The 72,089-nt window shown below is 36.2% G+C and overlaps 2 protein-coding genes across 4 annotated transcripts; one reads left to right on the forward strand and one right to left on the reverse strand.

The window, feature by feature from the left end:
* The first annotated feature begins 34,775 nt into the window (after nt 1-34,775).
* On the forward strand, nt 34,776-39,286 carry LOC136233990 (uncharacterized). 3 transcript variants are annotated; one of them, XM_066023734.1, is made up of 6 exons: nt 34,776-34,991; nt 35,081-35,109; nt 35,188-35,292; nt 35,474-35,579; nt 37,879-38,095; nt 38,832-39,286. In XM_066023734.1, exons 2-6 carry the CDS (start codon nt 35,089-35,091, stop codon nt 38,911-38,913), a joined length of 531 nt encoding a protein of 176 aa, XP_065879806.1. In that variant the 5' UTR covers nt 34,776-34,991; nt 35,081-35,088; the 3' UTR covers nt 38,914-39,286. The 3 variants fall into 3 exon arrangements, with proteins under 3 accessions (XP_065879806.1, XP_065879807.1, XP_065879805.1); XM_066023735.1 differs by having other exon boundaries at nt 34,776-35,109; nt 35,480-35,579; XM_066023733.1 differs by having other exon boundaries at nt 34,777-35,109.
* A 3,122-nt stretch (nt 39,287-42,408) lies between these two features.
* On the reverse strand, nt 42,409-45,231 carry LOC136231905 (probable pyruvate, phosphate dikinase regulatory protein, chloroplastic). Its single transcript, XM_066020927.1, has 3 exons — nt 44,789-45,231; nt 42,964-43,591; nt 42,409-42,783 (listed from the first exon to the last, which is right to left on the reverse strand). Exons 1-3 carry the CDS (start codon nt 45,212-45,214, stop codon nt 42,680-42,682), a joined length of 1,158 nt encoding a protein of 385 aa, XP_065876999.1. The 5' UTR covers nt 45,215-45,231; the 3' UTR covers nt 42,409-42,679.
* Between the last annotated feature and the right edge of the window lie 26,858 nt (nt 45,232-72,089).

The raw sequence follows: 72,089 nt of genomic DNA on the forward strand, positions 1-72,089 counted from the left end.
ATCATTTGACCCACACACTCAAAAACTTCATTTCAAACCTTAAGTCTGTTAGGGCCAATCCCCACCTTCAACAACTTGCCAAGGTTGGTAGTGAGCATCGAGTACCACGTCTCATTGATTGGTATTAAAGTGGCTTCATTCTCGTATTTCCACTTAGGTTCTCCATGGCTACTCAAGTTTTGTGTAATAATCTCATAGAAGGTAAACGTTGCAACAAAATTCCCAACAGCTCCACCATGGTTTTGTGTCAACCATCCTGCAAACATCGTGTTCCTCCTTATAAGATGATACTTCATAATAGGGACATAAATTTGATGTCTCCTTAATAAGGCTATTATAACTCTCAATTTAAGTAAGTTGACCAAATTCACAACAACAAGTTTAGAAATTATCTGATGGAGGACTTGAGTCAACAACCGCCTATATATGTTAGGGTCATTTGTCACGCCAAGGGGCGCCATTAAAAGAAGTGTAGAAAACCCATCACCCAGAATCAAAGGCGTGTTGAATTTCTTACTCACCTCACCAAAGTTTGCTTCTCCTTGCATTAAATTGGTTTTCTCCACCACGTTGGAAACTTGATGGCTCACTACCTCTTCTTTTGGTGTCGGTTCTTAGGTCAGACAAACGATCAATGTGGCCTTCCTCCCCTCACTAGAAGAACTCCTCAATGGTGTAAAGATGTATCCTTGAATATATTGTAAGTGTGGCTTATTCCCGCATGTGTTCCATCTCAGTCAAATTGTCAAGGACTTCCTAGGCATAACTGGTACACATCCATCTCAACTACATCACACATAACTTCGTCTTTATATGCCCTAACAGAAATGGGAACTTTACACTGATGAGTGATGTAAAGCTTTTCCCTATTTTTGATCCAACCAATCTGATAAAGGCTAGGATATGGTTTAGATATCAAGCCAAACTTGCTCAAGGCATCTCTACTAAGGATGTTCTCTTGGCTTCCCCCCATCCACGATCACCTCATAATTCTTCCTAAGGATTAAGCATCAAGTTCTAAACAATTGATGTCTCGGGTCATGATCTTTTGCACTCAATATTAGCACCCTCTTCATAATATGAACGACTCGTTTATCCCTGGAGGAGCCACTTTTAAGTGGTTCATAATACACCACCTCGTTATCCTCCTCATTATATCCATGCATTACTATGTTGGCACTCAGCCTCTTTGGGCATTTATTAGACATATGTCCTGTCTCGTTGCATCAAAAATACTTTAAAGGTATTGGTTTGGCAGACTGGTTGTCAATTCTAGGTGGATGCGGGGCTCTTATACATTGCTTCCATCTCCCATGGGAAGCCTCCCGGCATCGAGACCCTTAGACCCATTAGCACTTGCAATTTGCTTCCCCTTATCTACTAACTCCAATTTTTCTCGAGTGGATGTGTTGTTACCTCCTCCCATCTGTCTAAAGCTCTCTCGACTCCTTATGCTAAATTAAGACTCCTCTTTCAAAGCTAAGTTATATGTATCTTGTACACGGGTAACCATTTGAGTCCCTATCTTTACTTGGATGTTGTATCTCAACCCCTCTAAATATCTTGCCATATTTTGGCTTTCGGTTTCCCACAAATTAACCCTTAATGAAAGCTTTAAGAACTCCGAAGTGTATTCATATACGCTCTGATTCCCTTATGAACACTCTCGATATGAACTATAAATATATTGCCCATAGTCCAATAGTAAGAACCGCTCCTTCAACATTGCTTTTATCCGAAGCCAAGATCTTATCGGTTCCCTACCTTCCCTTCTCTATTCTTTCTTTAATTGATCCCACCATACCGAAACTTCTCAATCTATACGCAACAAACCTCACATTTCCTATGCTTCGAAATACTCGCATACTCAAAACATGCTCAATTTTCGACAACCAATTTAGGAAACCCTTAATATCCAACTCACCGCCAAAAGTGAGTAAATCCACCTTCAACTTGAATGCATCATCCCTATAAAAATTGCCTCTTATGTATTTTCCTATCATCTCATTCCCACCAAAGGGATTTCTCCTAACAAAACCAACATTCTTATCATTTCCATATTCATTATGCTCATGGTTCCTAACATCATGTTCAAACTCATCATTATCACTAGAATTATCATCTACTAGTAAGTAGTTAGGTCTTATTACATCTCGTGGTCTTGGACCCCCCTAGTTCGGGTTTAGCGATAACGAATTTCTCCTAGTGGAGGTGATGGTGGTGGTTGTTGTGGTGGTGGTGGTGGTGGAAGAGGGCCTTCTTCATTTCTTCTAAGATGGCCTCCCAAAGCTTGTTGGATTATGTCATAGATGTCTAACCTCATTCTTTCAATGGTAACTCTCATTTGTTCTTCTCAATGCCTTTGTTCTTCGTATGCAACCCATATTTTCTCTCTTACTTCGAGTCTCAACTCATCAATCTCTTATCAAATGCTTCCATAGTGTCTTGTGGGATTCTTGATTGAACCATCGTGAAAGAAGTCTCATGTTAGGCAATCAATCATCTCCGATACCAATACTGATACGGATTGGTAACAATGTTGATAATTTTGATCTTAAACTAATAAGAAAATACTCTTCTCTAGCTAAACTAGAAGGAAATAATCCCAAAGGTCTGAAACCTTAGCCTCCAAAGGAGATTCGATTTATTTGATTTGGTAAAAGTAGATTCTTTACAAAAAAAAAAAGTGAGGCTTTTATACCTCAATAACCCTAGGATATAAATGACATAATACCCTTTAATGCACCACTAACATAGCTTAAGGGATTAGGGGTAGAATGAGTACAAATAAACTAATGGCAAGCTAGTAAATATGCTAAATGGCACGACAGTAATTAGATAGTGGAAAAACAAAATAGAGCATAATGCAGAAATGGCAGACTTGGCAGAACTTGTTGGCAAAGTAAGGACACGTGGTGTGTTCGACACGCCATGTGGGTTAAAACCTAGATGAACCACACTACGTGTTGAATAGACCATACGTCGTGTAAATTAACGAAAAACGAAACAGAAGCCAATCTTACCATCCACATGTCGTGTGGGCTACCGCACACATGGTATGTTATTCTCTTCTTCCTCTTTGCAGTTTCCCTTCGAACCACTCGTCGTGTGGCTGTCCCACACCCCATGTGGGTCCTGTTCCATTGTGATCTCTTTCTCCTTCATAGATGTAATGCCTCCCACATGTCGTGTCGATAACATGACATGTCGTGTGAGCCTTATTACTCCTCCATTCAGCTTGTTCCCCTTGTAGGTCGGGGACCTCCGACATAGGCTTGGTGATCCCACTATTCCAGGGTATGTCGAATGCTTCAATGCTTGCCCGATCCTCACGAGATAAAATGAATGGATTCATGTTCTCATCAGTTCAGCGTCGCATGCCACTGCCACCATGTATATTTCTTTTTGTATCCCAGAGCTAATATCAACTCCAACTGTAGATTCCTGACTCCGCCGCTAAACCAATCATAATTGATATTAACAAGGAATCTTAACTATTTATTAAATGAATTTAAAAAATTATCCCTCAATTACTTTTTTAAAAATAAAATTTCATTTTAAACTACAATGTCCATACTTATATGCTTAAAAACTCTATGGTGGAACTCTAATTATAAGCAATTTAATTCTTTTGAATTATAAATAATTTAGGTGACTTGCACGAATGCACCTACCCACTATACAAGCATCTTCAATATAATATTTTCTAAAACTCCATAAACATTATTATATTATATCTTAAACTTACATTAAGGAAACATATTATGATTTATATAATTCTTAATTGCCACAAATGCAAATTCTATAAAGTATAAAGCTGTCTCATGCATTTTCTACTGTATTAGCTGTACTTAATTAATTTTATTATAAAATATATACTATATATTATCATATACTTTAGGTTCACCATTGTGTGAAATTATACTCATAGTCCCTTAACTTTATCTTTACTTTCATATAACCTTGGAACTTCATCCTGAACTTTACACTTTACTTATATAATGATCCTTTTTACCGTTGATCAAACAGATCAGTTTGATAGATTGCAACCCTCCATTGTAAACGTGACGGAAATGATACTCCAAATAACTTTAATTCTTAACCTTTTGTTTTTGAGATTATTTATGTATCGTTTGATTATGGGTATGGACAGACCGATACTATGGCTGAGGGAAGTTTTCGACCCCCAGCCGGTCTAAAAATACATTTTAGTATGATGGTGAAGGATTTTAACCCATCAAAATTTGCAGTTGTCTCTCCCCAGTCCAGCTAGCAACCCCTTTAAAAATTTAACCCTCTCTAACTTTATTCTGCATCCGCTCCTGATCATGAGAGAAAATGATTGTTTAGAGAAGTAAATCTCGGAAAAATGGTGATTTGCAAAAAAAAAATTGATAATTTTATTGGAAATATGGCTCTAAACTACTTTAATTTTTTTAATTTTTCTATTTTGATGTTTTTAACGGTAATTTTGAGTTGGTAAAATAAAATGGGTCAATATATTAGTAAAGCGTAAAGTTTATAATCATAATATCTGATTTTGAAGTTAAATAATCATAGTAAAAAAACATAGGGGCAAAGTTTAGGGGACTTTTGTGTAACTTATCCATATAAATATAGTAATAGAAATGAGAATGTAATTATGTAAGATGGCAGATTGGGACCCATCAAGAAATCATATGGATTGTTGAAATCATGTGGAGTCCCATGTATATGTATATGTATATAATTAATTAAGAAAACAAATATCTTTTAAGTCCTTGGAGTTTTTTGTTATTATTGATTGAGCCTTCTCAAAACTAATTTAATACATTGACCCTTCGATTAATTAGACTTATACACATTAATTTTCTGCTTATTAAATTAATTAGTTGTTAATATCAACTGTACTTAAAAGAACCTTACGTATTTTGTTCCCAAACCATGAGATAATCCTGAAGAATCCGCACTACCACGACAACACATTTAAACCATTTCCACATTACATATTTCATCTTGATCTAAAATTGAATCTTTTTACCATTCAAAATAATGTTTTTATTATTACTCTTTACCACATTAAATATATATACTGTTTTCGAACCGTTAAAAATGAAAATTTTAAACCCACATAAAATGAGTAGCATTATATTAAATGAATTTTATGTTCAAAGCTACTTTTGTTTTTATCATTAAGATCGCTTAATACGTATAATTATAATTAATCGAGATGAGTTAATGTATTATATTAAAATATTAACAGCTTAATCAATAAAAAAATTATAAAAATTAATAGCCTTATGATATCATGATAAATGATGTCACATGCATGATGTCTAAGGGTGGGCACGGTTAACCGGTCCATTAGGTAAAAAAATTAACTGAACCGTTATCAACGGTTTTTTACGATCCAAACCGAAACCGGTCCATATTAATCGGTTAAACATACAACCGGTTAATCATTAATTTCGGTTAGGTTTTTCGGTTAACGGTTTTTAACCTATTCTCACTAGTTAACCAAAAATCAATGGTTAGCCATAATTTTTGCCCAAACCTAAATTTTTAAACAATATTAAAATACACCTAATTTCAAAAATTCAAACGAAACGAAACGAATTCATATAAAAGTTCAGAATTCAAACATAAGTATCGAACTAAAAAACAATCCATCAAGTTTACATTTAAAACATAAAAAAATATAAATAATAATTCGTCAAAGTGCTTATGTTTAAAAGAGAGCATATCTTTTTTTTAAGTAAAGCAGTATAATCTATGTTATATATTTATATGAATATATGTTATAATCTATGTTAAAGACTTTTTTTAATCTTATAATATAATCTATGTCATATAATATTTTATTATTTTTTAAAATTTATATTTATTAAACGGTTCAGTTAACCGTTAACCGTGATTTTTGAACATTCTAATCCGAAACCGAAACCGGTACCCATCTATTTTTTAAGACTTAATATATCATTTGCCTCCTGAACTTGTCTAAAATGATTGATTGGCCCCCTGAACTTTCAAAGTGTCTCGATAGCCCCTTGAACTTGCATAAAATGTTCAGTTAGATCCCTGAACTTGCATAAAATGTAATCAACTAATCACTCGGTTGTAAAAAAGTAAGTTAAATGTGGAAGATATATTGCACGGATCTTAAAAAAGCAAAACGACCAAGATCCGGATATGCGATTATAATATTAGAGAAGGAAATGTTTTATAGTTGAATAAGTAAGAAATTCTTTTTTAACATGTTTTAATCTATTTTGTGAAGTATGTAATAATATTCTAAGACCTGTATAACATATTTTCCGTATTTGTCTTACTTTTTTACAACCGAATGATTAATTGATTACATTTTATGCAAGTTCAGGGAGCTAATTGAATATTTTATGCAAGTTCAAGGGGCTATCGAGAGACTTTGAAAGTTCAGGGGGCCAATCAACCATTTTAGACAAATTCAGGGGGCAAATGATATATTAAGCCATTTTTTAACCATTAAGAAAACCACCGGTTCAGTTAACCGCTTTTTCTGGTTCGGATTATCGGTTTTCGGTTTTGTTATCGGTTTGGTCGGTTTTTTTGCCCACCCCTAATGACGTCAGTACCATCTCCATTACGGTCCAAGTCCAAAGTAATGAAGGTCCAAAAGGACGTCTATGACGACCCATGAACTACTTTAGCAGTCTGAATGTATCCAAGATGGTCCAAGCCCAAGGAAAAGCAGCTCAACGTGGCTAACATGATTCAGACCTCCAGACACAGAGGAATCTTCCGGAATCGAATGCGATAAAGGATTCCTCACAGGATTCGAATTCCTTAGAGGTGACGACCTTAAACCTAATCGAACACTATTAATAGACAGGTATAGACACAAGGTTCGGTACGTTAACTACTATTTATCTCAAACTAGTTCATACACCTCCATTCGGTCCTAATCATAAACTAACTTAAGCATCGGAGCGGGTTTGCCAGACTCCGGTCCGGTCTGACCTGCATACTGTTTTATAGTATCACTACGATGCCAAATCATCATCACGGCTTGGACACGTAACCCAAATAAGATAAAGTTATCACCTTATAAAGTTTTCTTTTCATTCTTTTAATTAAAACAAAAAGAAATATATAAATTGGGGCAAAATTAGAAAAGTAATTTATGAAGATATAATTTAACTTAATTTATTGGATATATATATATGGATCTAAAGTGATAATTATTAATTTAAGAAATTGTTGGCCCAAAATAAAATAAATTTTATTTTTATGTACATAGAAAGCTTATGTTTAATTTAGGGTATAGTTTCTATTTTTGTCTAGAAAATAATGAAAAATACACGTGTAAGCTAACCTTCAACCCATGAGAGAGTCTGGCACCACGCGGGGCGTGTCCTCAATACGCAGCGCGTAAACAAGGCGTCCGAAGAAATCAACGTTAAAAACTCAAATACGCAGCGCGTCCTTCACGTTACGCGGGGCGTACTTTCTTACGCGGGACGTACTTGCCAATACGTCACGCGTAAGACGCATCCGCAGAGTGTTCCAAGATCAGAAGCTCCAATACGCAGGGCGTATCCACCAACACGCAGGGCGTACTCCTTCACGCGAGACGTGACACCAGAGACGCCACGCGTATGCACCATCAACAAAACGCGCCAACTCTAGAAGCTGCACTACGCGGGGCGTAAACTCTCTTTCGGCAGCAGTTGGAATTGGTCAATGGAAGTTAATGGAAGTTGAGGTAATGGGATGATGTGGCATTGGTAGTTGGAGGAAGTTAAGGAGTTAGTTAAGTTAGTTGGTCATTAATTACCAAAATACCATTCACTAATTACCAAAATGCCACTCCAAAATACTATAAATAGACCCCCTCCCCTTCATAAAAAATCACACTCAACACAAACACAAACCCCTCTCTAAAGGTCCCTTTCAATGCTCTCTCTTTTCTAGTTCTTAGTTTCAAGTTCTTAGCTCCTAAGTTCTTTAAGTTCTTCAAGTTCTTCCTTTTGTTCTTCATTTTTTCTTAGCTTCAATCCCTCTTTTAAGCCTCCTTTAGCCTTAATTCAAGTTTCTTTTCAAGTTTCCCAATTCAAGTTAGCATTCCAAGCCTTTAATTTGCTCAATTCCTAGCTAAAACTCTGTTTTCAAGTTAATTTTCCAGATTCGTCCAACCTTTTTCAAAACCAAATTCCGTCCATTTAACGTTATTTTTTGCCTTCGATCCCTTCGACAAAGTTGTTCCTAACGTCCTGAATTTCAATCTAGTGTGTTTAATTTCCCAATTCCGTACCCAGAAACTATAGTTACAAGCTGATATTCTTTTAGCTATTCTGCCCAGATTTTTCCAGATTCGTCCAGTCATTTTCAATCCTCAATTACGTCTATTTAAAGTCCGTTTTAGCCTTCGATCCCTTATACAAAGTTGTTCCTGACATTCTGAAGTTCAATTTACACTATTTACTCGTCCAATTTCACATTCGTAAGCACCCAAACGAACCTCCCGAAGTTAAGGTCTAAATCTGCCCCATTTGCCTACCAACGTTTTGCCATTGCACCAAGCACATACCGTACGGGCCCGACCGATTGCAGATCTCCAAGGACCTCACGCCGATGCCAAAATTCAACATCAATCCGAGATAGCTATTGTGGCTCCGAGTTTGTTGTTGAATTCCAATTTTTATTTTAATTGCATTTCAATTCTTCGTATTTGATTTGTTTTTCCAATTCAATTGAATTAGCTATATGTTTAGTATAGAAGTACTTCAATTGTAATTCATTTCCAATTTCATGTTTCAAACACTTATTCAATCAATAAAATACCGATTTTTCACCAAATCTTGTGTCAATTTCGCACTTTAAATTCCTTTATTTTCTCGTCTTCAATTTACCCGCATTAGCTTAAATAGAATAATTTATCTAGCAAAGTTTTTATAACGGCGCTAGAGACCCAAGAGGGACTTTTTCAATCCTTGCGTCCCTCGCCAATCGCTTCGTTTAAGATTTCAAGTTTTGGCGCGCAATTCCATAAACTTAACCGTCTTTAATATTTTGAGAAATAATTTCTCTGGCACGCCCGCACCCTAACCACACGTGACAAGGTTGAAATTAGCATATTCGCAAAATATCGCTAACAATTTTTGGCACGCCCAGTGGGACGAACTACTTTTATTTAGGCTTTGCCAAAAATTTCAAAACTTTTCTTTATAACCCGATTCACATTTATTTAATTTTTTTTATTTTCCACTTATCTTTTATGCTTTGCTTTTATTCCATTTGTTTATTTTCTTGTTCTTTCTTTTTTCAATATTAGATTACTAACTTAATTTCATCATTTTCACTTATAAGTATTCACGGAAAATGCCTCCTAGGAAGAACACCGAAAAGATCCGATTCCATCGGAATCCGAAGAGAGTCAGAATCAAACCCGAGATCAGAACAATGAGCCCGGCATGCCTGAAGGCTTTATAGCCGAGACCGTGAGCAATAGCGGAAGTGCAAACCAACAACCACCTCAAGGCCCACCCATATTCGACATAACACCACTATTAGCGAGTATGGAGAAGCAAATCAGCCAATTCCTACATGGATTTTCACAAACCATGAAAGAGAATCATGAGGTTATATGCAACGCAATGCAAGCTATCAATGAGACCCTGTTCAAAACCAGCAATGAGGCGGTAAACAATTCCAATAAGGTTCCGGCTCTCGAGGAGAGGATTGTTAATTTAACCGGAGAAATCGACAAAATCCCGGAAAAATGTGCCGAGCTGTTCTCACAAAAGTCAACATCTCAAGGACCGACAGGCAACGGAAAAGGAACGCCGATCTCAGGCGCCGGTGAGAGGTATACTCCTCCACCAATTCGAGAAGAAAACCTCAGGTTTAATGAGCGCGGTGATAGGATCAGTCCAGAACCCGTTCAAGTCCCACCACCTCAACAATAGTTCAGGTCTCATATCGGGCCTAGTAACCATACCGAATACTATGAAGAAAACCATACTCGTAATATGGGGGGCAATGGGAGAGGAACCAGCTTTCACCCACAACGGACGATGCACACACGCATGGAGCCCGCCAACAACTTGGGAGAGGCCCAACGCATAAGAAACATCGTCCAAGAGATTTATGGGCCAGCCGTAAGAGAGGTGTACCGACCCGAGTTCCAAAAACCGTATCCACCGCAGTACGATCAACTATATCCCTTACCTCACAACTTTAGAGTCCCTGATTTCACCTTGTTTTCAGGAGAGGAAGGGCAATCCACCATAGAGCATGTGGCACGCTTCACCTTTCAATGCAGTGGTTTGAGCATGGCTATGAACTTCGACATGTTGCGCTTACGCCTATTCCCAGGATCATTAACAGGACCAGTGTTCTCTTGGTACACCACTTTGCCATCCGGGTCCATTCATGGATGGGAACAAATGGAAAGGCTTTTCCATAACCAATTCTATCGAACGGAGCCCGAGGTCTGTGTGGCAGAACTTTCCCATATAGTGCAGCGACATGGGGAACCGGTTGAAAATTTCATTAATAGATTTAAGAAGATGCGACATCGATGTCGAATCAACATTCCCAAAGTCGAGTTTGTAAAAATTGCTCAACGAGGCTTGGAATTCAAAAACCGAAAGAAATTTCAAGGGATCGACTTCCATGATTATTACGAGTTGGTAGCTAAAGTATCTGAGTACGAAGAGTTAATGAAGGAGGATCATTGGCGGAAAAAGAGCACTATGGGGAGCTATCAAGAAAATATGCAAACACATGAGGTAGCTATTGCCGATTTAGCAAACACCGGATCTCGGACGTGCCCCAGTTTGTTAAAGAACCCTAAGACACCAGACGTAGTCAAAAGGAGTCCAACCACTCAGTACACTTTCGACGTCTCAAAGACGGAAGAAATCTTTGATTATTTGTTGAAGGAAAAGTTCATCACACTACCACCTAGACATGTGATTCTAGCTAAAGAAGAAATACGTGGACGAGACTATTGCAAGTATCACGACAACTGGAGCCATAATACTCAAACTTGTTTTAGTTTTAGAAATGTCGTGCAGGATAGGATAAACCGCGGGATACTCCAATTCCCGGAAAAGAAGGAAAGCATGTTGATCGATGATGATCCATTCCCGGTAGCCAACATGATCAATGCCACTTCACTAGTGTGGGGGGGGGGGGGTAAGGGAAAAGAGTGTTCCAACCCAAGGACCCGGTGAGTTTGGGTACCAAGGGCGATATCATCAACATCTAAGTCGAAGGAGAGTTCGAAGGGCTCAAAGAAGAAAGATACGCAGCAACGGCTACCACGTTTTGTGAAGCCTCCAAAGACGTTACCCATCGACCAGTGGCAGATAATCAACCATAAGAAGTTCCCAAGACCTCTCTCAAAAAATGCGAAAAGAAAAGAAAGAAAAAGAGAGGCAAAGAAAAGAAATAGTCAAAGGGAATCATCCAGCATTAACTCTAATAATGCGAAAGAAAAAGGGAAAAACCAAGAAAAGAGCATCCAAATCCGTGTGGGGGATTTCATCATCCAGACAGATTGTGCAACCACCTCTTTGACCTTACCTTCAAATTTTAGAGGTGAAGGCACTAAAAAGGAAGCCCCTAAGCTCGAGCACAAAGAGCGAGAAGATCCAACACCGAAGGCGTCCGTCGAAGACGCCATGAGGAGGGTTTACTTTGACAAGCCCACTCCAAGGATGACTCGCCACAATAAACCTTTATATGTTAAGGCTCATATAGATGCCAAAATAATATCCAGAGTGCTCATCGACAATGGATCAGCTGTTAACATCATACCAATGAAGACGGTCTTGGCCCTAGGCAAATCGGAGCAAGACATAATCCCATCAGAGGCATCCGTTTCAGCCTTCACGGGAGAAATCACGAAGACATACGGTGTCCTACCTTTGGAGCTCACCATTGGCTCTCACACCACCACGGTTGCTTTCTTCGTAGTAAATTCAACTGCAAGCTATCAAGCGCTTTTAGAAAGGGATTAGATTCACTCCAACTCATGCATCCCATCATCTTTGCACCAACTCCTTCTATTTTGGAAAGGAGAGGACTTGGAAGTTGTCCGGGCAAACGAGAAACCATTCAAAACCTATTCAAACGGAGTCGAAGCCTCCAAGAGATTGATGCAATTGGTAAAACAAAAATAAAAGATTTTTCACCAAAAAAAAAAAAGGTCAAAAAATCTTAAATACATTCTTTTGTGTACAAATTTTCAATTCTAGTCAATTTATACACAAAAGAGGGGGGCAATTGTTGGCCCAAAATAAAATAAATTTTATTTTATATATATAGAAAGCTTATGTTTAATTTAGGGTATAGTTTCTATTTTTGTCTAGAAAATAATGAAAAATACACGTGTAAGCTAACCTTCAACCCATGAGAGAGTCCGGCACCACACGGGGCGTGTCCTCAATACGCAGCGCGTAAACAAGGCGTCCGAAGAAATCAACGTCAAAAACTCAAATACGCAGCGCGTCCTTCACATTACGCGGGGCGTACTTTCTTACGCGGGACGTACTTGCCAATACGTCACGCGTAAGACGCATCCGCAGAGTGTGCCAAGATCAGAAGCTCCAATACGCAGGGCGTATCCACCAACACGCAGTGCGTATTCCTTCACGCGGGACGCGACACCAGAGACGCCACGCGTGAAAACCATCAATGAAACGCACTAGGCCTAGTGTCCGCCAACACGCAGGGCGTAGTCGGACATACGCGGGGCGTCAACTCTCTCTCGGCAGCAGTTGGAATTGGTCAATGGAAGTTAATGGAAGTTGAGGTAGTGGGATGATGTGGCATTGGTAGTTGGAGGAAGTTAAGGAGTTAGTTAAGTTAGTTGGTCACTAATTACCAAAATACCACTCACTAATTACCAAAATACCACTCCAAAATACTATAAATAGACCCCCTCCCCTTCATAAAAAAACACACTCAACACAAACACAAACCCCTCTCTAAAGGTCCCTTTCAATGCTCTCTCTTTTCTAGTTCTTAGTTTCAAGTTCTTAGCTCCTAAGTTCTTTAAGTTCTTCAAGTTCTTCCTTTTGTTCTTCATTTTTTCTTAGCTTCAATCCCTCTTTTAAGCCTCCTTTAGCCTTAATTCAAGTTTCTTTTCAAGTTTCCCAATTCAAGTTAGCATTTCAAGCCTTTAATTTGCTCAATTCCTAGCTAAAACTCTGTTTTCAAGTTAATTTTCCAGATTCGTCCAACCTTTTTCAAAACCAAATTCCGTCCATTTAACGTTATTTTTTGCCTTCGATCCCTTCGACAAAGTTATTCCTAACGTCCTGAATTTCAATCTAGTGTGTTTAATTTCCCAATTCCGTATACAGAAACTATAGTTACAAGCTGATCTTTCCAGCCCAAATTCTTTTAGCTATTCTGCCCAGATTTTTCCAGATTCGTCCAGTCATTTTCAATCCTCAATTACGTCTATTTAAAGTCCGTTTTAGCCTTCGATCCCTTATACAAAGTTGTTCCTGACATTCTGAAGTTAAATTTACACTATTTACTCGTCCAATTCCGCGTTCGTAAGCACCCAAACAAACCTCCCGAAGTTAAGGTCTAAATTTGTCCCATTTGCCTACCAACGTTTTGCCATTGCACCAAGCACATACCGTACGGGCCCGACCGATTGCAGCTCTCCAAGCACCTCACGCCGACGCCAAAATTCAACATCAATCCGAGATAGCTATTGTGGCTCCGAGTTTGTTGTTGAATTCCAATTTTTATTTTAATTGCATTTCAATTCCTCGTATTTGATTTGTTTTTTCAATTCAATTGAATTAGCTATATGTTTAGCATAGAAGTACTTCAATTGTAATTCATTTCCAATTTCATGTTTCAAACACTTATTCAATCAATAAAATACCGATTTTTCACCAAATCTTGTGTCAATTTCGCACTTTAAATTCCTTTATTTTCTCGTCTTCAATTTACCCGCATTAGCTTAAATAGAATAATTTATCTAGTAAAGTTTTTATAACGGCGCTAGAGACCCAAGAGGGACTTTTTCAATCCTTGCATCCCTCGCCAATCGCTTCGTTTAAGATTTCAAGTTTTGGCGCGCAATTCCATAAACTTAACCGTCTTTAATATTTTGAGAAATAATTTCTCTGGCACGTCCGCACCCTAACCACACGTGACAGGGTTGAAATTAGCATATTCGCAAAATATCGCTAACAGAAATAATTTGATTTGTGATGTTTTTTGTGCAAATCTTTTGCTTAGTTGTGCTGATGAAATTATTTCAGAGAAGTCTGAAGATTGAGTCACATCATTATTGTTGTTAAGTCACATTAGCCAGATTAGTATTATCCTAAGTATTTATGTTTATCTTCTATACTAAAACAAAAAGGTTTTTTGGTTTATCACACAATTAGCAATTCATAAAATAGAATTTTATTTAATTTTTCAAGCGTTGATTTTTTTTAATATATATATATCATTCAATATAACCTTAGAATTAACACACCCGACTTTAAATAATATCGGATATTTCAGTGGGACAAAATAACGAACGTACGAGTGTAATTACAAATTTGTTTCCTACCAAAAGACCAGGAATATGAAAGTTATTGCAAAATTTTACACCGCAAATACAAGTTCGATAACGATTCTATTACTTATCACCAGCTATCCAAACTGTTGACAATAATATATCATCGTTGTTATATCAATAAAATTATCTCATAACTTATTACATATTTAATCTAATTTTCTAATAAAATGATCATAAGAAATATATATTTAATTTATCACATATTTAGCTTGAGTTTTATAATAGTCTATTATCAAGCTTCCTACGTATCCCAAAATGAAAAAAAAAAATAATGAGAAATTGGTTTATTATAAACTCAAAACAGATAAATGAAGAATAATTTTGAGGGTGACTTCTTGGGAAGTCCTCGTGTTGCACCCCAAAACTTTGAGGGTCCCTCGAGGATGCGTGCGGGCGCGGACGGCGCAAAGGAATGCGTGGTGAAGCTCTTAGCCTAGTGGTTGAGAGCTTACCTATATCTTGAGAGGTCATAGGTTCGAATCACATCCGGGTCTGGTGGGGATTTTTCTTTCTTCTTTAATGTAAGCGCATTGTGCGCAAATTTTTTTTTTTAAAAAAAAGAATAAGAAATTGATGATCAAAGTAAACTACTTGGAATGATATTGTTGAGGAAATTAATAAACACATCTCATATCCATTTCTAAGGTTTAGATTTAATAAGTCAGGATCTAACAACGAATGACTAAATTCATTTGATCATTAACGTTCATGTGAACATTACCGTATACTTCGTTACTAGTAAGTTAGGGGGTGTTTGGTTTCTGTTTTTCGATTTCCTGTTTGCCTTTTCATTTTGAAAATGAGAGTTTTAGGAGTTTGGTTAGACAAGTCCTGTTTGCCTTTTATAGTTAAAAATAGTTTTTTATATAAAAATAGAGAATCTTAGCTTTTTGAAAAATCAGTATTTTCAAACAACAAACATCAATAACAAACATCAGGCAAAACAAACGAATCATTCGTTACCTTTAAAATATTATAAAGTTTTTTTTTGAAAAGTTGTTTATTGACAAACAAAATCTTAATTTTTAAATCAATAATTTCGTATGTAGCTTCAACTTAATAAATACAAGATTGATTTGACATTTATTCATTTCATGGACAAATTATATGAACTAAGAATTAAGATAATGACTTTAATATAATAATACCACAATTTGATAATCAATCAATTCCATAAGCAATCATTATACTTTTTTATATTTATTATTAATAAAATAATAATTATATCCTAATTACGAAATGAATACCTAATCATCATGTAATTATTTACAAAGTCATAATTAAAAATCCTTCAAAATTCATATAAATGATTTCCTGATATGGGATTAAGTATCCTGCAATTTCAATAAATTTCCCAATTTGAAATCAAAATATATGAGATTTTCCTCCTATAATAAGATTTTAATGTCCCATATATTAAAAAAAATACATGATCAATTCATATTCCAATTAAATGCATTTGGAAGAAAAAAGAATTGGCTAAAAGAAAATGGAAAAAAGCATTTTGAGATGTCTGATATTTTTCTTTTTATTGATTAGGTTACTGTTATTTCAATTTAATATATTGAATCTTTAATTAATTATAATTGTACACAATTTTTTTAAAGAAAATAAAGAGTTTTGTTGAGCTTTTAAAAAGGTATTACACAGAAACGAAGGTGGTGTAAGTTTCCATACTCTCCGATTAGACATAAAATCCACCGCTCGGGTTAAAGTATGAGCCGTAACAGAAACATTCTTTAAATTTTTTAAAAGGCCGCTTATCAATAGTTGGTGACGAAGATGCTTTGTTAATAATAGTTACACAATGGACTTATCTATAATTACCCTTTCTATCACATTTCTAAGCCCAAACACTTTCCACACAATGTGGACGGATGAGGACTTGTTTAATTATATTGTAGTCACGAGCGGAAAAGAGATCTTTCAAATTTTATTCCAACTATTATCATCCATATTACGGAGGGAAGTAACTTTTGGATTCACCAAGCCTTCATAATAAGAACTCTCTATATAAGGATTAGAGGAATCGGTAGCCAAGGGGTATGTTGTATTGTTTGGGAGCCAAAACCTATAAGTCGAATGGACCCATCTTTAACTAACTATTGAGCAGGTAAAAGGCTTCGCTACAAGTAGCTAGTTTTTTTTTAAAGAGGTTCCCAAAAAGCTAGAGTTCGAAAAATATCAAGCTTTGTAAACCCGAGCAACAAGGGAATCTGGGTGTGTAAGCAATCGCCGGCCTTGCTTAGCTAGAATGGCGATATTAAACTAGCGAAGCTTTCTAAAACCCATCACACCATAGGACTTAGGTTGGCAGAAACGATCCTAGGAATTCCATCGGATACCCTTTGTTTGAGCTCTCACTCAACACCACCAGAATCAATTCATCGTCATTTCAAGATCAACACAAAGCATCTCAGGCAAAAGGAAAAGACTCATAGCATAGGAAGGAAGTCCTTAAATAACAAATTTGATCAAAACCTTTTTACCGGCTTTTGAAATAAATTTTCCCTTCCAACTAAGAAGCTTGGATGTGAACATATCTTCCAAGTAGTTGAAAACTTGCACTTTGCTTCTATGAATAAGTGAAGGCAAGCCCAAATACTTGTTAGAGTAGAAATATGAGTTACACCAAGAACCGAGCTTAAGATGTTGCAAGAGACAATATTATAGTTTCTACTAAAATAGATGGATGATTTATTAAAATTAATTTTTTTCCCTAAAGCCTTCTCTCACTTATTAAGATAGTTTTTAATAGCTTCACATTCTGAGCTAGAGGTTTTGAAAAGCAAATAACTATCATCAATAAAAAAAAACAAATAAATAATAAGGGAGCCAGTCGAGCTACCCTATATCCATGAATACAACCTCTAGCTTCTAAAGTAGACAGAGAAGTAAAGAGACCCTCAACGCAGATCAGAAAAAATAACGAAAAATTAGATCACCTTGACGGAGACCTTGTTGAGGAACTATAGGACCAATTGTATGTTTACCGTTAACTATATGATATTTAGCCTTATAGATGTTGTATGTTCAAATTGATCCAATTAGGCGCAAAGCCCATTTTTTCCATCATACGGTGCAAGAAAGGCCACTCGACCCTATCATAAGCCTTGGAAATATCCAACTTAAGATAAGCTATTCCTTCCTTTCCTTGGGTCTTATAGTGAAGATAATGGTTAAGCTCAAAAGGCAACAACATGTTGTCTGAAATGAGACGGTCCGGGATAAAAGCACTTTGAGCCTTTTAGATAATAACATTCATAATTCTTTTCAACATGTTAGTTAGAGTTTTTGAAACAATCTTGTAAATGATATTGCATAAAGAAATGGGGCGGAGATCAAAAGGGAATGATAATAACCAGTGGGATGACAGTTGCATCATTATTTTCCGTCGGGTTTCTCACTTCCAAGTTCCATACAAAAGAACTACTTTCTCTAGTTCATTCAAGTCTAAAAGAGCATCACAAAATTTATCTATGTATCTGATTCGTCCACAATAAAAGCAAAAAGTGAGAAGACATTCATATTTGTATTGCACCCATGAGAATTCCCCTCAACCTTACTGATTTTAATTTTTCATTTTAATGGTTATGTAACATCAATAGTTACTCGAATTCTCATATAACTGTGTCGCACACCATTGAAGTTGTTGGTGTCCGACTCAACGAACTTGCCTAGAAAATTTACAATGTGAACAACAACTTTCTCAGACATGAAACTATAGGAAAAATCATGAATCTGGATCCAGAACTCCGACTTCACCAAAATAATATCCTTTGGATTCTACTTTGAATAAAAAACAGTTGTAATAAGTAGGTGTTGCTCAAAGGTCCAATGACCCCTTTTAATCACACGATCTCTCTCCAAAGGGTGGAAGAAGTCATATTAAAACAAGTTAGGATCCAACTCCGTAATACACAAGTGTTAGGCATGAAATTGACTAAGTTTAACAAATAATTTATAAGGGAATTCGGGTATTTTTATATTATTTTGTAAGGAATAAGAGCTAATTAATGTCATTGTGCAGATAAGCAAAGAAAAATGTTAAACTCGCTGGAAACAGCTTGTTTCGCTAATGCCAATGAGGAGTGGAGCTTTACTTGTATCCAGCGGTCAAACGCCGGATTATCCAATAACGGACAGCGACAGATCGTTGGTGGCAGTGGCAGGAAAGTGGCAGTGGCAGGTGAAAGTGTGTGGCGATGGGATTGCCAAAAGAAGCAAGATGATTTGAAGTCTCACCCCCTTGAGTGTTCAAGGGTTAATCTAAAGTTAATCTTTTTAGTTTATTTTAATTGTAGTAGGTAGTTGACTTAGTTTGTAGAAAAGGGTACGAAAGTTGTACCGATTTTTGTGTGGTCTCTGACTTTTCCCTTTAAATAGGAAAAGCATAGAAGGATTAGGGATCAGATTAATTTCTGAGTTTTGTCTTTTAGAAGTAGAAAAGAAGGAAGAAGAGAGCTCCCATGGAGTCTCAAGCTGTATCAGGAATCCTCTTCTGCTCACTGCTGGATATGAGTGAATAGACATTTTGAACGGGCACGGCATGGCCGGCCCGGTGATGTAAGCTTTACAACGTTTTTATGAATATTTAGTGTTTTGCCAATGTTGTGGTCAATGAGGATTTAACTTTCTTGCTCAAGCATGTATGTATGTGTTAGATGAATGTTAGGACACTGCTTTCATCTTCACCGATATCTCTATTGATCTCTCAACTTCGAAACTGACAAGTTAGAAGGTTGTGTCAAGGGTTTTCTCATCTAGAAATGCAGTTTTGCTCTTAATGCTAGAAAGAACGCATCTTTAGGACGCTAAATGTGTTAGTAATTCTTAGGAGTTTGAGAACACACGACAGTTGACTCATACTCACTTCAAAACTGATACTTTGACTTCATTGGCATTGTCTTTTATTCATGGAATGTTGTAAGACGTAGCACACCGTGTTCGGTTATGTCAAGCCTGTTCTATTCCCTAAAATCTTTACAAAGTACCTCATTTCATTGTTTTATCATTCTGCCTGAGTCATTAAACAACCAATATTGAACAATCAATCATAAAGGAAGACACTGTTGTATCACACACTGTTTAGCAACGATTTCCGATATTAATTTGAATCACAATCCCTGTGGAGACGATACTCACTTATCACTTTATTACTTGTATCTAGTGCACTTGCTAGAGTCTCATTTGAGGACAACAAGTTTTTGACGCCGTTGCCGGGGATTGAGAGCAACAAATTTATAGCTGAAATTTCTGTAAAATAGGGTGTTTTTAATCTGTGTGTTAAGGCGTGCAGGAACAAAGAAGTCATTTTCCGTTTATGCGTAGAGCTGCACCTCCTGTTTTTCCTATCGATCTCGAATTAGAGAGAACGTGTAGACGAAACAGAGCGGGAGCTCGACGTGCTAGACAGAGAGAAAGGCAAAGAGAGAGAAGAATGGCTGGAAGGGAAGGACCAGAACAGCAAGTTCCACCAAACTAAGAAGAGGAAGGAGAAAATAATAACCCTCCTGTTATGAGAATCAGAAACTACTCTAGGCCAACTACCGAGGGACACTCATCGTGTATCATGTTGCCCAACGAGGGAAACAACATGTTCGAAGTAAAAGGGTCCATAATACAAATGATCCAAGCCTCGGTGCAATTTAATGGGTTTCAATCTGAAGATCCTAATGGGCATCTTCAAGAATTCATCACCTTGTGCAACACATTCAGGTCGAACAGAGGTGTCTCTGATGACGTGATCAGATTGAAGCTGTTTCCTTTTTCACTAAGGGATAAAGCAAAAACATGGCTGTGAAATTTACAGCCTGGAACGATCACGAGTTGGGAAGAGATGGCAAGAGCTTTTCTGATGAAGTATTTTCCGCCTCGACAAGCCATCAAGCTATGAAATGAAGTGTCACGCTTCATACAAGACGAGGATGAGTCGTTGGCGGAAGCATGGGAAAGATACAAGGAGCTGCTCAGAAGGGTGCCAAATCATGGTATCCCTATGTGGATGCAAATGCAGAATTTTTACAATGGCGCGACCAACGTTTACAAAATCCAGATCGAATCTATCGCGAATGGTAACCCAGAAGATCTAGAGCCACAAGCTTTATATGACCTAATAGAGAAAGTGGTCAGCACGAGTTACAACTGGCATTCGTCAAGAAGTGAAGGAAAAAGGACAGGAAACGAGGATGTCGTGTCAAAACTCACAAGCCAAGTAGAACAGCTTACTCGACAGCTGGGAAAGATAAATGTCTCGTCCATTCACAATGAACCGCCATTCAGTGAACCACCATTCAATGACAGTTGTAGTTTTTGCGGAGGAACTCATTTCAATATCAACTGTCCTGGAGTTAAGCAAGGAACAGGCACACGGGCTGAATGCGACTACGCAGGGTACAATCAGAGGAATCAGCCCAACCGTTATTCTAACACCTACAACTCGGAAACCAGGAACCATCCAAATTTTGGATGGACCGGTCAACCAGACCAGCAGGGACCACCATAATATCAAGATCAGCCAAGGTATCAACAACAGCAAGGAGGACATTACCAAAGACAACCTCAGCAGCATTATAAGCAACCTGTGCCACAAAAGGAAGAAGTCGAACCAGATATGAAAACAATGATGATGCAATTCATGAAACAGACGCAGGCATCGATCAAGAATCTGGAAACCCAAGTCCACCAGATCGCCGCGTCCACATCAAAAGGAAAGGGGATAATGCCGAGCAATACTGAGCCAAATCCTAAAGGCGACGTCATGGCAATCACCTTAAGGTCTAGTAAGGAAACTCAACCAGTAGTTTTATCTAACAAGGATGCTGCGCGTGCAGGAACATCCCAAGAAGCTGAAGAGGAACTGGAACAATATGTTCCTGGTAATGAAGAAACGAGGAAGGCTAACCAAGCAAGTAAGCCAGATCAAGAGGAGCCAAGAGCATGTAAACCACCACAGCCGTATGTGCCACATGTGCCATATCCAACGCGGCTAATCAACAAGAAGTTGGAGGAGCAGAATTCTAAAGTGTTGGACACTTTGAGGAAACTGCATATCAACATACCTTTTGTCGAAGCACTAGCGCAGATGCCAACATATGCAAAGTTTCTCAAAGATGTCCTATCGAACAAGAAGAAACTGGAGAACATTTCCATGATACAACTCAACAGAGACTGTTCGTCCATACTCCAAAACAAGCAGCAGCTTCCAAAGAAGCTAAAAGATCTAGGGAGTTTTTCGATTCCTTGTTCAATTGGAAAGCTGACTATTGAAAATGCACTTTGCGACCTAGGAGCTAGCATAAACCTAATGTCGTATTCTGTATATGCATAACTCGGGTTAGGAGAACCACAACCCACTCGTATGTCAATTCAATTAGCTGATCGTTCTGTATGCTATCCTAGGGGAGTAGTGGAAGACGTGTTAGTCCAAGTAGGAAAATTCATTTTGCCCGTTGATTTTATTATAATGGACATTGATGAAGATATGCATGTCCTTATTATCATAGGTAGACCATTTCTAGCGACAGGAAAAGCATTGATAGATGTAGGAGAGGGAAAGTTATTCTTAAGGATAAATGGTGAGGAAGTCATATTTAAAATGAATGAAGCAATGAGGCGTGCGAATAATAATGATGACACATGCTGTTTCTTAGATGATTTTCAGAGTCTTACTACTTTGCAGGAACAGGACACATTAGAAACTTTATTGGGGAGAGAGGTGAACATATGCGAGGGAACAGGCTGTTCCATTGAAAGCAACTTTCTGACACCTCCGTCAGACCCTGCTATTCCAACTCATCAAGAACCACCAGAGGTACCAACTGTGCCTGTGTCTAAGCCAGAATTGAAGCCGTTTCCTGAACATCTCGAGTACGCTTTCCTTGAACCACCCAGCGGAAGTCCTGTCATCATATCATCAAAATTAACTCCTGACCAAAAGGCGCAACTAATGGCGGTCTTGCGAAGAAACAAGAGTGCAATAGCATGGAAAATAGATGACATCAAAGGAATTAGCCCCGCAGTCTGTGTTCATAGAATCTTGATGGAAAAGGACCACAAACCAACTGTTCAGCCGCAACGAAGGCTCAATCCCCACATGAAGGAGGTTGTGAGAAAGGAGGTGATCAAGCTTCTCGATGTTGGCATTATCTACCCAATATCTGATAGTGTGTGGACAAGCCCTGTTCACGTTGTGCCAAAGAAAGGAGGAACAACCGTAGTCCTAAATGAGAAGGACGAGCTAGTACCCATAAGAACAATAACAGGGTGGAGAGTTTGTGTCGACTACAGAAAGCTTAATGAAGCCATAAGGAAGGACCATTTCCCCTTGATGTTACAAAGACTAGCGGGCTACGCATTCTATTGTTTTCTTGATGGGTATTCAGGATATAACCAAATCGCAATTCATTGCGACGATCAGGAGAAGACCATGTTCACATGTCCGTATAGGACTTATGCTTACAGAAGGATGCCTTTCGGACTGTGCAACGCTCCTGCCACTTTTCAGAGATGTATGATGTCTATTTTTCATGACATGGTGGAACGGACTGTGGAAATATTTATGGATGACTTCTCGGTCTATGGAAGCTCATTTGATAGCTGTCTGAACAACCTTGAAGCGGTGCTCGCGCGATGCAAGGAGACTAACTTAGTCTTGAACTGGGAAAGTGCCATTTCATGGTCACTGGAGGAATTGTCCTAGGGCATAAAATTTCTGAGAAAGGAATGGAAGTGGACAAGGCAAAAGTGGAAGTAATCGAGAAGCTGGCTGTGCCTACAAACGTCAAAGATGTGAGAAGTTTTTTGGGGCACGCAGGGTTTTATCGCCGGTTTATAAAAGATTTTTCAAAGATTGCACTCCCATTGTCAGCCCTACTCCATAAGGAAGCCGAGTTCTCTTTCAATGCAGACTGTTTGAAGGCCTTTGAGCTCTTGAAGACTAAGCTGATCAACTCACCTATACTGGCAGGACCAGATTGGGAGCAACCTTTTGAAATGATGTACGACGCAAGCGACACTTGTGTGGGAGCTGTTCTTAGACAGAGGATTGAGAAGAAGTTTCGACCTATCTACTATGCCAGCAAGACATTGAACGAGGCCCAGCAAAACTATACAACTACCGAGAAGGAACTTCTGGCGGTTGTGTATGCTTTTGAAAAATTCGGGCCCTACTTGGTCTTATCCAGGGTGATTGTTCACACAGATCACGCAGCGTTGCGATACTTGTTCGTGAAAAAGGATGCTAAGCCAAGGTTGATCCGATGATTGCTATTACTTCAGGAGTTCGATTTGGAAATTAAGGATAAAAAGGGAACGGAGAATGTTGCAGCATATCATTTGTCAAGAATAGATCACAAAGGCAGGTTGGAACAAGCAGAAATCGTTGAAAGGTTTCCTGACGAGCATCTATATACGGCACAGTCTGCGCCATGGTTCGCCGATATAGCCAATTACCTTGCAACTTCGCTCAAACCACACAACCTATCCACGAATCAAAAAAGGAAGTTTTTCTCCGAAATCAAATATTACTTTTGGGATGACCCTTACCTTTTCAGGTTGTACGTGGACCAAATCATTCGAAGATGCATATCGCAAGAAGAAGGACAGGATGTTCTAAGCCACTGTCATAACCGTGAAGCCGAAGGACACCACAGTGCAAGCCGTACCGCGGCAAAGGTTCTCCAATCAGGTTTTTTCTGGCCCACTCTTTTTAAGGATGCTAATGCATTCGTTGGGACTTGTAATGAGTGTCAACGAACTGGGAACATTTCGGCTCGGAATGCTATGCCCCTAAACAACATAGTTGTGTGCGAAATTTTTGACATCTGGGCATAGATTTTATGGGACCATTCCCAACTTCCCAAGGGAATAAATACATCTTAGTGGCTGTGGATTATGTGAGCAAGTGGGTCGAAGCAATAGCTAGTCCCACTAATGACGCTCGTGTGGTAGTCAAATTTCTGAAAAGATTGTTTGCCAGATTCGGGGTCCCGCGAGCGATCATCATTGATCAAGGGACCCACTTCTGTAATGCAAAATTTGAAAAATTAATGGGAAAACTTGGAGTCTCACACAGGGTTGCCACACCATACCATCCACAAACCAGTGGACAGGTGGAGATCTCCAATAGAGAAATAAAAAGAATCTTAGAGAAAACTGTTGGCAACTCTCGGAAGGATTGGGCAAACAAGCTCGATGATGCTCTATGGGCATATCGTACCGCTTATAAAACACCGATTGGAATGTCTCCGTTTCGGTTGTTATACGGGAAATCTTATCACTTGCCGGTGGAAATGAAACACCGCGCATTTTGGGCGTTAACATTTTTAAATTTTGAGACGCAGGCTGTTGGTGAACAGAGAAGTTTACAACTGAACGAAATGGAGGAATTCAGACTGTTCTCATACGAAAATGCGGTGAATTACAAAGCCAGGACCAAGCAGTGGCACGACAAAAAGCTCATGAACAAGGAGTTCCATGAGGGACAAAACGTCCTTCTGTACAATTCACGATTGAGGCTATTTCCAGGAAAGCTCAAGTCAAGATGGTCAGGACCATTCATTGTAAACCGTGTATTTGCACATGGAGCTGTTGAAATTTTCAAATATGGGGGTGATCCTTTTAAGGTGAACGGGCAAAGATTAAAACCATATTTAGAGAATGATCACACAAGGAAGATCGATACTGTTCACTTCCAGGATCCCCCAAGTCAGTAAAAGTACATGAACAGGGTGTTCGCTACAAACACCAATTGTAGCATAAGTAACTTTGCATGTGATTGATTTTTTTTTTTACTTTTATTTATTGTAATTTTGTGTCAAAATTGGTTGAATTGTGTTTCTTGTTGATTATCTTCTGGTCAGGCACAATTGTAAAACCAAATACCCATTTAAATAGGTGTGGTAGTACAATTGTACCTGGCTAGTGGGGAATGGTTTTATCAAGGAAAATAGGTCGGTAGGTGGAAACGTCCACTCCTATACACATAGGCACTCTTACCGCCTATTTTCTCCTCGATAAGATTGAACGGTTAGGGGGCAATAAATTCTCAATTCAAATCGAGACCGTTCATTGCCCCTCGTTCTAATTCGAAAATACGCGCCTTTCCGCCAATCTGTCCAGGTGGCAGGATCAGATTCGACCTCTTAATGACGGATTGGCGAAAAGACGTCTCTTCTCCCCTACTTAAAGAAGGTTTATCTCATATCAGTTCGTCATTCACCATATTTCTTTTCTTTAAGATTTCTTTTCGCACGGCCAGTTCATGATCTGTGCCCTATACCACTGGAAAACCCTACTTAAACTGGACAGCGAAATGAGAACCCGAGGCTCGGGCAAAAACGTGCAAATAGAGGGATCTTCCAAGAAAGAAAAATCAAAAGCAAAAATGGCGGATCCAAGCACTGTGGCTTTTGTCCCTGATGAGAAGCTGGTCAAGAAGATCTCCCAGTTCAAAGACGCAACTGTACAAGCGTACTACGATGAGCTAACAAAACTTCAGTTCGGACCCATCCGAATAGTTTGCTAGGAAACCCTAAAGCGGGTAAGGCTCGAAGATCGGGTTCGCACTCTCATGAAGGCAGGACACTTTGAATGCTTCTTTGAGATGACGGAACCTGCTTATCGGGAACTAACCCTCGAGTTCTTGGCCACTTTTAAGCACAATGTGGAGATAACCGATCCTGATGAAGAGGGAAAGTTTAGCTTCAGACTCATGGGTCACTCCCAGAGGCCTTCGCTTAACTTGTTTAACCAGATGTTAGGTGCTGCAGATGATGACGACCTAGAATCCGAGAGCTATAAAGAGGCATTCACCACAACGCCTGATGTTTTCGACCCTGCGTCTTTCTGGGAATCACTTTCCGGCCAGAAATATTACGACGGTAGTTCGTCCAAGGCGTCCAATATCGATGATTATGCTGTTCGGTATCTGCACAAATTGATCTCCGGGACAATCTTCGCCCAGGAAAACCAAGCCACCATGCCACATGCAGATCTTACCGCGTTGTGAAGTATGGCAGTTGGTCCAAGAATGAATTTGGGATTCTGGTTCGGAGAGTACATCAACGCGTTTTGCAAGAAAAATTCGTCGATCATCTGTTGTGGGAGCATAGTCACCAGAATTGCGGAGTCGATCGGGGTCTTTAAACCAGAAGACCGAGCTCGTCTCACAATTGTGAGTCACCCAGACCCCATTGATCTCAAGAGCCTCCAAAAGATGTTATTCGGAAAAATTGTGAACGGGAAGTGGGTCTGGATGTCTGACTTAGTTACGTCTCGGCAGACAGAGAGCCGAAAAAGGAAAAGCGAGCCTAATATATCAGTTTCGTCAGATTCCGAGCAAGTCGAGAAGCCGAAGGACTTGGAATTTTACAAGAAATGTGCAAAGCTGACCTGCGAAGATGTCATGGATCGATTCAACGCCCTGTTTACCCAGAATATGGCAAACCACGAGATGATATTCGCCATGGAGCAAAAGTATGCATCGCAACAAGGCGAGATCGATGTGCTCAAGAGCCTCTGCATTGAGGAACATGCTAAGAAAAGTCCCTCTGGTTTCTCTGTGAAGAGTCCGGTAAGACAAGTGCCCGAAACACCTGCCAGTGCTAATGTTAAGGCTAACGCTGCTGCCTCCTCGAAAGAGGAGGGTATTCCCGCCCCTGTGGATAGAGAGGTTAACTCCTCTCTTTCCCATCACGCCTGATCTGTCCCAATATTCGCTGTCCTAGCATCTGGTAACCTCTAACACCCTTACTCTATCATGTTTTGGTCTGCCTATTTTGTTGTCACCTTATCTACAATCTGCTTCCATGCTTAATAACATTGAGGACAATGTTTTGTTTTCTTTTAGGGGTGGGGATTGTGTGCATCACAATTTATGCGGAAATAACATGATAAATGTTGTTAATCGGTTTGTTTAAATTAGTGATTTGATGTAGAACAAATACCCTTGAGAATTGTTGTGAATATCCTTGGTAATTATTGTTTGTTTCCATTGTTTTCTCTCCGCTTGTGTATGTTCCATCTAGGGAATTGTTTGGTGTTATGTAGGAATCGAAGAGCAGACTGTGCATGCTATTGGTGTTATGTTGTGTTACTTGCTTGTTTGCACTTCGTGTTCCTTAATTCAGGAAGTTCCAACAATTTTTAAATTTTTAATTCCTCTGTCAAAATTAGTAATCATGGCCTTACTGCATTTTCCCCAAAAATAGTGAGAACTTGAGCCTTATAATGCATCTATAGTATGCATTGAATTTTTATGAGTGGGTCAGCACTCACTATCTTTAGGGAGAATTTGCCTTGGTGCCCTGTTGAAACGGTGATTGGTTCTGAATTTCATAGGAGGAAAAAGGCATTTAGTTATTCCCTCTGCTACACAAAAGGCACATGTGCTATGCACCCCAATTATTAGGATAACCAAGTCGAGCCATGACCTGCTCTTTCTGAAAAACCACGAATGATAGCCCTCTCCCTTCACTTATAACTCTAAAATACCCCGAGTTCTGTCTTATGCTTCGAATAAGCCAATTGTTTAAAATAAAAATCATGTGCTTAAGTTATGCGAATATAAGCAATTGAGCAAACATTGCTTAAAGAAAAGATTGAAAGAACTGGGGAAGATAATGTGGGGAGGAAGGAACCTTTATTAATATTCAAAAGAGTACTGGGTTATGAGTGAACAGGTTGTGTGGATAAAGTGTGTGTAAACAGCAATCATTATAGGCTGCGTATGTTAAATAAAATGCAAAAAGATAGAATTCATACACTGAAATAGCTTTTCCCTGTCAAACCAGAGCCTAAGCCTAACATTACAACCTTCGTAAAGTCCTTTGGACTATGTCTGGAGGAACTTTGACCCATAGATTCGGGACCAATAGGCAAACTCGCACCCTAAGGGTGTGGTGTCTGAGCTGGGGAGTGAAATCGCATTTGTTTTTCCTATGGCAAGTAGATGCCATGCGAGAGTGAGTGAATTATTCCATTCCTTAGTGAGGTATGTCTGGCAGTTGGTAACTCTTTGTGAAAGAGGAAGTCTAAATTTTAAGATTTGAGGAATTTCTTGAGCATAAAGGACACAATTTTTAAAACAAGCTTTTACTCTTCGATGAAACCTTAGCATGCATATGTTCATTTCCTAATTGTGCCAAGCGTTCTGTGTTTCTGTACTCCTCGTTTTCATTCATTAAACTAATTTCATTCCTAATTCTTTTTCTGATTCCTTCTTACAATTTGTTGCTTGAGGACAAGCAAAGGTTCGATTTGGGGGTATTTGTTAGGCATGAAATTGACTAAGTTTAACAAATAATTTATAAGGGAATTCGGGTATTTTTATATCATTTTGTAAGGAATAAGAGCTAATTAATGTCCTTGTGCAGATAAGCAAAGAAAAATGCTAAACTCGCTGGAAACAGCTTGTTTCGCTAATGCCAATGAGGAGTGGAGCTTTACTTGTATCCAGCGGTCAAACGCCGGATTATCCAATGACGGACAGCGACAGATCGTTGGTGGCAGTGGCAGGAAAGTGACAGTGGCAGGTGAAAGTGTGTGGCGATGGGATTGCCAAAAGAAGCAAAATGATTTGAAGTCTCACCCCCTTGAGTGTTCAAGGGTTAATCTAAAGTTAATCTTTTTAGTTTATTTTAATTGTAGTAGGTAGTTGACTTAGTTTGTAGAAAAGGGTACGAAAGTTGTACCGATTTTTGTGTGGTCTCTGACTTTTCCCTTTAAATAGGAAAAGCAGAGAAGGATTGGGGATCAGATTAATTTCTGAGTTTTGTCTTTTAGAAGTAGAAAAGAAGGAAGAAGAGAGCTCCCATGGAGTCTCAAGCTGTATCAGAAATCCTCTTCTGCTCACTGCTGGATATGAGTGAGTAGACATTTTGAACGGGCACGGCATGGACGTCCCGGTGATGTAAGATTTACAACGTTTTTATGAATATTTAGTGTTTTGCCAATGTTGTGGTCAATGAGGATTTAACTTTCTTGCTCAAGCATGTATGTATGTGTTAGATGAATGTTAGGACACTGCTTTCATCTTCACCAATATCTCTATTGATCTCTCAACTTCGAAGCTGACAAGTTAGAAGGTTGTGTCAAGGGTTTTCTCATCTAGAAATGCAGTTTTGCTCTTAATGCTAGAAAGAACGCATCTTTAGGACGCTAAATGTGTTAGTAATTCTTAGGAGTTTGAGAACACACGACAGTTGACTCATACTCACTTCAAAACTGATACTTTGACTTCATTGGCATTGTCTTTTATTCATGGAATGTTGTAAGACGTAGCACACCGTGTTCGGTTATGTCAAGCCTGTTCTATTCCCTAAAATCTTTACAAAGTACCTCATTTCATTGTTTTATCATTCTGCCTGAGTCATTAAACAACCAATATTGAACAATCAATCATAAAGGAAGACACTGTTGTATCACACACTGTTTAGCAACGATTTCCGATATTGATTTGAATCACAATCCCTGTGGAGACGATACTCACTTATCACTTTATTACTTGTATCTAGTGCACTTGCTAGAGTCTCATTTGAGGACAACAACAAGCCTCTTGAAGAAGATCTTTGTTGGTTTACGATTAAAACCTCCATTTATCGCTTTCAATCTGTATCAGTTGGTATTAGAGCCAATCGTTTCCTGACCCGAAACTTCTTTTGGCAATGGTTCAACCCCGACAACCGCAAGATTCCATGGAAACCAGTGACCGGAGATATGAGGAGCTGAGAGAGCACCTCGCGGAACAAATCCAGGCCAGCCTTGAGCGGCAGAAACAAAACGACCAACGATTCCAGGAGCTAACCGCTTCCCTGGAAAACCTCAGATTAGAGATCCGTGCAGTGGTCAGACCAGCCGCCGGGGAGTCCGACCAGAGAAGGGAAGGAGTCCTTGAACCACGACCCCAAAGGCAACCCACGCCACCTCGACTGCCATTGACAAATGTCCAACTTTCACCATCCAGGTAACTTCTATATTTAAGGCTATAAATAGTTGTTCATTCAATGTTAGAACGGTTAGACAGAAGCAGAATAATTATTACGTCTATTGACTTTAGTATCATAGTGCTTGTGGGAAGAACACCCTTTCCACACTGTGACATGTACATCTGTCGAGGAAGATCGAAAAACATCAATAGTGCATCTTGGACTCTCAGAATCATCTGAATGTCAATCTTTTCCTAGATGTTGGTTCACAATCCCCCCCCCCCAGTAGTGCAAAGTTTTGGACCTCCGATTTAGTGAGTTGAAATCTGGCGTATAGTCTCAAGAACTCATCAGTATACTCATGGACACTCCATGCTCCTTACAAACACTATTGATAGGACTAGAATATGTATTGCTCGTAATTCGATGGTGAAAACCTTTTTTCTCCGCATGACTCTCATCCATTGCCAAGATTTGATTAGATTCCTTCCACACCTTCTTCAGTCTTAGATGCATTAATCCCACTAAACGGAAGCTCCTACTTCATTCGGCAAGTTACCAACTTCACCTTTCTACGTTCTAGTACGTTCTAGTACTTTCAGATACTTGTAGAATCTCTCTACCTCCAATAGCCAATATAAAAGGCCCTCAATGTCTATATCTCTCTTAAATGTTAGAAAATACACTTTAAGTATAAAGTTCTCATCTCCGTTTTGCATGGTCCATTGGTTGGTTCGGAATCCACCTTTAAGAAAACCTTTGCATTTATGACCTCTCTAATTTTGGAGTAGTCATGATCAATTCTATTCGTATGGACAAAATTATTCCTTTCTGGATCAAAATTACCCATTTCATAATCAAAGTCACCCATTTAATTGTATACCTCCTCATTCACGCTATATTTGATGTCAAATAAGTAAGGATTATGGTGTATTACCTCACGATGCTTGTGGTATTTAGGATCCTCTAGAAAAGTCTTGTGCTTGTTGGGATGGCTAGACATTTCCTGCTATGTTCACATGATTCACGACTGAGAGTCAGTTCTATTGAATCACTTCTAGTAGCTATTTTCTTGAGGTAGTAATGTTATCCTTTATGATATCTCTAGTATCGTAGGATTCAAAACGAGCTTATTGAATTAGATATTCCATCTGTCTTCTAGTGCTTGCATTTGTTTTGAGGTTACCATTGGTTGAACCATAGCTTCAAAGAGGTTTTTGGTTAGGAAACAGTGAGGCTCTAATACCACTTGATACAGAGCGAGAGTGGACTGAAAGAAATAAGTATGGAGATTTTGACTATAAATCAACAAAGATGGTTTCTTAAGCTTAACTTGAAAGGATTTGTTATAATCCCCAAGGATAAAGAAAAACAAGTCTTCACTAGGATTTCCCAGGAAGAGTTCCAGATACGCTTTGTTTTCAATGAGAGTTTACGTTAACAAGATGAGGGTATGACTTGTCATGGTCTTTTCCTCTTTGATTCGATTCTAGAGGCGGAACGGAAGTCTTTCCACTCATTTCGTCGAACCTTACCTAGATTAAGCAATTTTAGATCTAACCTGCATCAAAAAGGCTCTGAGACTGCTACTTAGCCAGGCTACGAGATTGATTCTCTTATGATAGAAATAGGGTAAAGATCACGCAGCCTTTTCCATCGTCTTTCGCTGAGCCTGGTGTGAACGTATTCCTGCTATTCCTAAACCTAGAAGGTCCGGGCTGATTAAAGAATTCTTTCGACTTAACTGCTAAGCTAATGGTTCTGTCAACATTTAAGAGATAATATCTTGATTGATAATAAAATTGAAAGTAACAATATATCTTTATGATTCGTTAGATACATATTTATTAAGCTAAAATTAATAGAAATCCTAAAAGTATCTACTGAGAATCACAAATCATATTCTCAAAGAAATAATTACAACAGATTTCTCGCACAAAAAAGGTAACAAGGATATGAGACCGAATCTTTATTTCTTGAATGGATATCCGCTTTAAGATATTACTATTAAAATATAAAATATTAATAAGAGATACTTTAAATAAATAAATATAGATAGTAATTTTTTCAAATCAAATAAATACAAAAAGTTATTTTCACTAAAAATTTCAAAATGGAATAGAGTTATTGGTGAAAAATTCTAAATAACTATTTTTTTCATAGAAAAAATCTAAATAACTATTTTTTTCATAGAAAAAATCTAAACAAATACTATCTTTTCATTTTTTTTCAAAGTAAAAAGCTAAAAATTTCTTCGGTAACTAAAACCAATCAGCCTCTTAAGCTAGTAATCTCGTGTTTGTGTTTTAATATACGCAACTAACTTTAAATGGGGTCTAATGAATGTCGAACAGATATCAAATAAAGGTTAAGAATACTTAGAAGGAAAAAAACTATACTATAATTTGAAATATACTCCAAAATTGGAAATTATCATATTTTTTTAATAAAAAGATAGTATCTTTCCTCCCTTATTAATAATTTGTTAAAAAACGGTATTAAATTAAAGAAGTTCTTCGGTAACAAATTATATTGATGTTTTCTAAAGTTCAACAAATTATCTCTTGTTCTGCATCGGATGAAAGTCACACATATTTTTATAAACTTTTTATAATAATAATTAGGCCTAATACATTACCAGCTTCCCGAACTTATCTATAAAAATAGACTGACTCCCTAAACTTTGCAAGTATCTCACCAGCTCCTTAAACTTGATTATTTCGTATCAAGGACTCTCTAAACTTGTTCATAAAAGTAGATTAGCTCCCTGCACTTTATAAGTGTCTCATCAACTCCCTAAACTTGCTTATTCTGTAACAACTAAATATAAAAACATATTAAACCCAAATTCTAAAAATACCTCGGCATCTATTCGAGAGGTAATTTTTTCTCTTCTCTTACCTTTCAACCTATTATAAGAGTTAGTGTTGCAGGTTTGAGAGATCGAATAGATGAAAATTGAGAGTTAATATTATGATTTTTTTATTTAGTTGTACCAAGTTTAGGAAGTTGGTGAGACACTTATAAAATTCAGGAGTTAATCTACTTTTATGGACAACTTCATGGAGTTTGTGATACGAAATAATCAAGTTTAAGGAGCCGGTGAGACACTTGTAAAATTTAAAAAGTCAATATACTTTTATAGACAAGTTCAGGGAGCTGGTGATGTATTAGGCCTAATAATTATTATTATTCACATATGCTCACATGTATTTAGTTTGTTGCTGATCAGTGATAACACGACGCATAATCGAAGTGCACATAACGAGATTCATAACTGTGTAACATTGACCCAACTTATAAACGTTAGAATTATAATCGTACTATTTATAACGTTAAGGGTAAACTTAGAGGGTGTTTGGTTGCTCATTTTCATGCTCTTGTTTACCTTTTCGTTTCAAAATGGAGAGTTTTAAGTGCTTGGTTAGTGACCTCCCGTTTGTTTTACACTTGAAAAGTAGCATTTACAAAAGTATCATTGCTTTTTGGAAAACAGTTTTTTCCAACAGCAATAACAAATAATATGTAATCCAAACGGGCCTTTAATCTTGATTATGACGTTAGAGGTATTTTTATGCCTTTATTTCTAAATTATATTAGGGTAATTAATTTATTAGTCCCTATATTTTGACAAAACACACTGTTTAGTCCCTGTATTTTCAAAAACACACGGTAAAGTCCTTAACCTTTTTTCTCAGTGAACTATTTAGTCATTCCGTCTGTTTGTTAGATTTTTTACCGTTTATGAATTCGGAAATGATTAAATTACCTTTTACTATTTATTAGTCAAAAGCAATTCACCCCTCTATGTATTTCTCTCACAACTCGCGCTCACAAAAAATGGAGAAAGGATTGAATCCCTAACTCATAATTGAATCACTCATGCTCACTCTTCCTGTTTGAATTGAAGGTAGAAATCGACTCAAATCTCTCTCGCTTACTCTTCCTGTTAGAATTGAATGTGGAAATCCTTTTACTGCAATGGTGAGTTTAATTTCCTTCATATTCTCAACTCATGTTTATTGCCAACTGCTTTAGTGATGACGAAAGATGTTTCTGCTAATTCAAATTGACTAACAGAATCTTCATAAGAGTCTAACGGCATGACTAAACAGTTCACCGAGAAAAACGTTAGGGACTAAACGGTTCATTGAGAAAAATGTTAGAAACCTTACCGTATGTTTTTGAAATGACAGAAACCAAACAATGTCGATTAATAAATTAATTACCCATTATATTATTATATTAAACAAATAAGATGACATTTCAAAACAAACACATTAAACAAATGGTCATATAAAAAGAACCCCCATATTTTCATGTCCAACTCAATCCCCCCTGTTTCTTCCCTGTAATTCTTCCCCCAAACTCCAAAACAACCCCAACTCTTACAAATTCCTCCAATTCTCATTCAATACAGGTAAAAGTCAGTTCATCTTCAACATTTCTCGTGACATTAAAACCCCCTTTTCAATACCCATTTCCCCACTGGCTCTTCTTCAAAGGTATCTAATTTTTTTTCACTTTTCCCCCAAAAAGTTTCAATCTTTATCAGTTCTCTGATTTGGGGGTTTCTCCTTTTCTTCAAATTAAGCTCTGGAAATGGCGGATAATCCTATGTTGGTAAGTAAATTCAAGCTTTTTCAGTTTCTGGGTTTTGTAAATTTTAAAATTTCTCAAAAATTGAATCTTTTTTATTAGGAATTGGAAGAAAATTTCTTGAAGAAATCTGAGAACTTTGTGATTGATATGGAAAGCTTCCATGGAAATAAAGAAATCAACAACAACCCAAATTCCAGAATTACAGTGAGTTTATTTTTCAATTTTTTTAATTTTTTTTTGGGTTTGAATTTGTTTATTTTCTCGAGAAAACAAATTTTTTTTTTTCAGACAGAGACAGATAAGACTTTAACTAACCACTTTACAACCGAATGTCTTCACTTCTCTGTATTTTTTTGAATTAATTAATGTTTTTATGGATAAAAAGTTGCAGAGGAGTCTTTCCAGAAAAGGGTCTGCTCGCGGTGGCGGTGGAGGCGGCGGCGGAGGTGGAGGCGACACCACAGTCTCTGCTTCTTCTTCTTCACCAAGAGGTAATATTTTTTATTTAAAAAGCTGTGATTTTTATTATTTTTATTGTGGATGAATGTTCTGAGAAATGAGAGGGAGATAAAAAAAAATATAAAGTTTGTATATTTAATTGTTGATTTTGTTTTTATTTTTGTGGACTTTCAAATTTGGGAATTTGTATCATAAAAGGAGAGAGAGGGAAAAAATAAAATAAAATTAGATGCTAGCAAACAATGGTGGGAATAAATTAGGAAAAATACCACTAGGAGGCTACTGAATTTTTTTATTATTAGGGATAATTTTTAAAACCATCTCTGTATTTTCGTTGATTTACAGATCGGTATCTATGTTTTTTTGAATTACAAAAAGAAGACTGCGATCCTCGTCGGTTTACAAAACCAAATACTTTTAGGTTTACACCGACCGTTGATAATTTAAATAGAAAATTTTAAGAATTAATGATATTTTATCAACTTTAATTCTTTAACTTTGTAGTTTTGAGGTTATTTAAGTATTGTTTTGGTTATTAAATATTATTTTGGTTAGAAAAGTGAAAATTAATGTTTATAGTGTTAAAACTTTAAAAACAATGGTTTTGGAAAATAAAAAAAACATTGATTTTATGGTAAATATTTAATTTTTAGAATTTTTTTATTTTGAAGTTATCTACGATAAATTGGCAATGTCAATGTCAGTGTACAAGTTTTTGGTTTTGCAAACGGACGAAAATCTTTAATCCTCTTTTAAAAAAAATTATAATTGTTTGCAAATTAGTAAAAACACGTAAATTATTTTTTAAATTATCTTTTATTATTATTATTATTCATTATTTTATTGATAATTTTTTTATTGTTAAACCAAACTTTAAATTTCCATAAGATTGATTTTGTTTTGGGTTTTGAGACATATTTAAAACCTTATTCATGTTATATCATAATATAGATAAATTTTAAAAATCTTAAATTTTAAAAACGCACATAATATATTCAATTTTTTTTATATAAAAATAATATATTCAAAGTTAAGAACTATTATGATAAACATAAACTCAATGTCTCCTATATAATTGAAGGAGAGATTTTCATCAAAAAATGAAAAAAAAAAAAAAAACTGAAGGAGGGACGATTGCATTAAACTGAAAATTCAGGGGTTCAATCAAGAAAAATCGAAAGATTAGGGGCTTGAAGAAGTTTTTTTCCAATTAAGAAAGCCCATTTCTTGAGATTTGCCACGTATTGAAGTTGGGTCCAAAATAAAATATTTTCTTATTTTTGCCACTTTCTGGAAGGTCCTGCCAAATTGTCTTCTGACACCTCATTTCTGTTCCCTCCTACTACTATTATTTTTTATTTTTAATTCCGTTTCCGTTAAAGTTTGTTTTATTTTATTTTTAAAATCACCCAAAACTCATTTGTTTAAATATTTATATTTTTATTGTATAGTTCAAATTTCAAAACAAAAATACTATAAAAGTACTAAATTTGATAATGGCATTACACCCATTTGGGTTCTAAAACTAAAGCCATTTAGGGACTTAAATATCAAAATCATCAATCAGGTCTCTGAACTAAGCAAAAATCATCAATTGAATCCTTATCATATCTTAAAATCAGAAACTGTGACTATTTGATATAGACTCTTGTGTTGGTTCAAAGTGGGTTTGGGAAAGAGAGTCTGAAAATGTTTAACCGAATGGGGATTCAATTGATAATTTTTAGTTAGTTCAGGAGCCTGATTGGTAATTTTGATAGTTTAAGGTCCTAATTGACTTTAAAACCTTAGTTTAAAGAGCCAAATGGATAATATGCCATTCAAAAAAATTCATCACTTGTTAGTAGCTCAATTTTACCAATTTTCTAATAAATATTAACCAATTCCAATTCAATTTTCTAATTTTTATTCAGTTCGGTAATCTTTACCCGACAATTAAAAAAAAATAGAATTGAGCTAAAACAAAACCGATAAAGATAAAATCCATTCTAAAAAACTTTTAAGATATAATATAAAAATGATAATCTTGTTAAACGAATTACATCAGTTGAGTTGTCTCTGTAAATCACGTTATCGTTACATAAACTAATAATTATAGTCCAAATTTATGGGTCAACAATGGAATCTATGGAATTGGTAGGCATTACTTAAATTAAGATGCTAGCTAGTACAAATAAAATAGAATAATCATCCATTTTGTTGGTTGTACTTTAATTGGAAGCATGTGCAATGTAACATTATTTGAATATATGATGGTGATATATATACTTAGTTATTACCTTTTTTTCACAACATACTTTCTATTTTTTCATACTATGATTCAATTTGTAGGGTCTAGCATGCCCGAAAAGGCATCGTTGGTGGCCGCGGTCCCGACCGATCATTCCACCAACCCACAAGTTCATCATCAAATCACCATTAACACAACTACAAGCAACTCGAATGCCTCGACGGAAGGCAGATTTGCCCTCCGGAGAAACAGTTTCAAGCGACCGCCTTTTTCCTGGGCCATCGATCCTAAACGGGTCCTTTTCTTTTTCGCTACATTGTAAGTTTCGCACACCGTAAAGCTACAATAAAAAATATCATGGCGTAAATAGTTTAGGGTAAATAATTTATTAGTCCCCGCCTTTTCACCTAATACATTGTTTAGTCCCTTTATTTTGAAAAACGCATCATAAGGTCCCTATCTTTTGTCAATATTAACCATTTGGTAATTCTGTCTAATTTTTTTAGATTTTTAACCGTTATATTTGGCATAAATAGACAGACAGAAAATAACAGAGTAACATGTTCATTTTGTATTGTACTATGACTGTCCGGAAAGCTAAGATATGTTCGGTTAAAAATCTAAAAAAAAATAGATAGAAGGACCAAAGAGTTAATATTGACAAAAAATAGAGACCTTATAATGTGTTTTTCAAAATAGGGAACTAAACAGTGTGTTAAGTAAAAAAGAATGGACTAATAAATTATTTACCCAATAGTTTATTAGTTCCTACATTTTACCTAACATATTGTATTGTCCTCGTATTTTCATAATACACTGTTTAGTCATTAACTTTTCTTCTATTCAATAGTTTAGTCCCTCAAATATTTGAATTACTAAACAGTTTAGTCCCTCTATAAGAGACCAAACTGCTAAATAAAACAAAAGTTGAAGGACTAAACAGTGTATTATTAGGATATGATGACTAAACAATGCGTTTGGTAAAAATGCAGTGACTAATAAATTATTTACCCTATATCATACGATATTCTAAAATGTATAAATTGCGTGACAGATCAAGCATGGGAACATTACTGCTGATATACTTCACGCTTTCGATTGGGAAGTTCGGGGAAGATGATAACGGCCTTGGTTAGTACTGGGAATATAATTGAAGAACATGGATTATTCTTGGGAACAGAATGTAAAAACCCTAAACCGTAAACTCTAAAGAGCAAAGATTGGAAAAGGTTAAAGACAAGAAGAGAATAGATAAGGACAAAGAAAAGGAATCTTCTTTGTATGAAAAGAAGAGGGGAAAAGTTAATGGTTTAGTGAGAGGGATAGATGGTCCTTAGTGTTGTCTTTTATTACACATTTTCTTATTTTAACATCTCTCTACCTTAGTCATACTTCTTCTTTTCCAATCCCATTTAGATCAGATTCTTTCTTTCGTGTATATGTCTTTCTATGTGCTTGAAACAAAAATTGAAAGAAATGAAATGCTATAAACATGAGATTTTTTACGTGTCTGTTTGATTCAACTGTTGATGTTTTTTTATCTGCATAACCCATTTTCTTAAAAAAAACTATCTGTAGTTATTTCTCAGAAAAATATATATTCTTCTTACTCAGGAAAAAAAGTGTGATCATGACCGTGACTAACACTAGGAAATGAATGAGAAATTCTTCTTACCCCAAAAAAAATACGTGGTGATTGTGACTGGCACTAGAAAATGAATGAGAAATTCTTCTAACCCAAAAAAATACGTAGTGATCGTGACTGACACTAGGGAATGGATAACTTTAGAATTTGTGGTCAACCTAATAAACAAACATACATGATAACATAATAGGGGTAAATCATAATTTTAGCTCTATTATTATTGAAAAAAAAAACGAATTAGGACTAACGTATGAAATCATTTCGTGCTGGGTTTGATATTATATAGACGGAGCAATTTCAAACTTAACAAACAAAACCTATTTCTCTTCAACTCTTAGCCACCTACGTATTACATTGACTCTTATTGTTATCACGCATTGATGATGTTACACTGTGGAAGTCAATTGATAATTAGATATATATAAAAAAAAAGAGCCAACATGACACATAGATAACCAAAAGTTAACGGAAAATGGGTTTGTGTCGTTAATTTGGCTTGGAACTACTTCATCTATACCGCGTTAGATCTAACATTAAATGATTTTGTATATAGGTTTTGGTCTGTTCTTTCTAAATAAGTATTTTAACCCAATATTATAAATTATACATATTTAACCAACATTGTTTATCATGTCATCAAGTCTACATACCACATCATCAAAATCAATATTTCATTATGCCAGTCAGAAAAACATAATCAATGTGTCAGATTATCAAAGTCAACTTGTCACGTCATCAAAAACTAACATCATTAGTCTTTTTTTTCTAACTTTATAAAACACGCATTTTTTTTTACAAAAAGAAAAAAAGTACTACATTTCTATATTTACAAATCAATAAAACGACAACATATTTTTCCTATAAAATATAAAGAGTAGACATCATGCATCAAAGTTCCAAAAAGATGATCACTCAGCCCATAAAACATATAGGCCCAACACATATATAGATAGGCTAACCCATGAAACACTTTATCCAAATCAGGATGGATCAGGTTCGACCGGGTCCAAGGGTTTTTGCAAAATATATACTTAACCCAATCTTTATATATATAATTTTTAAAATAAAGTTTATACTTAAAAATAAATATCTAATATATAAATATAATAAATAATATTAGCAGGCCAGACCGAGCTCGATCAAACCATTATATTTTAAAAAAATCCAATCTCGCTCTAGATATAGGCGGATATTAACGGGTCTGAACCTGGATCCGTCTGGACCTAAAGTCAGTTTCCTTTATGCCAGCCACATCCATTTGACATAAGTCTAGGTAAACCATACAAGTAGGGCTGTAAATGAACAGAGCCGCTCATGAGCGGCTCGATGATTGGCTCGATAAAAGCTCAGCTCGACTTGGCTCGATTTGTAAACGAGCCGCTCGTGAACATGATTTATTGGCTCGGTTCATAAACGAGCCAAGCTTGAGCAGGCCAAAGCTCGGCTCGAAAGCTCGCGAGCAGACTCGATTAGAACATTTATGAACAAATTTTAGTTTTGTAGAAAACTATATAGTTTTGTTTTAGTTCAAAAATATCTAAACTTAATATTATTTCATTTGCTATTAGATGAGTTCGTTCACAAACATAATAAATGAGTAATAGACGAACTATTTATAAGCATCTTATTTATTTATTCACGAACTTTGCTTGTGAGCTTGTTTATGTACACAATTAAAGAGTTATTTGCGAGCAAACTTCACAAATATAATTAACAATTTACTCACAAACAATTCATGGTTAGATAATTTTCTTAATGAACCGAGTCCAAAAGAGGATTTCGGGCTCGAAACAAGCTCGAAGCTCGGCTCAAGCTCGTTGAGCAAGGCAAAGCTCGACTGGGCTCGACTCATTAATTTTATAACAAGCTCGGTTCGGGCTCGAGCTCGTTAATTTTATAGCGAGCTGAGCTTGAACAGGCCAAAGCTCGGCTCGGCTCGATTACAGCCCTACATACAAGTAATCGAGCTTATAAACAATTCTAGACTTAAAAAGATAAACTGACCTTTACCTCTACCCATTCCGATAAGTGCGCATATGGAATTGCATTCCCATCCCGTTAAGCTTTTCCAATTAAAAACAACGTTTGGTAAATGTAAAAATATTTTAAGAAAAAGCTCCAGCATGTAGATTTTGAGAAAAATAGCTGTCACAACTTATCAAGAAAGCTAATATTAAATTTTTTTTAACAAAAATAGTCGTAACTTTCAATATAACCTAATATTATATATTTTTTATTCCTTAAACTTTTAGAACTTTGATTGTGTTCGTGTATTGTTATTTACCGCTCCCAAATTGCTAGTGACTAGCCTCTATTGGATAATTTTGCCCTTTTCATAGTTTTTTTTTTTTTGAAAAACTGATTTTTTTTCTCTTCCAATCAAAACTGAAATTATGAAAATAATTGATGAGTTACGACCCAAGAACCCCGAAAATGGATGATTACGAGTCAGAAAAATTGATGAAATACATTTTTCGTGAAAACATATGTTATTCTCTTCCAATCAAAACTGAAATTCTGAAAATAATTGATGAGTTACAACCCAAAAACCTCAGAAATGAATGATTACAAGTCGGAAAAATTGGACGTGGTACATTTTTCGCGATTTTCTTTTTTGGCCAGGCGGAAATTTTGTCCGCCTAGGGTTAAAAAAATCGCAAAAAAGACAAAATTTGAGTTTTGAAAAAAAAAATCAGTTTAAAAAAAATATAAAAATGGGAAAATTGTCTAATAGAAGGAAGTAACTAGCAATTTGGGTGCGGTAAATAACAACCACCTTGCGTTTTTATCAAACACTCATCAGTTTTTTTTCAAGAACACTTTCCTCTACTTCTGTTGGTCACAACAATATCAAATTGGCTGCCAAGATGATTCACTCATCGCATCCTCTCTATCTCTCTACTTTCTCTCTCTATATTCTCTATTTACCCGTAATTGACTTTATCATCAGAGTTTATACCGAGATCATCCCCAACACAGATTCAACGAGCGGAACAACCACCTTACCCCAGTATTTATCATAATATATGTCTCGTTATACAATAATCATCTTTAATAATGAAAAATGATGCTTTGTAACATTATAATTACAAGTAAACTATACTCGTACATAATCGTGATCTATATATTCTACATGATTATATATGATATAAATAAATGACACAAAAATGATAATTGTGTCAAACAGGTGTATTCATAAACGTGTTATCGTATCAAAAATTGACAATCCTGCCCACAAATTGAGTACCTCTACCATGCTAGTAACGTCTCGAAATCGCTGGCATCGCGCATTTATTCTTTCGATCATGGTAAAGTCTTAATATAACTGCTGCAGTTTCTTCAATTGCTTTCCCTGTGACTTCTGCATTTTGAACCAAAGATTTAGTATATCAAATTTATTGCATTTCGTGTCCGTTTCTATTACTATTTCCTACGCTAAATTTTCTTTCCTTTTCCGTTTTAATTTCAGTTTCCGTTGCACGTAGTATCAAATTCCATAAATGGAAGGCAATAAAAAACACTTAGTATTGAAAAACCTTACCAATCACAGGCCAAACCGGATTTTGCGCAAACACCTTACGAGCAAATTCCAATTCCCTTCTTACATGATCCATCTCGGAATAACTACTACTCATTTCTCCGGTAAACCCGAGCGTTTTCGCCCTAGCTCTACGAATCGCCTGTAAAACCACCGGATTGATCGTCAACCCGAAAACCTTCTCCGGATCAATCGAAAACAGACTCTTAGGCAATTGTATACCAATAACAAGAGGCACATTAGCAACTTTGTATCCCTTCTGTGCCAAATAGATCGACAAAGGCGTCTTTCCGGTCCGCGAAACACCAGCAAGAACAATGTCGGCCTTGTACAAGTTCTGCGGCAAGGCGCCATCGTCTTGTTTGATGGTGAATTCGATGGCTTCAATGCGTTGAAAGTATTCTTCGGAAAGGGGAGCTGTTCCGCGGGGAAGACCGGAAGGGGAAACACCTAAATGAGTAGCGATTGCTTCGGTGATTGGCCCGAGAATGTCGGTTGAAGGTAATCCCCATAAGTTGCAGGCTTGTTTAGCTGATTCAGCCATTGAAGGATCTGCTAGAGTGTAGACTACAAGTGCTCTTTCTTTTGCTGCTTGTTTTATGATTTGCATTAATCTTTCTGCGTCATCTATCTGAAATGATTCGGGTGAAAATGTTTTGGATCATTAGAACAAATTAAGGCAGGAAATCTAAGAGCAATTCAACAGTTAAAATGGAAGTTGATTTGATGACCCGAACAAGTTTAACTACATCATCGACTTATTTGAATTAAGGATAAAAATGGCTTCTAAAGTTGGGATCCAAAATCAATTTAGCCCAAATCGTATTTTAATATCTACCGTAATATTTAAATTAGCAAAATTTGATAAATCAACCTATATTTTAAGAGCTTTAGATATTAAAACTGATTATATTTATATCAATTTATTAATTTGAAGACCGAGTTAATATCTAAAATTTAATTTGTATTAAATTGATCATACGACCAAATTTAGAGATCAGTTTAACACTTAATTCTGATTTATTTTATAACTTTTTGACATGGGTTGTTATCTGATGTTTTTTAATTCAATAATGTTTAAAACTAAAATTTTGAATTTTTTCTTTTACGAATTGAATTACAAAGAATATATAATATAAGTAAAATTATATTTTTTTTGTTTATTTAAACATAAATTTGGCTCAGTTTTTTATTAAATCCATTTTTTTCCACAATCGAACTGCCAAATATCAAAAAGGAAAAATTTCCAATTGAACCAAACCAAATAATTAAAATAACCGAACTAAATAAGAATTCGGTTTGATTATCATTTTTTTGTTGACTTTTTGCACACCCCCGGTCATGAGTATAATTAGACCTGTTCACTAGTTCGGTACTTGTACAGTCCATCCAGGCCCAGGCCCATGTCTCGTGAGCCCGGTTTGGACATGAAAATTTATTTTTCGGTCCAGTCCCGTTAAAGTCGCCTCCTTTTTAGGTAGATTTAGGATTTATAAAAATAGCACACTGGACCGGTCTATTAATATTAATTAATAAATTTATATATTTATTTTCAAGTATAAATTGAATTTTTTATTATTAAAAACTATACATATATTTAGGTGGGGTTATATAGGTTGGGTTTGAGATTTGATTTTTGAACTCGATTCCAGTCTGGTCCGAACCCGTCTAAATTATCAACGGGCTGGATTCGGCTTGAACTGAGCATTTTTAAGCAAAAGCCCGCTGGCCCGGCCCATAAAACTAAGTATAATTTATCCAGAATATAAAATGAGAAGAATAAATTGATAAGTAAATAAAGGAAAGAGAGGGTAAAAGCCAGAATTACCCCGGAAAAGAGGTGGGTATTTACAGGACAACCCCGATCAATCAAGCAATAATCAAATTGACCCAAGGCCGCACCAACGGAATGCTCCGCCGTCCACCCAGTTCCATCGGAAATCATGTAAATCGACTTCGCACTTATCATTTCCACCGCTTCATCATCTGAACCACTAGAATCTTTGAATTCGCTTTCTCTAAGATCTCCTCGAGCAACCGGATTAAGTTCCGCCACCTGATTCCGGTGACCTGGACGGTCTAATTTACGGCCAGATCGAATAGCTCGAGCCATAGACCAGCGATTGAGCTGAGAACTTCCCTTGGGCTTCCGCCGCTGAGGCTCGGCATGAGGATCGGAATTTGGTTTGGGATTGGGTGAGAGTGAAGCCGCCGGAGAGAGGTACCGGGAGTTGATGGTTGAGAAAGTAATCATCTTTTATGATGCGTCATGTTGAGATCGGAGCACTAGTGAAGATAGATTATGGGCCTGAGGCCCGTTTATTGAATCCAAAGCCCACAGCACTTATCCAAATTCTAAGCCCAAAAATCTTATCTAATAATCATAGAAATGAATTTATACTATTGGTATCGTGTGGCGTTTACTTCTTCCTCCGAAAGTTAAGCCAGTCAAGAATCACGTCTTACCATATTTGCAATAGGCACATATACAGGTTAGGACAAACCATATATCGATTAAGATAAAGGGACAAACATCCGCAGTAACATCACACAGACAATCCACATCAGTCACATATAACAGTAAGCAATAGCAACACACAGAGAGACACAATATATGAATAATACACAATAGATTTTATTAATCATAAGTAGACCTGTCCACGGGCCCGGGTACCCGCCCGGCCCGCCCAGGCCCGTGTCCCTTGGATCGGTCTTGGACAATGAAATTTACTCTTAGGCCCAGGCCGGCCTAGGCCCGCTAAAGCCCGCTTATTTTTTGGACGGGCTTGGGACATATGAAAATATCACGGGCCGGCCCAGCCCGGCCTGCCTTATTAATATTAATTAAAAAATTTACATATTTATAATTAAATATTTATTTTAGGTATAAATTTGATTTTTTATAATTAAAAATTTTGTATATTTTTTTAGGTGGACTTATATGGGTTGGGTTTGGGATTTGATTTTTAAGCCCGAGCCCGTCTAAATTAATACTGGGCTGGGCTGGGCTTGGGACGAGCACTTTTACACAAAAGCCCGCCAGGCCCGGCCCATGGACAGGTCTAATCATAAGGCAACAATATTACACCCTCGATATCCTATCAGTAGCAGTGGAGGAAGACGGGGATATCCTAAGCCTATCTAGTGTCAAGTTCCGGGGAGGATAGTCTCACCTCCTATAGTGTTTCTTATGCCAAGGCTAGGCCCATGGCAGTGGACGTTACAACGTCTCATTCACCACTGCCTCAAATGCCTTGGCACACTCCCCTACTCTTTGCCCCATTACATAGTCACTCCTCACTCTTTCCCTCATTACACAAGTCAACTCTCACTCTCTATTACAATGTTTATTATTACAACAAATCCTCCCATTACACTCTCCCCTTAACACTACTTGGCTGAACCAAATTGACATTAAGGTCAATAAGTTCAACCAAATAATTCTGTTTAATTGAATTGGATAACATCATAAATAAACCGTAGTGCTTACGGTGTTACTTTGTTTTTGACAAAATAATCATTAATTTATCAATTTTTACTATTGGGTTACCGTTATTTTGTCAATCTTTACTATTGGATTAATTGACAAAGTAACAATAGTCTATATCTAAATTTTAATATATTATATATAATAAAACTCTTTTCTATTAAACATAAAAATTCTTACATTAAAAAATAAGAAATTAATTTAATATAATATTCAAAATGAAAATTTAATTAATACGCAATTTAACATTATAATAACACAAAGTGCAAAATCTTTTCTAGGATTAATATGCAACTGTCATCCATGTTCTTCTCCTTTCTCTTCCCTTTTTCTGCCAAAACTTTCTATTTTGTTGGTCTACTTTGAGTAGGACAAAGAAAGTCTGTCTTCCTTCTTCCTCCTCCCATCGGGTTAGGTTTCTGTATTTTTTATTATTGTTTTTTTTTTCTTTTTAGTATGTGTTCATATATTTTATGAGATCTCTTTATCCGTCTGAATTGTATATGCTTTCTACTACTCTGTCGTTTATGTTTTTTTTCGATTTAGCAAGAGCGGAAACGGTTTATCTTATCCGTGGATCAATAAATCTATGTGGTTGCAACAAAAGAAATGACTCAGATCCAAATGTTCAGAATGATCTAAATGGTGAAATTTGGATGGCATCTACTTTTCTGCAGATTTTGATTTATGAAAAATATATGTTTCATTGTTATTTTGTGTTTTTTTTATGCCTTTATGACTTTTTTGTTTTATGTAGTCGTTTTAGTCTCTTTGTAGATCTTATAAGGTTTGATTCCTTACTATTGTTTTCTTATTATACTTATTGTGTTTTCATCTAATAAAGTTATAAGTATTTTCATAAAATAAAAAAATAAAATAAAAACACTTCATCTTCAACCACTTATTTTTGAGTTACCATCATTGTGATCAATATTACTGTGAAAACGTAAGGATGGGAAAATTACACAGAAATTCATGTTTTAAAAACTATTTACAACTATGTCAAGTCATAATTTTGAATTATGTCAAACTAGTAAACTCAGTACTTTTAATATATTTTAAGGGTTAAAATTTATAAATTAAGAGTCTAGAATATATTTTCTAAGATTTATGATTTATGAATTGGGGTCTAGAAATTTTAAATTATAGTGTAAAATCATAATATATAAAAAATAATGACATATTAAGAATTAAATTTGGTAATATGACTTAGTTGTAATTTTGTATTTAATTATGATATTCATGTAATTGACCCTTTAATTTTATTATACTAAATGATGAGGACAAGGTCCATTGGCCAAAAAGTTAGTAAGATAAAGGTCCGGCCCATCTTAGAAGCCCTATATAAAGTCAATCAACCCCATTAATAAGAGGTCGAACTCTCTTTCCAGTTATATCCTCTCCTATTTAATTAAATTTTTTGCACACCTCAAACGGATTAGACTTTGAAAAATTATCCAACCGTAATATTAAAATTAGCCCCCCATATATGGATTTCTGGCTCCACCATTGCTGGTCGAAGTGAGCTCGGTTCAATCTGGAGATTTAAAAAATTTCATAATGGTATCTAATCAAAATCAATGGTTTAATTTGATTCGGGCCTAGAGAAAAGTTCAATGGTTCAATGCGGTTCTGAATCTTTTTATTCGGGTATTCGACCATGTTCAAGAATCTCCAACACATTTAATCAGTTATAGTAAGAATTTAAAAATCTCCAGATTTGTACCAAATCTAAGTCCAATTCCGGATCTTTTTATTTGGGTATTCGGTCCGGTTCAAGAGTCTTCAATATTCTATACTTAGCCCTCATCTTTGAACTTTAAAAACGGACATAAAAATCTTTAAACTTTGCCATTTACTAATATAAAAAGTTCCCTAGGAAAGTAAACGACATCAAAATCGTCATTGACGATCTTAAAATGAAAAAAAAAATAAAAAACTAAAATTGTTTAGAACCACATTTGTTACAGAACCACATATTTTTATTTTCTAAAATCATTGTTTTTGTATTTTTTTTAAACAACAATTTTCTCTCTCCTAACCAAACAACACCTAAATGACATCAAAATCAAAAATTAAATTTGCTTAAAATATCATTTTCACTAGATTTAAAATAAAATGTTACCTGTTATTACAATCGTCAAAAGTTAATAGATTTCAATTTTGATATTAAAAAACCAAAGAACCAAAATTGAACACACCTAAGATACGAAATCAATCAATAATAATAGTTGATATTCATTAATATGATTAATTAGAACGAAAACTTGAGTGATAATGATGATTAGAATAGATTAAGAGCGGACCTAAGGGATGGCGATGGGGGTAGGAATGAACTGAATCCCACATCGGAAATGGAGAGGGAGTGATTGGGGCTTATTAGTAAGATGTGAATCCAATACATGTAGACTCGTTTTAAAGCCGTGAGGCTCAATATGTTGGATTTTGGCCAGAGCGGACAATATATATATGGTATTAGAACAGGGTGTTACAGTTAATGCTCTGTATCATTCTTTATGGATGTTTTAATGAGATTCAAATATGAGATCTCTTTCCATAAACCCAGCATGCGCTACCAATTGAGCTACAAACCCTAGATAGAATCTCCATCATTTTCTACTGATGATTATACAAAATACATGTTATATCTTACATACAAAAACAAAATTTTACTAGGAAGATCAATCATTGAGAACTTGATGATCTTGAGTTGACGATGGTATTGATCGCAAGATTAATAACCTTGAGATAATTGTTGACATTCTTATGATGAATGTATTAATCATGATATTAATGACCTTAAGGTGACCGGTGATGTTTCCGTGATGAAAGTATTAATCGTTCGATCAATAACTTTAAAATGGTTGTTGACACTCATTTGTCTTGATTATGATACAAAGAAAATGTTATAGCGAGAGAAGAGTGCTTTCCTAAAAACACTTTGATGTTAAATTTAGAAGACATAGTAACAGGGCCGGCCCTGGGCCTAGGCTCGGGATGCGCCGGCCTAGGGCCCAAGGCCGGAAGGGGGGCCTAAAAAAATTTAATTTTGTAAGTAAATTGCTTGTGTTTTAAGTACTATAAATAAAAGGGTGTTGTTAAACCCAGCCTCAAATTCCCACCCCTAGCCCCGTGAAAGGACGAAAATACCCTTTCATGGGTTTTGGGGAGGAAAAAGCTATTTTTTTTGCTCTCCCGACACGCGGGCGTGTGCCTATCACGCCTCACCTTGTGGTCGGGCGTGATAGCCCCACGCCTCACCGTGTGGTCGGGCGTGATCGCTACACGCCCGACCACACGGTGAGACGTGGGGCTATCACGCCCGACCACAAGGTGAGGCGTGATAGGCATACGCCCGCGTGTCGGGAGAGCAAAAAAAATAGCTAGTCCGCTATTGAATTAAATCCGTAAATACCTGTTACGTAAAAAAAATTAGTCCGTTGTTGAATTAAACCCGTAAAAAAATTAGTCCGCTATTGAATTTAACCCGTAAATACCTGAATTAACAAAATAAAAATTTAACTAAAATTAACAAAATAAAGATTTAGTTAAACTAAATTAAACAAAATAAAATTTACAACAACTAAAATTACAACATAAAAATTTAGTTAAACTAAATTAAACAAACTAAAAATTACAAAAAATTAATTAAATTAATTAAAACCCCTCGGGCGTATGAACATCACGCCCGAACCATAGGTCGGGCGTGATAGCCTCACGCCCGAACCACAAGTCGGGCGTGATATTCATACGTCGGAACCGTAGGTTGGGCGTGACGTTCATACGCCCGACTGCGATTCCGGCGTTTTTAAAAAATCACCCACATATTCAATTTTTAAACTTAAATCAAAAAACAAAAACGGTAAATCTTATTATTTTCGCTTTCCCTTTACGGTTGTTGTTACACTCCATGTTTTGGTTCACAAATTAGTCCGGATTTGATCAAAGAGTGTGTAGGGTATTTGAGAGGTTTTGTGTTTTTTCAAATTTTGGGTAAAAGGTAGTTTGGTCTTTTCATGGGGCTAGGGGTGGGAATTCATGGCTGGGTTTAGTAATCCACTAAATAAATTCAAACTAGAATAATGGTATTACATTGTCTTCCAACTAGAGGAGGCATGGGTTCGATTCCCATGTTTGTAATTTTTTTGATATATTTTTAATATATAAATGTTATGGGCAGTCAAGAGTAAGAAGACAAGTTTCATTTTATTACCTCATTTTAGAATAACTATTTTTAATTTGATTAAATTTAAAAAAGTTTCATTTTATTACCTTAAATTGATTAAATTTGAAAATTAAAAATTAATTTATGCAATGATATGAATAAAAATCAATTAGTAAATTTTATATTAAAGGAACCCTTACTGCTTATTTTGCCTAGAGCCCCTAAATTGTCAAGACCGGCCCTACATAGTAAATGATTTGCTTCAGTCTCGAAAAATGCATTCTCTTATTAAATGAAGAACTACATATAGTTTTTTTAATGATGTAAATTGCCTTATACATGGAGCTAAGCCATGTTCCATGTTTAATAAGTAAGTGGAAGAATTATTAGTAATCGTTAAAGATGAGGTAGCAGGTTAATCATAAATTGATGATGGGTTATATGAGTAAATTACTCTTCACTTCGTCTTTGCATTTTTAAAGGAGTAAAAGCATAATTATAAGAATTGAATTGGACCGGTTCAATTCAGTTCAATCAGAATCGGTCACAATTTCGGACTAGAGGCGTTCAAATTTTGAACTTTGAACGCTTAAATTGTAAACACCAATACTCACAACAGCATCACATATGTTTATTATAAACTATTTGTCTTTATATATATATAATGTTATAAATTAAATAATTAAAATATTATTTAGTATTAAATTTTTATTTTATGTTTAGATAAATATTCTAAAAAAAATTTATTTTATGTTCCCACTATTGATAAATCTTAATTAAAGTTGTTCAAAACGACATTGATAACATCCGAAAATTACCCTAAGGGCAAAACCATAAAAATCCATGAGTAAAATGATCAATTAGCATGAAGGTACAGCCATGGAGCAGTATCTGCCAATGGTGAATGTATGACGTATGTAAGAGGCTACTCTCAATGGGGAACCTTGCCATGTAGATACGCAATGTGGATCCGACATAGCATAAAAAGCTTATATCTGCCATTCCGGGTAGATACGCCCATGTTACCACTGAACCGTCTTTCAAGAAAATGGTTGTGATCAAGCAGCATTAAACAACTCACTTAAAGCCCTAATAGTTGAACTTAAGGATGTATCATTAAATACATTTAGAGGCATTTAATACAAGGATGTTCGAATTACCACCTCGTTGGTTACAGAATCTCATATAAATACCCCACATTGAGGTATTCAAGGTACACTTACTGATTCCTTACTTATGAGTGCTTCCGGACACGAAGAATACACCTCCACCTTACGAATTAATTGGAGGGCGGTTGTGCCTAGAGGTAGGTGCGTCAATCCTCGCATGCATTTTCCTAGGATCTGACTTATACGGTTCCTTAATTTTTGACCCACGTGAGTTGTTACGGCTGCTTCGACTTCATGCATGAATGTTCGTGGGGATGAGTTTTGTATGTCTTCTATTATGGGTTCATTGGGGAGGGTTGAGATCCCTTAAGCGAGAATAGTAGGAATTCATGTAGTGATTGTATCAGTGATTCCCGTTGTGGGAGGGATTGGTAATCCATCAGCTGTCATCTTGTTCGTGGTGAAACTCTAAAAGATTGAGAGTTCCACGTTCATCGCACCAATTCATATTTGTGGAAAATAGCCTTGGTCAGAGTCCTGTCCTGTGAGGTGTCGTTGAGATCGGCGGGGGACACTCTAATGATAAAGTGAGTATTAGAATTAAGAATAATAATAATTGACAAGAGCTCTTGTTGTGATAAAAAAAGCATACCTCCAATACCTTGTGATTGATGTATTTATATAGTTTTTGTAAGCATTAACGAGGTTGTACACAAACAGTTTCACCATTAACCCCCTTTATCACATTCATTGCTTATTCCTAGGGTTTGTCCGTTCCTGCCATTAATGTCATTAATGGCGATAACCCTTGAGTCCCTTTGAGACCGTTTTAGAGAAGGTATTTGGGTGAATCCTTACTAGCGATGGTCGATGGCGAATCTCGTCCTCTCAACTCCGTTTGGCGTATGTCTGTACTGTGTGTATCCTGTTCTAAGCCATGTGGCCTGGTATTATGCTGGCGAAGCATTCTTTACTCTTATTATTACATTTTCGCCTCTAAGAATAATATGCAGATGTTATTATATATATTTATTACGTTTGTTATCAACCATTAATAAATTATTTATCCTAATTTTTTTATGGTTAATTCTTATTGTTCTTAAGGGTCGTTTGTTTTACCTATTGTTTGTTGTTTCCTGTTACAGTTTGCTGTTTGAAAATACTACTTTTCTAAAAAGCAAGGATTCCCTGCTTCTATAAAAAACTACTTTTCAGCTACAAAAGACAAACAGGAAGTATCTAACTAAATACCTAAAACTCCTAAAACTTTCATTTTCAAAGTAAAAAAACAAACAGAAAATCGAAAAACAGCAAACAAACACCCGTTAGTTGAAGTATAAGTAATGGATTGGATTGAGCTAAAAAGGGAAACTATTGATAGAAGAAACATTTATGGTGAATTAAAGTGCCACCAATTGGTGAGATATTTTTATAGGAATTGCCGACTAACAGTAAACTTAGTATATCTTCCAATGTGAATTCACTATTTTTCTAATCATTGATTATCAACCACACACACACACAACACACGCCAGCCGATTTATGTTTATCTTTGTATTTTAAAAATCACATTTATTTATTCTTAGTTTTCAAAAAATAAAAAAAAAAAGATTTTTTCAATTACTTATTCAAAGTAGGGTTCTAAATCAGAGCCGCTCATGAGCGGCTCAGTGATCGGTTCGATAAAAACTCGATTCGACTTGATTCGATTTGTAAACGAGCTGCTCGTGAACACGATTTACTGGCTCGGTTCGTAAACAAGCCAAGTTTAAGCAGGCCAAAGCTCGGCTCGAAAGCTCGCGAGCAGGCTCGATTAGAACATTTATGAACAAATTTTAGTTTTGTAGAAAACTATATAGTGTTAGTTCACAAATATCTAAAGTTAATATTATTTCATTTGCTATTAGATGAGTTCGTTCACAAACATAATAAATGAGTAATTGACGAACTATTTGTAAGCATTTTGTTTATTTATTCACGAACTTTGCTTCTGAGCTTGTTTATGTACACAATTAAAGAGTTATTTGCGAGCAAACTTCACAAATATAATTAACAATTTACTCACAAACAATTCATGGTTAGATACTTTTCTTAATGAATCAAGTCCAAAAGAGGATTTTGGGCTCGAAACAAGCTCGAAGCTCGACTCAAGCTCGTTGAGCAAGCCAAAGCTCGGCTCGTTAATTTTATAGCAAGCTTGGCTCGGGCTCGAGCTCGTTAATTTTATAGCCCTCTTACATAAACAAGCTCGCAAAATTTATAGTTTTCGGAGCCCTCTTATATATATATATATATATATATAGGAGAGGGCTCTTGTGAGAACCCTTTTTTAGGTGAGGACACTTCCTTAGGTGAGAACCACTCAAAACTACGTCGTTTTAAGTAGAAAAATTAAAAAAAACGCTGGTCACTTCACACATACTCCATGCTACTTACCATTGAGCTAATTGTTTCTCTTATTTATTATGGAGCGCGCTGATTAATATACCATTACCCATGTAGCTTCTATTGTTTAATATTTGACACATGCACTTATTAATATCGATTAAATGTGCATAATAATAAATTATGAATAGAAAAAAAATGTGCATAATAATGAATTATTAATAGAACAAAAAATCCAAAAACATGCTCCAATTTTTTATTTATTTAATTCCTCTATATTTTTTGTAATTTATGTTTTTAAATGTTAAGGACGATGTTCTAAATATTGTTACATACGTTCTAACCTTTATAATTTGTGTTCTAAAAATTAAGTATAATGTTGTAAAAAAATCAGTAAATATATGAACCATTTTTACATTTGTTCTATAATATAATTTATAACTCATATTCTAAATAACATAACGTATGTTCTAAAGTTTATAGTTTGTGTTCTAAAAATTAAGTATAATGTTCTAAAACAATCAGTAGATATCTGGATCATTTTTGCATTTGTTCTATAATATAATTTATAACTAATGTTCGAAAAAACATGACGCATGTTCTAAAAAATATAACGTATGTTCTAAAAAATATGTCGTATGTTCTAAACTTCATAGTTCGTGTTTTAAAAGTTAAAATATATGTTCTAACGTATGTTTAAAAAAATATATTTTCTTATATAAATAAAATATTAACATGAAATTTTATTAAAATATATAATATATTTTTACTTAAAAAATATTATATGGACCATTTTTGCATTTGTTCTATAATATAATTTATAACTCTTATTCTAAATAACATAGCGTATGTTCTAAAGTTTATAGTTTGTGTTCTAAAAATTAAGTATAATGTTCTAAAAAAAATTAGTAGATATCTGGATCATTTTTGCATTTGTTCTATAATATAATTTATAACTCATGTTCGAAAAAACATAACGCATGTTCTAAAAAACATAACGTATGTTCTAAAAAATATGTTGTATGTTCTAAACTTCATAGTTCGTGTTTTAAAAGTTAAAATATATGTTCTAACGTATGTTTAAAAAAATATATTTTCTTATATAAATAAAATATTAATATTAAATTTTATTAAAATATATAATATATTTTTATTTAAAAAATATAGTATTGGATTTTTTTTAGCATCAGATGCACTTAATAATATATAAATAAGAATTGTATAACGAACAAACTAAAGCAAACGTATTTTTATTTAAAAATTATAGTATTAGATTTTTTGTAGCATCAAAAGCACTTAATAATATATAAATAAAAGAATTGTATAATGAACAAACTAAAGCAAGTGTATTTTTATTTAAAAAATATAGTATTGGATTTTTTTTAGTATCAGAGCCACTTAATAATATAAATAAAGGAATTATACAATGAACATACTAAATAAGTGGCCCAGTGGTAGATGGTGTGTGTGTGTCTCTCTTTTCTATGCCCTAGTCCCAGGTTCGAATCTCTCCACCCTCATTTTCTTATTTAATCTTTAATTAAAAGCACCAAAACTATATATATATACTAGTTTTTGGCCCGTGCGATGCACGGATTCATCTTAACATATAAATATTAATAAAAATATAATCTAATAATTACAATTAATGATATAAAAGGTACTATATAAATTAAATATTATTATTTTATTTTCACATTTACTTTAAATAATATTTTTATAGATAAATATAATAATATAATTAAAATTAATATATTATATTATATTTTTTTATCAGTAAAAAAGGAGGAAGTGACACTCCAGCTCAATCGTTACTGTTTTATATTATATATAGATATGTGTGTCAGACTGGACTGGATGAGCTGATATATCTTATTTTATAAATTTCAAGTTCGATTCAAAAATACATGGGCATAGGCTAAGTTGAACCAAACCAATATGTATACATTTTTTTGTATCTAAATCTGATTTATGAGATAGAAATCTGAACGTAAATATCCAAATCCGTTAATATATCCAATTACACTAAAATAAAATGTCCTTTTCTGTTTAAATCTGGTTTATTGGATAGAAATCTCAACGTATAACACAGATATTCAAATATATCTAATTATGGGTCTGTGACTAACTTCAAATAAAATCATCTTTTACACTAAAATAAAATGTCATTTTTCTGTTTAAATCTGATTTTTGGATAGAAATCTCAACAGATAACACAGATATCCAAATCCGTTAATATATCTAATTATGAGTCTGTGACTAACTTCAAATAAGATTATGTTTTACACTAAAACAAAATATCACTTTTTTGTTTAAATCTGATTTATTAGATAGAAATATCAGCGGATAACACAAATATCCAAATTCATTAATATATCTAATAGTAAGTCTGTGACTAACTTCAATTGTCTTTTACACTAAATTAAAATATCACTTTTCTGTTAAATCTGATTTATTAGATAGAAATCTCAACAGATACCACATATATCCAAAAACCTGTTAATACATCTAATTATGAGTTTGTGACTAACTTCAAATAAGATTATCTTTTACACTAACTTAAAATGTCTTTTTTCTATTTAAATTTGATTTATTGGATAGGAATTTCAATGGATAACACAGATATTCAAACCCATCAATATATCTAATTGTAACTAGATATTTAAACCCATTAAAATATCTAAATGTAATTCTGTAACTAACTTCAAATAAAATTATCTTTACACTGAATTAAAATATCATTTTTCTGTTTAAATCTGATTTATTCTGTTTAAATCTGATTTATTGGATAGAAATTTCAATGGATAACACAGATATCCAAACCCGTTAATATATCTAATTGTAACTTTGTGACTAACTTCAAATAAAATTATCTTTACATTAAATTAAAATATCATTTTTCTGTTTAAATCTGATTTATTGGATAGAAATCTGAACGAATAACACAAATATCTAAACCATTAATATATTAATTGTTACTCGGTTAGTAACTTCAAATAAAATTATCTTTACACTAAATTAAAAGATCATTTTTCTGTTTAAATCTGATTTATTGGATAGGAATCTCAACAGAAAACACATATATCCAAACCCGTTAACATATCTAATTTTGAGTGTTATTAACTTGAAATAAGATTATTTTTTACAGTAAAATAAAATGTCATTTTTCTGTTAAAATCCGATTTACTAGATAGGAATCTCAACAAACAACAGAAATGTCCAAACTATTAATATATCTAATCATGAGTCTGTTGCTATTTTCGAATAAGATTATTGATAACATCCACCATAAAACACGGGGGATTAAGCTGAAAGTATTCCCTCGTGGAAAGAACTTGAAGAGAGAAAAGGCAAGACAAAGATCCACCTCCTTGGCATTTATGGCGTACAACTGGAAATACGGTGTCGTGCCATAAGTCCATCCTACGATCCCCCCAGAAATACATAGTTGGAAATACGATGTCGTATCATGGGTCCATGTCGGGATCCGCCCTTTAAGAAGAATATGAAATCCGCCTCGCATGACGATCCGCCTTTATAGAGGGCTAAGCAGGTATATGGCGGAATTCACTATCATTAAGCTAGCATTTATGATACCTTAAAGATCGTAAAAGCTTGGAGGTTAGAAGCTAGAGTTAAACTACATTAAAAGAGCATTACACTTCATTAAAAGGGCATTAAGAGAAAGTTATTACGGTTATCACTCAAACCTATATAAATACCCTTGTAACACGACAACAAAGGTACACTTACACACTATTCTAAACCCTACTTTGTCATTACAGTTTATTCTCTTGAGAAGTTTACTGACTTAGGCATCGGAATGTCCCCGACCGATCCCAACGGCGCCTCACATGGACGCTTTACGGTGTTGATAAATCTACAGAATATCAATTATCTTTTATAATAAATTAAATATCATTTTGTTGTTTAAATCTGATATATTGGATAATAACACGTATATCCAAAAACCCGTTAATATATCTAATTATGAGTCTGGGGCTAACTTCAAATAAGATTATCTTGTATACTAAATTAAAATATCATATTTCTGTTTAAATCTGATTTATTGGATAGAACCCGTCATAATCTCAAATAAGATTATCTTTTACACTTAAATAAAACTAAAAATTCAATATAAATGATTTGAGGTTTGAAAGAAAATTTAGGAGGTGTGTGGACAGGATTGATTGATGGAGAGTCTCTTTAACTATAAATGGAATTGATTTTGTGATGAGGACTATAATAAATGGAATTTGATTTAAAATATTTAAGTGTGACACTTTTCGACTTAATTAATTTTATTTAAGACAGTTGAAGCCGACATAATGTGAGATTAATTATTAATCTGTCCCACCCCGACAATTTATAAATTGATTCATTTAAGCATGGTAAAAAGTATTATTAGATCTTTTTATTTGAATACATTAAATTCATAATTATTTATTTTTGTATCATCATTAAGTTTTTAATCTTTTATTTGAATACATTAAATTCATGATTATTTATTTTTATATCATTAAACTCTTGATGACTAAAAAAAGTAATTTTAAACATAAAATTCGATTAACAGACTGTTATTCATTGTACATGTATTTAAATTTTTTTATTTTTTCACTGTTTAAAAACAGTTTTGGATGTGTAATGTAGTTATAAGAAAACTGTAAAAACCTTAATTCAAACTGTAGAAAATATATTTTTTAATAATTTCAAATACATATGAAGTTAATAACGCCTTTTTAATAAAATTACATATTCACAACTTACTAATTTAGTCATCAAGGGTTTAATGAGACCAAAAATAAAAAATCAAAGACTTAATATATCCAAATAAAAAATCAAAAATTTAATAAATCAAAAAAATAAAAGATAAGAGTTTAATAATGTCATTTGCCTTAATTAATTTATTTGATGATGATGAAGTGGCAGCACATATGTTCGACATAGTAGTCATATCAAATTAAAAAAAAAAAAAGTAAGTATCAAATAATTTTAAAAAATTAAAGTGTATAATTAATAACTAATTATGCAATAAAATGATAAAGAACTGATTGATGTGGGAGGATTCCAGAATTGTTAGTTGATGATTTAACAATGATTAAAATGTATTTAATTATATTTAAAATTATTAATATGAATTAATATAATTATATCAAATTAAATTGAAGATAATGAAACAGGAATAATAATAAATAATAATAATAATTCTTACCAAAAAAAAAATAAATAATAATAATAATAATATAAAAAATATTATTAAATTAAAATTACAGAAAATTTTAAACTTTTAAATTGATAGAAATTTGAATAATCGATAGAGGAATTGAAAGCTTGCATTATCAGTTTTATTAAGACAGATTAAGCCGCAACCGGTTATTGTCTTTCATAATCCCGCAGTTATATATTACAAATTCTAATAGTGAACAAAGGTTATCACCGAAACAAAAACATGATAACAAAACGAAAAATTACATTGCACTGAACTATAGGAAGAGAAAAAAATTCCAAACTAAAATGCAAAGTATTCGTTTTTTTATATTTCTTAGAAAAACAAAAACCAACAAAATTTATATAGTTCGGATGCAACATTTGGGATTAAATGTAATGTGTGAGATCGGATGCAACCGGGGAAATTAGATGCAACATTTGGTACTAGATGCAACCTTTTGGATTAGATGTAACGTTTGAGAATTTTAATAAAATTAAATTTAAAGCAGTTTGATGTTTCTTAATTTGTAGAATGTTACGATCAGGTTGAACGAACCGGGATATAATGAACAAACGATCAGGGAGGGGCCGGAATCCGGCACCCTTCTCTGATGCTTAAGTTAGTAAGATACTTAGAGAGTAATAAGATTTGAAAGCAATGTGTTAATGAATCACGTACCTTGTGTGATGCGGGCATCTTTCCACTGGCCACGATCCCGAGGCCAAGAGGACGAGGAGCTTAGTGTCAAAGCTAACAAGGGCTATGGAGAGCCATCCAAGGAGGAGGGAAGCAGCAGTAGTCATCAAGACACGTGGAGCGTGTCTATCACTATGCAGAGCGTGCCGAACCCAATCCGGAAAGAGAGTCCCGAAGGTCATCCACGTGGGGCGTGCTTCCTCATACGCGGAGCGCAGATCAGACGTCCGGAAATAATGCTAACCAGGAGGTCAACTACGCGGGGCGTGTCTCCGAGACGCGGAGCATGGAGTGAGCTTCTGAAGTGAGTTCTGGCCAGGAGGACAAGTACGCGGGGCGTACTTCCGGGGACGCCACGCGTGAAGCCCATCGACGAAGAGCCCCAAGTTCAGGAGCTCCAACACACGGGGCGTGATTACAGGGACGCCACGCGTGAAGCCCATACTCGAAGAGCCTCGAAGTTCAGAAGCTTAAACACGCGGGGCGTAGCAAGGTCCACGCGAAGCGTGCCCCATCTGGAGAAGACTTCCTCACCAAGTTCTTCATGCTATGTGTTGAAACACCTTTCCACAAGATTTTGATTTGACAAAATCATTTAAGTTTAATCCATGATTAAGAGACAATTAAATTTAAGTGCTTTGATTTAATTGTACTAATCTGTTTGTTCAATATTGAGTATAAACATAAATGTAAAAGGAAATAAAGATTAAGACAGGACAAAGTCGGCATGAAAACACAACACAAGCTGGGTGAAGAGCAACTCAGCACATGAGAAGATAAGTCATCTTCAAAACAACAGCTTAAGAATGAAGCTGATCAAAGAAGCTGAGTGGAACGGAACTCAGCATAAAAGAAGTCTGCTTCAGAACTAGATCTTGTAGAACGAAGCTGACCATGGAAGCTGAGTGAAAAAGAACTCAGTATGAGTATTAGTGACAATCAAAGACAATGACTAGCAAAGTGAAACTGAGTGATCTTCAGGACAGCATGAATGATTCGTTAGCTAAAAGACAAATCCGACAACTGTCTGCACCAATAATTGAAGCCTTGGAATTACGCAAAAGCCAAATTCCGAGATGCATAGGTCAACTGTTCGTTGCTATAAGACAAACTGCCGCAAGAAGACAAAGCCTGTACGAAGAAGACAAGCCTGACATCTGAAGAAATCAGAAAACAAGATTGGCCTGCACATCTGAAGCTGACCAGAAGGTTGCCCCCCAAAAGAGCCGTTTTGGCTTCAACGGACAAATCAAATTCAAATCATTTGATCCTCAAAATACAACTATAAAAGGACAAGCAATCCTCTTGGATCATTGCCGAATTATAGAAAATACAAGAGAAAAATACAAGCTAAAAGCACTCAAAAACAAGAAAGAAATCTTACACCAACTTTCTATTCCTGTGTAAATGCTAGATTGATTGTTTTGTAATCATCTAAAGTGTTCTTTAGCTGAAAAAGAGCAAACTGTATCAATAGTGAATTGAGAGTGTTGTGCTGAGTATTTGGTTGTAATTACTTAGTGGTAGAGAAATCTAGATGCTGGGTTGTAGCACTTAGTAGGAGTTGAGTAGACGAATAGAGGAAGGTACTCTTGCATATTCAACTGCCTTGTAACCGGTTTGTGCTCTACCTTTAAAGAGCTCAGTATTGGATTCTAAAAGCCCGGAGAAGTCTGGGGACTGGACATAGGCGGAGAGGCCGAACCAGGATAAGTGATACTGAGTAATTTCTAACTCTCTTAAAAAATATATATATGTGCATGTGTTGCTTGTTATATTTACTCAGCATATAAACTGTTCAAAGCTGACACTGAGTAAATTAGAGTGCTGAGTTGGAAGCTGACCACTAACGTATCAATTCCCAACTCACAAGTGAAACAGTTTTAGTCAACATCTGACTAAAGCTGTCTTACACTAAGATCGGCCAAGCTGACCAAAGCTGAGTTAATAAACTCACCAAAATTATCAAGTCAGCAAGATTAATTAGCGAAAAAGTTACATTAGTTCCTAATCCCCCTTGGAACTAATCACACGGGACCAACACTATGGACCACTTCTTATTTACAGGACTACCACCCCTTTATACTTACTCCCAACTCTACCCCTAGCTTTACTCTTTCCATTAATTAGGTAGGTTATCCTTTTATGTAATTTGTCCTAGGGTTTTAGATGATATAAATTCATCTCTATCTATTGTAATCTTCAACTTTTTATCAATCAAATATAATTCTTCTTCAAGAAGCTTTGTTAAGGTTCTACCTTCAACAATGAGGATTTCATTATTCCTATGGATTTAGTTCATGAAAATTGGGATTCACTCCTTCTAGTTTAGCTAGAGAAGAACATCTTTGTTAGTTTACGATTAAAACTAACACGTCAAGAATTCAGTGAAATCCACGATGCATCAGTTGGTATCAGAGCCGATCGTTTTCCTTGAACGGAGACTTCTTTCGACTATGGTTCAACCGAGTTTGTCACAAGCTTTAAAGGAACATCTTAAAGCCGAGCTGAGGAAGATGGAGCTCCTACATGACAAAATACTAAGAAAGATAAGGGAGGACTTGAAGCATGGAGAGATGAAGAGGCTCCAAAGGGCAACCACTATTTTGCCTCCTAAGGATTCATCCCAAATCTGTCCTCTATTATACAATGAAGAGGTAAATCCAAAACTTTCAACTCTTGATGTAGAAGTTGTGGGTATGCCTATTATTAGTGAGGATTTGGTTGTTTGTGGGTATGCCTATTAAATGCATGTATGGATGAGGAGGAGAGGTTGTTTGTATGTGAGCATGTTAGGGAAACCCATGTTGCAAGGGATGCTCCCCATGTGTTTGATAAAATGCCCATTAAGCCTAACTTTACTTGTGTGTGTGAGGAAAGTGGGGGTATTACTCTTGAGGAAGGGGAGAGTGACCTTGGGCTTATTAATCTCTTTGGGAAGAATGATGAAATTCTATTATGTGTGGAGATTGATCGCTATGGTGATGGGAGAGATGTTGGTGGTTCAGCTATAGTCGGGTGTAACATGTCGTTTGGGTCGGGAAGCCATTCAAATGGTTTAGCCGGCTTGAACTATAAAGAAAAGTGGAAGGAAACGAAAGGTCATGGGAAAAGACGGATCGTGGATGAAGAGGGAAATGAATTAGAACATGATCATGAAGAAGATGAGTTAGTAGAGGAGATTGATGAAGAGGAGGACCAATCTGAGAATGAGCTAGAAAGAAATGGGGAACGTGATTATTATGAAGGCGAATTCAAGGATGAGGTTAAAGAGAGAGAGCACGCTTCCGAAGATGAAATATGTGAAGATGGTGAAATTTTTCATAGTGCATATGAGTTTGATTATGATGAAGATGGTAGAGTTTACCATGAGGAGGATGAACGTCAAAGAGTTGAGTGGAACCAATATGGGGCCGCTCATGAGGAAGACGAAGATGGGGTCTACTATGATGAGAATGAGCGTCGACATGTTGAGTGGGATCGACATGGGGCTCCGTATGAAGATGATGAGTGTAGATTCTATTGTGATGATGAGTTGGAGGATGTTGAACGGAACTACAATGAAGATATCTATGTGTATGATGGAAGTAGGTTCCATCATGATGATGAACTGGAAAATGTAGAGGGGAACCGAAACGAAGGAGCTTATGATGAAGAAGAAAATCGGTTCCAAGATGAGGATGAGTCGAGAAGTGTTGAGTGGAACCAAGATGAAGACACTTATGAAGTTGATGATGATGGCAATGAGCATAATGTGAATTTGGTGACTAGGGTGCCAATGCCTAGTGAGGAGGAGCCTAGTCAACGTCATCGGTTATTTAGAAATCGATGCTTAGTTCTTGGGAAGAAGTGTGAGATGGTGATCGACGGAGGAAGCCAAGTGAATATCATTAGTCGGTCCGCCATGATTAAGTTTGGGTTGGTTCTCGAGCCACATCCTAGACCTTACCGCCTTGGTTGGGTCAACGAGGTGGAGAAGCTTCAAGTTACTCATTGGTGTAAAGTTCCTTTCACTACTGGAGCTTATGGAGATGAAGCTATGTGTGATGTTGTGGAGATGGGTGCTTGTGATGTGCTACTTGGTAGGCCATGGCAATTTGATTGTGATGCCTCACATGCGGGAAGAAGCAACACCTACACCATACGGAAAAGCGGAATCCGATATGTCTTTACACCTTTGAAGAATTCTCCTAGTAAGAGAATGGAGACTGTTTTGGAAGATTGTCCAACTCGGGGTTGAACTTGAATGGGTGCATTGGGGGAACATATAAGACATTGAATCATCTTGACTTGGGTTCCATGGAGGAATTAGCTAGCCACTCTCCTAATGAAGTCAAATCCAAAGACGAGAATGAGGTTGAGAGGAGGAAGACCACCTTGAGAGCTTATCCAACTTGGAAGTTGAGTGAGAATGGATGCCTTGGTGGCACGGAAGAAATTTCGGTTCGCAATGACTTGGGTTTGGTGGATGGTTTACCTAACCTTTCTCCTAATAAAGCTAAAACTAAGGAAGAGAATGCAATTGAGAAGGGAAAGAGCAAAGTTTAACATGAGGAAGTTGAGCCGATGTCCGAAGGTGACAAGCACATATCTTCCAACGAGCCACCTAAAGGGCTTCTTAAAGGGCTTCCACCTTTGAGAAGGCTACCACGAGATATAGCATGGGATCCGGGAGATAGTGCACCTAGCTCTACATATGGTGGGTGGAGCTCTAGTGAGGAGGATGAAGGCTGCTCTATGAAGCCTATTGATAGCACTGAGATGCCTAGCACATGCCACATGCAAAAGAATCGAGTCACTCATTGGGTAAAATCTGAACTTATTCTTTTGTGCTTTGTTGAAATATATGTGTTGGAAGCTTGGTTGTGTATGTTGAGTGAGAGCCTTCCCTATGATAAGCCTATGAGAGGCAAGCTTGTTGTGAGGGATGTGAACTTATTGTTGGGGGAGAACATTTCCTATGATGGGACCATAAGGGTTGATCTTGTTGTGGGCTTTGGTGATTGTTTGTTGATGGGGAATGGCTTCCCGTGGAATATAGAGAAGATGGAAGGATGTCAAGACTTAGTAGATTCAGAATTCACTTATGTGCCTTATTGACTTGTATGTGTGTGGGTATATGTTGTGCTTATTGAGGAAGTATCAACCTTATGTGGAGTCAATGAGAAGCAAGCTTGTGATGAAGAGAGTGGGGTTTATGAAGTCTTTAATAAATGGGGATAGCCGCCCGAGAGATGTTGAGAAGGTAGAAGGAATCCAAGACTTGGAGAGTAATGGCCAAGTTAGTAAAGTGGCAAGTCTTGAAGTTCCGGGATTGTTAACCCAAGATGAGGCAAGGGCTACTATATGTGTGTTTGGGTTCACTATGATGTGGGTTGACGAGTGTCGTCGGGATATTCCGTTTGATGTGCGCCATGGGCAAGGAGAGATTGAGCATCGTAGTCGGGTTAGCGGAATGAGTGATAGCAAAGTCCGAGCATATTCAAGTCAAAATCATGTTTGGGTTGTGAAGAGTACTCAAGGGATCGCTCCAATTTGGGTTGATATATGGCGTGAGGACATGTCACTTGAGGTTGGCTATGAGTGAGTGGAGGTTGAGCCTAGCATCCGGGTTGATGGCGTGAGGTACATTGAGGTCCGGGCATATTCGACTCAAGATCATGTTGGGGCTTTGAAGAATATTTGTGAGATTGATTCTAATTGGGTTGATACGTATTGCCGGGGCATTCAATTCGAGGAAGGCCAAGAGCGGAAGAAGATTATGTTGATTCCTCAAGTTCGTGATGGGAGATCAAGAGGGTCCATGGGTGGTCCGTGCAACCAAATGAGGGACATTGGAAGATCACCCAAGCATTTATTGGGAAGTGGTTTGACAAGCTTCACCAAGACATACCATTCGATGTTGGTAGAGCATCCGATATTGGTGGAGATTGGGAGATGATCACCACAGAAGATGAAGTCCGGGGTGAGGCACTTGGGGAATATGGGGAAAAGCTTGTGAGGAGAAGGTGATTTCGGCAACATTTGGAGTGGATTCCTTGAATTCATCTCGAACAACACCGTTAGATTTGAGGGCTTGGGTTCGTTCACAACGAACACATCTCATCAATACGTGGCAAGCAACTTGGGGTCAAGTTCTTTTTAAGAGGGAGTGTATGATGCGGGCATCTTTCCACTGGCCACGATCCCGAGGCCAAGAGGATGAGGAGCTTAGTGTCAAAGCTAACAAGGGCTATGGAGAGCCATCCAAGGAGGAGGGAAGCAACAGTAGTCATCAAGACACGCGGAGCGTGTCTATCACTATGCAGAGCGTGCCGAACCCAATCCGGGAAGAGAGTCCCGAAGGTCATCCACGCAGGGCGTGCTTCCTCATACGCGTAGCGCAGATCAGACGTCCGGAAATAATGCTAACCAGGAGGTCAACTACGCGGGGCGTGTCTCCGAGGCGCGGAGCGTGGAGCGAGCTTCCGAAGTGAGTTCTGGCCAGGAGGACAAGTACGCGAGGCGTACTTCTGGGGACGCCACGCGTGAGCCCATCGACAAAGATCCCCAAGTTCAGGAGCTCCAACACGCGGGGCGTGATTACAGGGACGCCACGCGTGAAGCCCATCCTCGAAAAGCCTCGAAGTTCAGAAGCTTAAACACGCGGGGCGTAGCAAGGTCCACGCGAAGCGTGCCCCATCTGGAGAAGACTTCCTCACCAAGTTCTTCATGCTATGGACCACTTCTTATTTACAGGACTTCCACCCCTTTATACTTACTCCCAACTCTACCCCTAGCTTTACTCTTTCCATTAATTAGGTAGGTTATCCTTTTATGTAATTTGTCCTAGGGTTTTAGATGATATAAATTCATCTCTATCTATTGTAATCTTCAACTTTTTATCAATCAAATATAATTCTTCTTCAAGAAGCTTTATTAAGATTCTACCTTCAACAATGGGGATTTTATTATTCCTATGGATTTAGTCCATAAAAATTGGGATTCACTCCTTCTAGTTTAGCTAGAGAAGAACATCTTTGTTAGTTTACGATTAAAACTAACACGTCACGAATTTAGTGAAATCCACGCTGCATCATTGTGAAGTCTCTAGATGAGCTATTTATATGTAGTCCAAATATACATGTTAGTGGCCCCATTACTACGTGTAAGTGGTTGATTGGCCCATGCATTGTGCTCCTTTTCCATTTTTCATATTTTATGGCGTAGCACCGGGATTAGGAGCGTACATTTGGAATATGAAGCTATCATTGGTCCACATGTCCAGTTAGTTATGCATTTTGCTCAAGGTATCTTATTGGCACACGTGTCCGAGCCCAAGCCCAAATTCCATATGGTATAAGATATCCCTCTCTCTTTTGGCTTTTATGAAATCTCTTTAGGGTTGTGCTTCATTTTATTTTTATAGAGATGGGCTTTAATTGTTGCTCTTAAAGGCCCATTTTACTGTTGACGCTTCATTCAGCTTTAATGACAGTCATCGTTTCGGCCGGTGTAATTATTACACTCATTTTTCAAGAAGATTAAGAGTAGATAATAATTATAGAAAACGTGTCGCCTCTTAATCTTCATCTTCCTCAACACTTATATCTTTGAAGAATGAGTCTTCTTTCTTTTACGCTCTGTTTCATCTTCTTCCTCACAACTTCTGAAGTTTCCTATTTCCTTTTTCTCCTATTTTTATTTTAATTTTGCGATAAAAACATCAAAACCCTATTCTTCTAAGCCTCAAAACCCTCTACTTATTCTCCTACAAAAAAAAAACCTAAGAAAGATCCTACTAAAGCCCGAAAAGTGAACATGAAAGTTCATTTTTAACCCCTTTAATTTAACTCCAACCATTTTAGATGAAACTGTTAATCAATATCCTTGGTTAGGACAAATGATTGTGAGTTTACCTTTAGAAAATGAAAGAGCTATCCACCCCCAACGAATACCCTGGGTATTTTCGCCCATTATCTTCAATAGGAAATTTGAATTCCTTTGCCATGAGGAGTCGTTGCTACTTTAAATGAGTTCAACTAAGCCCTTGCCAAATTTCCCCAAATGCCTAGCTTGAATTGCTTTCCTTTAAGAAAATATGCTTTGACTTAGATATGAACATGATCAGACCCATGTTTCAGTCTTGCTGGCATCCTAGCAAGTAATTAGACAAGGACATGATATCTTGATCTATTAACCCTCAATGTCTTCCCTTCTTGTATAAGATTCAGAGCATTAAGAATTTCAAGCTACGGTGGTTTTGGATAAAACCGAATACTACGAGCCCCGAATATCCGTACTCCTAAGGATTTCCTTTTGCTACAAAACGAAAACCCTTGCAATCCTAACTCTTGGATACCTGTTGTGAGCATGAAGTTTTCTGACCCTAGAGATGAAATTAAGTTGCCTTTGCTCAACATGTTACAAGTGGGCCCCATGTCATCTCTTACGAGATCACAGACCGAAACCTGAGTCTTTTTATGAGTTTTAGAGGCTTTTAGGGCATGGCCGATCAGATATGCACCATGACCGATCGGCCACGTGATGAGTTAGATGCCACATAATTAAATAAAATAATTCCATGAATAGGTTATGGCCGATCGTGCATGGCTGGTGACTGATCGCCACCGACATAGGCTGACCAACTACGTCGTCATTTGTGGGATTTTTCCCACAACTCCCTGAATTCAAGGCACTCTACAGTTGAGAAGAGAGAGATGCACAAATTACAAAAGGGAGTTAGGGGGTTCAGAACAAAGGATCAAAAATTCAAAAGAAAAAAAAGCTAAGAATTTACAGATAGTTTAGAGAAAGTAAAAAAGACACACTATTTCTGTTGATTCTTCTTAGGTAAACACCAAATCAAGGGTAGCAATCGTTGAAATATGCAAGTAAAGTTTTCAAATCATCACATTAAAACAATTTCATCATGTTTGTAATCCAATTTCACTAGTTCAATTCACTGTTCGCTGGTTTCGGTTGTCGGTTCCTACTCGATTGTGTTCGTGATTCTACATATTCTTAAAGTTGGCTCAAAGTTCAAAAGGCAACTCTCTGAAGTGTTTAAAAGCTCTCCTTAAGATGTTTAAGTGTGTTTAAATTCGTTCCATTTCGATGTTGTTTACAAAACTCGGGTAAAATTCCTGGGCATCTGTGAAGATGGTCGATCGGCCACCGACATGTCTGATCGTCCATCTACCATAGTTGATCGGCTATGGGTCCAAATGCTTAGAAATTATGCTCATTTGGTTTCAATTTGGGTTTGGGTTCGTTTTAATTATTTTTCAATTCTAGTAGATTAAAATGACCATTTAATGCTTAACACGTAATGTTCAGTTAATTACAGGATAAAGGGTACTTCAGGAATAAAATTAACCCACTAGAATAAATATATCTAGGATGCAGACCGAATGCCATGCTGATGTGTTAGAACTATAGGTTCCAATATCCCGCAGCTAACGTTTATCTCTCTTGCAGGTTTAATATATTTTTTTAGGACTAGAACAAATGTATAAGATCTTTATGTGAAAATTGGGATACAATTTATAATTCTGTATTTATTTATCACTTTCTGCAAATTGTGTGATGAATGTATATAAAATCGAAAATGGATTAGATTATAGTTAACATTTTAACAGAAATTCAATTGTACAAATTTATTAATCAAACCCTTGTCATGTGATAATTCGCGAACCCGTCTCTGAAGATATGACATTATGTGAGCGTGTGTGTCATCTGTTTGGTTTATTTTCTTGGATATAAATTCCAAGTGGCGACTCTGATAAACTTCATTAGCCTTTAAACATGATTAAAAAAAGCTAATTAAAATGTGGCATAGCCCACAACAAAATAAATAAGCATGCATCGAAAGGGATCCACCAAGCGACGTTCTAAGACAATGTTAAATGACGGTGTACTTGCATTTAAAGCCGACCTTTTCCAAGAAGAAGTATGGGCGCTCACAATGGCGACGCTATTGGGGATCAGTAAAACGAAGTACACATACTAAGAGTTTGACGATTAATGAATGTACAATTCTTGTTAAAATATTATTGATGCATCGCACCACGACACTTGCATAGTGGCACAATTGTCCCGATTAGCCTCATTTTACATGCGTGACGATGAGAGGCGTAGGTAAGTATATTGTGCTTTGAGAGCCTTTTGTTACCCCAAGCCAGGTCAGTCCCAAACTCATATAAGTAGTCATAGTAATTTCCCCTAAAATACAAAACATTCCATTGGTTACTTTGAGAGACGGGTTTCTTTGTCCCCTGTTGACGAATAAATTAAGCCAATTTCTAGGAGTAGAGGAATTCTTGAACCAATACGCTTATGGAGGAATAAGGTTGAAAGGGAGTGGTCTTAAATTGCATGCTATGTATGATTGCTAACACTATTTGCTCGTGTTGGTTTCCCTTTTATTACACATTAAAATAAGTCATTCAAGTCATACCATATAAAGCGTCGCACGCTAATCCATTTTGTTCAGCCATTCTAGGTTTTATAAACTTGGGACATGTATTTATTTTCTTCTAAATGTGAGAAAAGAGTCGGCTCAATTTAGAGTCACTTATATACCATTAAGAGGCATACTACTTATGTCGTGACGTATCTTATGCATCTTTACCACATCATATACACTTGTGAGACATACCATCTATGTCATGATGTACCCCATACGTCTTTTGCCTTTAAGAAGCACACCTCGTGTACCATCATCATAGTCATATATATTAAGACTTACCAAGTATGTCATCTTACCTACACATCACGTAAGTAAATCCAAAAATACGTCGTTATGTTATTCGTGTCACAAGTCCAAGTTAACCTTTAGCATATACCACGTATATCTTCACCGCGTTCTACTTGTACCTCAATTCATATTAAGATATACCAAGTATGTCGTATATCCGCACATAACGTTAGTATTTCCAAAAATACGATTTTATGTTATTCGTGTCACGAGTCCAAGTTAACCTTTACATATACCTCGTATGTCGTTATCGCGTCCTACATGTATCTCAAGTCGTATTAAGTTATACCAAGTATGTCATCAAATCTGCACATAACGTATTAGTATTTCCAAAAATATATTGTTATGTTGTTCGTGTCACGAATCCAAGTTAACCTTTGACACATACCATGTATGTCATCATCGCGTCCTATTTATATCTCAAGTCACATTAAGAAATACCAAGTATGTCATCATAACTACACGTAATGCCTCACTATTTCGAAAATACATTGTTATGTTGTTCGTGTATCGAATATAAGTTAACCTTTGACATATAGCCCGTATGTCATTGTCGCGTCCTACTGATGTCTCGAACCACAATATGACATACCAAGTATGTCACCACACGCTCCAAAAGTCTTTCCAATACATTGTCATGTTGTTGGTCTTACCCATTTACTCAGACCATTCTCGTAATGGTTCTTCTCTTTATCAAGCTCCTCTTCGAGTTCATCTTCTTCATGATCACTTTCAAATTCATTACACTCTTCTTCAACCCAATCTCGCTTCCCATAACCTATCACTTCCATCCGCTCCTCCCCATAGTTCAAGTTAGTTACTCCATTTGGCAAGTTGCCAGACTTAAATGACATGCTACATCCTAATATGGTTGAGCCACCAACATCTCTTCCATTACAATAGTCATCAATCTCCACACAAAAAAGTGATTTCAACATTCTCCTCAAAGAGATTATCAAGTCCAAAGTCACTCTCTACTTCTTCAAGATTAAGGCTCTCACCTTCCTTAAATATACAAGTGAAAGTTTTCCTAAGGGGCATTTCATCAAACACATAGTGTGCACCCTTTTCAACTTGAGCTTCCTCAGTGTCCCCACATACTAACATTCCTTCCTCCTTATTTATACACGAATTTAAATCCTCATTCACAATTTCATTGCCCACAAACTCATAATGAGAATTTAAATCATCATTAACACCAAAAACATCAAACTTCTCACTAGTTATTTGATTACCCATAACTCCAATATGAGAAATTGAAAATTTAGGATTTACCTCTTGAATGTGTAATAGAGGAAAGATTGATGGTGAATCTTTAGGAGGCAACATTGGGCCTTTTT

Source organism: Euphorbia lathyris, chromosome 6, assembly GCF_963576675.1.
Source record: "Euphorbia lathyris chromosome 6, ddEupLath1.1, whole genome shotgun sequence".
In the NCBI taxonomy this organism is placed as follows: Eukaryota; Viridiplantae; Streptophyta; class Magnoliopsida; order Malpighiales; family Euphorbiaceae; genus Euphorbia; species Euphorbia lathyris.

Excerpts from the sequence above, each read along its gene's own strand:
- LOC136231905 (XM_066020927.1), bottom strand. The coding sequence starts at position 45,214 with ATGATTACTTTCTCAACCATCAACTCCCGGTACCTCTCTCCGGCGGCT. Across the intron at positions 43,592-44,788 it reads ATACCCACCTCTTTTCCGGG|ATAGATGACGCAGAAAGATT; the intron begins GTAATTCTGGCT and ends GAATCATTTCAG. Across the intron at positions 42,784-42,963 it reads TCCGGTTTGGCCTGTGATTG|AAGTCACAGGGAAAGCAATT; the intron begins GTAAGGTTTTTC and ends TTCAAAATGCAG.
- LOC136233990 (XM_066023734.1), top strand. The coding sequence starts at position 35,089 with ATGGCGGATAATCCTATGTTG. Across the intron at positions 35,110-35,187 it reads TGGCGGATAATCCTATGTTG|GAATTGGAAGAAAATTTCTT; the intron begins GTAAGTAAATTC and ends CTTTTTTATTAG. Across the intron at positions 35,293-35,473 it reads ACCCAAATTCCAGAATTACA|TTGCAGAGGAGTCTTTCCAG; the intron begins GTGAGTTTATTT and ends ATGGATAAAAAG.